Raw genomic sequence first — 72089 nt, 5'->3', positions numbered from 1 at the left:
TGTATCAAACGTGAAAGAAAGTGGTACTCTTCTAAAGGAGGCAAAACATTCATAGAATCGATGGCTGTTGTTATTTCGTCCGAGTACTTTTTCCAGTCGATGTGTCTTGTAAGGTCATATGTCATATTCGTAGAATTCGAAGAGCTGACCCCATTGGTGATTGTAATTTTGATAGGCAAATGATCACTACCATTGGGATCAGGGATTACCTTCCACTGGCAATCCAATGATAGTGAATTTGAGCAGAGTGAGAGGTCAATTGCGCTTTGTCTTGCAGGAGGTTTAGGTACCCGTGTTTTTTCACCCGTGTTCAAAATTGTTAAATTGAAACTGTCACAAATGTCATAAATAAGAGTAGAACGACAATCGTCTGTTTGTTCTCCCCAGACAGTTCCATGTGAATTGAAGTCACCCAGGATCAACCTTGGCTCAGGAAGCACTGAGCACAGGTCCTCTAGGTGATTTCGATCCACTGCAACTCTATGAGGCCAGTACAAACTGACAACGCATAAGTCCTTACCTCTTATAGTTATATGACATGCAACAGCTTCAATTCCTCCTGATAAAGGGAGGTGGATTCTATAAAAGGAGTGGCGCTTATTGATCCCCAAAAGCACCCCTCCATAAGAATCGTTGCGATCCAGACGGATAATGTTAAAATCGTGGAATGAGATGTTTGATTGAGAAGAAAGCCATGTTTCAGAAAGGGCAAAAATGTCGCAACTAGTTTCATGAAGAAGAAATTTGAACGGATCCATTTTAGGAATGAGACTACGACAATTCCACTGTAAAACAGTGATATCTCCGACCTCTGGGCGTAAATTAGCCATCGAGAGAGATAAACACTGAAAGAAGGGGCCAAGTTTGCATCAATTGCTTTAAAAATGTATTTACTACAGGTAGCATTGAGGTTACAATGCCCCTGATCGATTCTGATGCGTTGAAAAACGTGAAAACACCATTCAAAATGTCAGACAACTTGAATAGTCCCGATTGAACAGTTGGTTCTGACAAATTTACATTAGTTTTTGGGGTCTTAGAAGTCGTCGGAATTTCTGGTTTATTTTGGGGTGCAAAATTCATGGAGAATCCTGGAGGAACATTTTTTTCTTTTAAAGATGTAGTCGGTTTTCGCCTTACGCTTATTGGAGAGCTAATGGTTGGGATTTTTTTTGGAACCCTGGGGTTCTTAGAAGCAGGTTTTGCGCGTTTCCGGGAGTTTGCTACAAAAATAACTGGTTGGTCTTGATCAGTGGATTCATTATCTTCAATGTCAACTGGCAACACTGAAAAAATATTTGTGGACTTAGGTTGGATCGGAGGCGCCGCGCTCTTCAAGATGGCGGCATAGGAACGTTTTGATCGTTCCTTTAATGAGCGCTTTTGACTATCCCAGCGACTCTTAAATGCCTCGCACGAGGAGGTATCATGGGGTGAGCCCCCGCAAAAGACACATTTGTGTTCAATTGCTGAGCACGCTCCAACCCCATGATTCTCCCCGCATTGGGGACACCGTTGCTTGTTACAGCAGTGCGACGCAGTGTGCCCCAATTTAATGCAATTCTTACATTCCATTACGCGAGGCACGAAGAGCCGCACAGGAAGCCTCAACACTCCGTCAATCAAGACGTAGTGAGGGAGGGCGGTACCTGCAAAGGTCACTCGGAATGAGGCTGAAGGCGAGTACTTTTTAACTCCGTTTACGACGGTGGTAGTTTGGAGTTGGCGGCAATCCAGGATTTCGACCGAAGTCGAATCGAGGTTCCTAAACTTACCAACGCCGTTGGACTTAACGTATTCTTCCTTCAGACTCATTTCTGAGATCACGCCCTCGATTTCTACGTCCCGAGACGGAATGTAGACGCGATACTCTAAATTTATGAAATTGCTAGTAACAATTTCATTTGCGGCCTTCCGGTTGCCCACAACGACGCGCAGCTTGTTAGGCCGCACCTTAGTTACGCTGGATACAGAGGACCACCTTGCCAGATCTTTCGTGATCTGAACTACATTAAGGTGCTTACCATCTTTTTTGGGCCGGATGAAAACCACCCAAGGGCCAGAGAAATCTGAGCTTTCTACGTATTGTCGGAGTCGGGTTGTTCTACTCTCCGCAATGGATGATGAGGAATTATCAATCTGAGTGTGACTTGCATTTGAGGGACCAGACTCATCCGAATCCTCCAAATGCTCCTCATTCTCATAAGTCAACCCTTCTTCATCCATAGATGAAGGGTTAAACCCCCCGCCTTCGTTCATATTATCTAACGGAGACACTAATGCCTTCCGTTTTGAAAATATGAACGAAGCACTTAAATGTCGAAATTACAATAAAGAGAAAAAGATAGTGTAAGTAAAGTGAAAAAAGAAAAAGTACAAACTTGTAATTCGTATTCAACGATTTGTTTCGGTGTAAGCGATGGACCAGATTCCAAATATAAACAATGGCCGGCCGCCACGTGGTTTCGTCTCGGTCCGTATCGTCCGTATCCACAAAACTCCGTCCGAACTGTTTCGCTGTCAAGATCGGAGTACGTGCTGTGTCAAGCTTGGTGAGTCGTCTTGAATCAAATCCTCTTTGGATCCTCGGTCACGGCAATCCAGGCACGAATCAGTCGAGTCTCCAAGAAATTCCCAGCTGCGCGACGGTAGTGTAATTCCGGATTCAGCAGGCTGCCAGGTAGGTTAGTCCTCGATATCCCAGTGAACCGTGTAAAAACTCGCGGATTTAACGTTTTCACAGTCTCACTAAATCAATCGAATTAAAAAATTTTCGATGGAGAAACGGGACACTACGACTACACTCTTCGATGTATGAAAACAGAATGAATAATGTGATTGTAAAATGTGTAATAAAGGGCTTTGACAAAAGGAGCTCGAATATTAAACTTAACTTAGGTTTTGCACAAATAGAAAAATTTGTTGATAACAGCTGAAAATAGCTCAATTAGTAAAAACAATTCAATACAATCATAAAAAATGATCTCCCATTTAAATACATATAAAATTGCATTCATAATCTTCTTTTTCGAAAGTCCGGAAGTCTTTTTTCTATGAGGAATGTTGATCGAAACTTTTGATTCTGAGTATTAATTAGGAATATTAAGAATATTAAAACCTGAATCTGAAATATATGTAACTAAAATCTCAGTTTGAAATATAATCTAAAATATTCAAATCTAAATTATGAATCTAAAATTCGGTACTTTGAAACTTTAACTTTTTATCTGCAATATGTTATTATAAGGCAATTTATTTTGAATACTTTTTTTTATTTGATATAATGTCTTATTTAAATTAGAAAAATTGAATTGAACTTTTTTTATCTTTATTGCAAATAAAGATATAAATTTTGAGACCTGAATCAGAAATATTACAAAGTAAATCTAAAATTTCTGTTTGAAATATAAGTGCAAAAATAATATATATTTTGCAAATAATGCCAAACTATTCTGCCTATCTTTATCCTTATTTGATGTAAATTACAGATTTCAACATTTCTGTTACACGATTACACGAAAGCTTTGCTAAAGTATACAGAAATCAAACAAAACTAAAAAGGTTCTTAATTTTGAATTAACATGGATTTTAACGAAAACTAATTTAACTGACAATCTATAATACAGAATGAAATTTTAGATATCAGTTTTCAATCTTAATTTGATCTTCTAATTTGGAATTCTCTTTTTATTAAACGTTTTTATTCAATATTTTTAATCTACATATATCTGAAATTTTATCACGTACAACAATGCAAACCCCAATTCTCAACATGAACTAGAACGAAAGACAATTTGAATTCCACTTGGCGACTTACAGCATCTTTGATAAAGATTTGTTTGATTTATTTAAGTCCACATTTGGTTTAATTACATAAAAATTAAATACATTATTTTCAAACTCTTCATGAATGTGACGTCATCCAAGAAATTGAATATTACACTACCTGCTTTGAATGTTCCTTACATGTTTGACAGTTCGCATGGTGAACCCGATGAAACTGGTTCATTGCCTCTGGAACTTCAAAATGAACATCAAGCCACCGAGGCAATGAACTAGTCACCGTGAGTGAGTCGCCTCTCGGAATACCCCGACTAGAGTCATGTGACTACGACTAATGTGACTCCGAGTCACTTCATTCGCGTCGCAGAATAAGGCCCAAAAATAATTACCTGTTCCATCCGTTCAACGAAAAAAAAAAATCAGGCCATTAAGTGGACGACTTGTTCAGTCGCGTGTATACGGCAAAATGGCCGGTTTTTGAAGTCAACATGATGGACATCAGTGTTGTACATAGGGTGTTCATCTTGTTTTGTATAATAGGCATGAACTACCAATTTTTGTGCTAGTATGTGGGGCGCGCTGATTTGGCGCCAATTCATTTTTCACGTAAATCCATTTGAACTTAAATTAGACAGTTGTTACGCTGTGAATAATTAGCTCTACTATTTATGGCAGAATCCGGGAACTTCTGCAGATCCATAGATTGCATACTTGAAGGCGACAAATTTTAACAATGTCAATTTGATCCTAGAAACTTTTTCAGTGTGTCCTAGCATATAATTTCAATTTCCAAAACGTTCCCTATGGTTTGCGCGCAAAACAATTTTGACAGCTGTTTGTTTATTAAAATCGTTCTAAAAAAGTTTCTCCCAGTTTTGCATTAGTTTCCATTATAATTAAATTGCTAAATTTGGTTAAAGAAATACCACTAGAAATCGTCAAAGCAGGATGCTGTTTCCCGAGGACAAACAATTCACTGGATCCGGGTCCAAAAAGCTGGGAGATGACGACTTCCGGCGTCTCAAGGTTCCCTATCAGTACCGGTCCGAACAGTTCCATTTCAAATCGAAGGATTTCTCGAAACAATTCGCCTACATCTATGCCTCCCGGCTGGAAGAAATGACCAGGATGATGACCGAACGTGTAAAGGAAAAGTGGGGTAAGCATTGATGTTATTATTTTTTTATATTTAGAATAATGTTTTTCATACATTTTAGGAGACAAATATCCTATTAAGCAGTTGGCCGAACTGAAAGAGGAAAGTCCGGAGAAGTGTATCATCATTGGAACACTGTTCAAACATCAGGAGCTGAAACCGAGCATTCTGCGGGAGATTTCCGAAGAGAATCAGTTGGCACCGCAACCTCCCCGATCTCACTATGCTGACGAGGCCGACATCCTGATTCTGGAGGATGCCTTGCAGCGGATTCGTCTCTTCGGCAAATTGGATGTCCATTCGGTCGTGACCGGAGTCGTCTGCGCCGTACTAGGTAAGGTCTTTGGGGAAGTTGGGGAAAGATGATGAAACGGATTACACTTAAAGCGAGCAAAGATCCTGAAGATAGTTTTGTGTTAAAAATACCTAATGATTATCTTCTGCATTTGCATGGCTCGAAACATGAATCCTCCCCCGGGAATGGTCCACTTTTGAAACATGAAACGTTCAAATTTGGAATATCTCCTGCACAGGAAAAGACAGTAAGTTACTTAATCGTGGGTTTTCATTCGCTGGTTTGCACATTTTGTTTGTCGCTAACATCGACATTTTGGTTTTGTAACTCATTTTTGATTTCTATTTTGAATTATGCTTTGACACATGAAGGATTTTTATTTTCCTTACCCTCGACTTGTTTTGTTTATCGGATTTGTACAACTATTAGTTTTGCACTATGTTAAAAACACTTGTCTAAATTTATTTAATCCTTTAGGCTACATTACAAGATTTATGAATCCACTGAATGTGTTTGATTCTAAAAATTTTCAATACCTTCTGGTTTGAGGATTGATAATTTATATACTTAGTTTTTTATGTAGTCATTTAATTATGTACATTAAAATCATATCAGTTAATGATTTTTCGACTAAAACTCTAAAAGTTCACATATTCTTATTTAAACGCGTTATAACACTTCGGAACAGCATATTTGGTGCCAATGATAAAATACTGTATATTTCCAATTAATTGTACGCAAATATCGTTAAGATAGAAAATTTTAACAGTTTTAAGTTATTATTCAGTCATTGACGAACAAAAAAAAACAAACACAAACTTGATTTGATTGATTTCAAAGATGGTTCAGCTTTTGTTCAGATGTGTTCAGTTTTAAGATATATACATTTCAAACCCATGACGTTAAATATAAAAAAAACTCATATTGGCATCATTGTGGTTTGTCAGATTCTGATATTGTATACCTACTTCTTATTCTAATATGCCAAGCTAAATTTTAGAAAATAAAATAATTTTGAACAAATTTTTTTTTTTAGTTTTCATGTTCATTAAAATTGAATTTTACTTTTTTGCACTGTAAATACTTTTTTGCACTGTACAGCATTTACATACATCAAGTTTTGGAAGTTTATACAAACAAGACACTAAATGAAACTCATTTGCAAACCGATCAACAGGCTACGAGGACGGCGATGGTCGATTCACGGTGGACGAGTACATCTTCTACGAAGGAGGACCCCAAAAACCGCTGAAGACGCTGGAAAGCTCGCCTTTGGTTGTGCTGATTTCCGGTTTAAATTTGGTTCGTTGAATCTAAAAAAGGTTTTGAAATAAGGTTAAAACTATTTTACTCTCATTGCAGTGTTCTTCGAGTGATTTCTCCATTTCGATGGAATTGTTGCAGCAGTGGATTTTTGGAAACCTGGAAGGTTTCGGGCAAGGTCGAGACTGGGAAGCGGCCAGTGTGGTTCGGGTAATCATTGCCGGAAACTCGATCAAAGCTTCGTCAAAAGTCAAAAGCAACTTGCACACTCGGCCGACCAACGAAAGTAGCGATCTGCTGAGTGCTGTCAAATCAGTGGATACATTCGTTCACAATTTATCTCAATCCGTTGACGTAGATCTGATGCCGGGTGAACATGACCCAGCCAATCATATGCTGCCCCAGCAACCCATGCACCAGTGTATGTTTCCCAAAGCCGTCCCTTTCAAGAGCTTCCGAGGTGTTCCAAATCCTTACGGGTGCGAAATTGCCGGAAGATTCGTGCTAGGAACAGCCGGGCAAAATGTGCATGACATATTCCGGTACTCGAAAATTGAAGACCCACTACAGGCTTTAAAAAGTACCCTCGTATGGAGCCACCTTGCGCCAACAGCTCCGGACACTTTACCCTGCTACCCGTACTACGAACATGATCCGTTCATTATCCGCGAATGTCCCAGCTTGTATTTTGCCGGAAATATGTCCAGTTTCGGCACCGAATTGTGGGAAGGTCCTCAAGGGCAGCGAACTCGGTTGGTTTGCGTTCCATCATTTGCGGACACACAATGTGTAGCCGTAGTAAATCTCAACACCCTGGACTGTCAGCAGGTTTGCTTCAAGGTGAACGATTTTGAGGACGGGGAGGAATAGTATCTTCATTACCTCAATAATTGTAATTTATAATCTTAAACGTAAAAAAATAATATTTCTTATCTTCCTAAATTACAAAGTGTGCCATAAGAGATGACTCTCCATAAGCAACATATTTTGCTTCTTCTTGTTTTATGTTCTCTATGTTTTAGCTTGTTTTGTTTTATTTTGTCTTTTCTCTTCAATCTTTATCTTGTTTTTTTTTTCTGTAATGATTTGTCTGTACCTGTATGATCAAAATTTTCATATATGTAAATTTAGAAAAAATGTAGATTTCGTTTATTTTGTGAATTTGTAAATGCTCTACTTATAAGCACTATAAGTATGTAATATCTAGTTAACTGTTATGTCGATGTTGTTTTTTTTAATTCTGTTATTTTCATCATATTTTGTTAATTTTCTCTTTTAAAATTTTTATTTTTTTTACTGTTTTGTCTTATTTGTGTCCGCATTATTTTCTCAATGTTGTCTTGATATATCGCATTTAATCCTGAATGTTTTTCTCTTGTTTGTTCTTGTTTTATATTCTTTCTTATCTTGCCTTGTTTAGTTGTTTTGTGTTTTACCCCGTTCAATTTTTAATTGTTTTATGTCTTTGTTTTTTTTTTGTTTGGCCTGTTATTTTCCTAATTTTTTTTTTTTTGTAAATTCTTTATTTGAAACGGCTCATACCTTGAGTTTTAAGGAGCCAAACTCGTTTTTTTTACAATTTATTTCTTAGCTTAACACTTTTATTTTAGAGGTAAAGAAAGATAGAAAGGGAAACATGAAAAATAAAAAGAATCATAGGCGAAGATCGATAGCTTTAAGGAAAAGGACATTTCGAACATGTAGTCCAAGTCAAGCATAGCCAGCACATCCCTCACTGGAACGTTGGGTGGTTTTCCTTGGGCCCGAAGGGAGTCTATAAAATTCGTTCTGGCGATAAGGTGGACCTCACACGACCAAACAATATGCTCGATGTCATGGTAACCTTGACCGCAGCTACACAAATTGCTGCCAGCAATGTCAAAACGATAGAGTACCGCGTCTAAGGAATAATGATTGGACATGAGACGGGAGAATATACGAATAAAATCCCGACTCAGGTCCAACCTATTAAACCAGAGTTTAAGGCTTACCTTTGGGATAATCGAGTGGAGCCACCGACCCAACTCATCCTCGTCCCATTTGCGCTGCCAGTTGACAAGAGAATTTCTTCGAACTAAAAAGTAAAATTCGTTGAAGGCGATTTCACGCTGATACGTGTTGCCTTCCATCGCTCCCACCTTTGCCAGAGAGTCAGCCTTCTCATTACCCTGTATCGAGCAATGAGAGGGAACCCAAACAAAGCTGATGGTAAAGCGACGTCTTGTAATAGCACTCAATATATCCCGTATCTTCTCGAGGAAGTACGGCGAGTGCTTTCCCGGTTTTATTGAGCGTATTGCTTCGACAGAGCTCAGACTATCCGTTACAATATAGTAATGTTCAACAGACCGTAATGCGACGCTGTCCAAAGCCCAGTGAATAGCTGCTAAAATTTTCCTAATTTTTTATTATAAAATTTTGATTATTGTAAAAAATGAAGATATAAGTGGAGAAAATCCGTTCGATTTCGACAACAGTCGACAATCGAAAGAAGTCTACATTTATTTGTATAGTTTAGAAGAAAAAAAAATTGTTGAAACTCCATTTCATGATGTTTTTCAAAAACCGATTTTTTTTTTCTGAAATTTATTAATTATTATTGTGATATCACGTGATTTTTAAACACTTTCATAAAAGTAAAAGATTCATGGAATAACGTTACAGTGAGATGGAACCCATACAATTTCAGCAAGCTCTGCAAAAATATTCTAGGATTTATTTTCATATGAATCTCAACAGAGATAAAATAATTTCAAATTAAATCATTTTAATTTTATTTTATTAAAGACAAAATTATTTGTATTCGTCGAATTAGTTGTTATAGCTAATATCCATTAGGTATGATTCTCAACTTCGCGTACATTTAAGAATAAATTTGTTAGTTTTTGAACTAACTTGGCGAAATTGTAACTAATAATGTTCAAGAATTCCATACCTTATATTTTTCCAGTGTTCATTATTCTAGACACAAACCGTCAATGTTCTCATCACAAAGCTTTTGTTGTTGTTTTTTTTTCAACTATATGTGAATTTAGGGCTGTCCCAACGGTAGATGCAAAACACGGTTTTCGACCACGCTAAAACATTTCGGCTGGCACCGGTGGCGTATATTGCTGTTTTAGCACAGTTATCGATTTCAAAATTCCCAACAGTTATACGCCTTTGTTCCAAATTCATGCAAATTTGAAACAGGATTTCAAAATATACGACGTATACGACAGACCGATTTAGACGTTTGGGGTTCACGGTGAGAAAATTTTAGCCATTGATGATTATTTTCACACATGTTTGAGTAGCATTGGGTGTAATAATTGTTTCTTTTTGAGAAATTATTTGAATGTATTTTTCCCGCCAAAACCGGTCAATACGTAACACAAATTGAGAAAACATGTTAACAAAAAACCGTATCAAGTATAAAAAATTTATGTCACACTATTCTTGACTTTATATTTTAATAAATAGCTTTTGGCCTCAACGAATTAGTGAGCCCAGTCAGCGTTTCTCAAGTTCAAACGTTATATGAATTAGAAAATAACAAAAGCATCCTAATGAAATTAACGCAAAACAACAATAAACTTTAAAAAAAATTAAAAAATTTGAATATCAGTGTGATGACCGATTTTTGTCAAAAGTTGTTTGCAATATTTATAAAATACACGAACAATATATCATATTTCACGGTTTCAATATAAAAACCGTGAAATTTGATATATTGTTCGATAACATTGACTAAACTGACATGATTCTTAAAAAAAATTCCTTTCAATTTCTGGCTAAAAAAGCCGTCTGCTACATTAAAAACTACTGATAATCATGAAAATTTTACTTAAGAATTCTTAAAAGGAGCATGTTTGCCAATCTGTTTAGTTTGCCCAAACAAAAGCACATATATGTTTAATGAATTTTTACCTATAAACAAGAACTGGTAAACTAAATTAATATTTGGAATCAACACCCCAAAATGAGTTAATTTTTGATAGAAAAATGTTTTTTTTTGTTTCAATTAAGCTTTTTTCTCGCTGCGTATAGTCATTTTGGCTTTTTCAGCTTCTTTCAATCATAGATAAAAATCGGTTTCAACTGTTTTCTGCCAACTGGTAGTTGTTCAATGAGTCAATGTTTTGGTCGAAACTAGTCAGGTCGTTGTCAATGAAGCAAGTTAAAACTAGTCAAAATAGTCAAAACCGATCCAGCTCGACAGGGGGTTTCGTTACGGCCTGGAAGAAATCGGTCAAAGTCAATTGGAAAAAGAAAGGTATTCAATCGTCAATCCATTTCTACTTGTTTCGAACAAACTTCATTAAAAAGACTTTAAGTTAATGAAATCCTGGTAGAATAATGACGGTGTGAAACTCAAAACATAGCAATTTTTCAATTAAAATAAGTTTTTTCTTCTCAATTATTAAGTGTCTGCAATAAAAGTGTACCCGTTTTAAATTTGCTATCACACCGGTGGGGAGCGCGTGTTTTAGCCGATTCCAAAATTTATAATTTTGCTAAAACTGGTATACCTAAAACCAATATTTAGACCTGAACCGTTGCAGGTGCTCTTAAGGTTAATAAACAATTTTCTATTTCATTTAATATGTTCAAATTATTATCCATCACATATTTAAAAATTTATACAAAGAGTCAGAGATGGTTGTAACAATCCTAACAATGAGCTGATCAAGCTGTTTTCGGATTGATTTAAATTGCATCCGGTCCCATTACCCTGAATTGTGATAAATTATCATATTAGCCAATGAAACAACGTGACTTCCTCACACAACTCCAATGTTTATTGAATCAATTTCTCCATGCAAATTTGTAACAAATTTTCTCCCGGGAATTTTATACCACTTTAATAAATGTATTTAAAAAAAAGCAAACATTTAGGCACCCAGTTGCTTGTACAGCAGCGGTACATAATCGTCCCACTGGGCCTGATAGAGGTTGCCGGCAACCGGGTTGCCTAGCTGGTGCTTCTCGGCGAACTTTCGGATCGAGAACCCGCCGCGATTGTCCGCACTGCGGTTAGTTAACCGTGGCTCGTCGAAGCTCAGCTTGCCGTTCTGCTTGTACACCAAAAAGACGTACCGGTGCAGGCCGGTTCCTTCCGGCGGTCCGGATCCAACGTACTCGGAAAGGGTTTCGCCCTTGGCCACCTCCGCTCCAGGAATGTTTCCAACCAACCAATGGTGCCATTCCCGGTAAGTTGGTTCCTTCCGGCTAGGCGCATCCGGGTCGGTCATGCACAAGGTGTAGAATGATCCAGAATCGGCATTCCATTCCACCTTCGGGATGTCTTTCACCTGGGTTGGGGTCAGCTCGTTTCCTTGCTGAACCACCGCGCCACTAGGATAGCTCACCTTGGCCTCCTCGGCTGGGGCCACTGGGATGACATCCGGTACAACCTGGTGCTGTTCCATGGTTTTCTTGACGGCGGAAGCGTACAAACGAATGGAAGCGGGAAGAAAGCTGCGACGAACGAGTGTAGAGCACGATTGCAGCAAACTGATTGACATATTTACCCGGCACGGCAGCTATCTGTTTCTTTGACGACTGATGCGAGGGAAACTGGCAAGCCGGCTGGTCTGGTTATCAACCTGTGCTAGGGTGTAAGGTTTTCTTATTGGAAATTGTACTGTTCCCACACTTGTCATGAGAACATATCCGAAATGCACACCCGGTTTCATAGGAACTTAATGAAAAGGGAACATATTGTGATCCCCTGGTTAGAATACTGTTAGGCGTATTGCAAACATCCTACAATAAGCATGCGCCTATAGTGAACCTAGAGATATTAAGTGCTTTTTGGGGAATCGGACGTTAAAAACGTTCTCACTTAGTTATTTTATCACATTTTCAATGGCGCAAATAATCGTGACGCTTTTATATAAAAAGTTTCTAGTTTGATGGTATATCAAATTGACGTGGTCAGAATAATGATTGGTTTCACAAGTAATTTATAAATTTACAAAACATGCAATTTCTACCATACTAAGAAAAAAGGGTAAGGCAACAAACTTTGTTTTTAATAAAAAAAAACCAAATGAAAAAGATTGAAAATTAATAGTTGCTGATATATTTACGACGCCATAATGCCTAAAGCATCAATTGCAGTAATTTTGTGTTTTGTTCGAATTATATTTTACACTTTTTTGTCAAAAATGTTTATAAAGAAAAAGTATAAGGTTGTTGCATACATTGAGGGGTAAAAATAATGCAAAAATATTCTACTAACTGAGAAAATATAAATTAAGGTTTGGATGGATGAAATTTTGCTATTAACAAACGTGTGATGCGAAACAATCTTATTCCTTATTCTTATTTGAATCTTTAATTTGTGTTTTGATGCATTTTAGCCCAGGCTGGTAACTGAATTTTAAAATAATTTATTTAAAAAAAAAATGGTTAAAGAAAATTGTGCGCCTGAAAGACGCAAAACGGAAAGGAATACGTCAAATGAACAAACCGTTTCTTTTACCTCGATGAAACTATTAAATTTCTGATTTATTTTTATGAAAAACATTGAACTTTTTATGAAATATTAACATACATGCATATTGTAGTACCAACTCACATACTACTTTTTTCCACCAAATCGACACAAGAGAAAGAAAAAAAATGGTCGCATGCTTTCAGGGGACCGAAGTTGTCAAAAAATCTTAATGTCAGCGGACTACAAGGTTTTCGACAGTTCAGTACCTCCATACAAATATCTCTAAGTATCTCTAAGATAGTCGGGCTGCAATTTTTTCGAACACAATGTTGAAGACGCGTACATAATGTTTATGGTGCTGCCGTCCTGCGAGATGGGATCCAAGCTTTGCAGCTTTCCACTCAAGCATAGCAGCTTTGCATTTAAGCTTTGAGTAAAAGAAATCATCGCACTAATACATTGAAAATCAAGCGTCACTGCACTCACTTCCATCTGTACCGTTGAGCCGTCAACACGTACGCCGGAGCATCGTATCGTTTGCTGTGTATCTGCAGGAACATTATACATTATTTATTTTATTCTTACCTGTTTTTCAATCAGCACTTTTCAGTGCTAAAATTATTTTCATTTTCTATTATTCATATTTTTCTCTTTTCTTTCCAACATGGGGAAGTCATCGGCCGGCTCAAGGGCCGGAAGAAAACGGATTGCCGAACCTAATTCAGGCCCATCGCCCAAAAAAGTTGAAATTTCCAATTCATTCGATGTCCTTCATAACATCGGTGATGAGGAAATATTCATATTTAATTCTGATAAGAGTACTAAGAAACCTTCTTCTTCGAACGAACGAAAAGGTTCCACCAATTACGGTCACGATTCCTGACTTCAATGCCTCTCGGAAAGAAATCGTCACTTCCGTCAAGGATGTGAAGATTTCTTTTCAGATCGGTCGAAGGGGAACTGCTCGTATATTGGCGGAATCTTTTAATGATTTTCAAAAAATTTTAAATTTTTGAATAATAAAAAACATCAATTTTTTACTTACGACACTAGAAGTGATCGTCCATTTAAAGTTGTACTTCGTGGTCTCACCGGCGATCAGACACCGGAAGAGATCACAACTGAATTAAATTCTTTGTTATGGTTTTCTCCAATTCAAGTAATTCAAATGAGTAAAAGAACCAACACGAACACGAATAACACCAGTAGTGTTGGTTTTGCTCCTGAGCTTTATTTGATCCATTCTAAAAAGGATCAGGTTAATAATTTGCAAATTCTTGAAAAGGCTCGTCTTATGTTTCATTGTCGAGTCAAATTTGAACCTTTTCAAAAATCTTCTACCAATTTTCTTCAAAATATTACGCAATGTCGTCGTTGTCAAGCTTTTTGTCACGGCACTTAAAAATTATAGAATGAATGCCAGATGCATGCTTTGCGGCTCATTCGATCATGAAAAATCTAAAAGCCTTTTTGGTGGTGATAAACCACAATCAGAATTTTTCAAGTGTGCGAATTGCGCAGGTAATCATTCCTCGAATTCTATAGACTGTCCCGTTAGGGCAAAAATTATTGCTTCTAGGAAAAATCCCAAAGTTTCCCAAGGAATATTTAAAGGAGGTAGTGTCGAGGCAGCCCTGCTTTAGTATTAGTACATACTGCGACGTCACAATCACGAAAAATCTGTTAATTTACTAGGCCTTTTTCGAAGATAATTTGAAGAATTAGCTGGAAATGTTCTACTTTTAATACCTATTATTTTAGGAGGATTCTTGCTCTTAAAGATCGGTATGAAAAAAGTTGGATTTTCGAGTAATTTTTGTATGAAATAGACCATCGAAGTTCGAAAAATGGTGGGTTTTCCTTACTCAAATTTGCAAAACTTTAAAATTAGTTCAAAGTTTTCCATGAAAATGATCAAGTCAGTGCAGTTTAAGATCCTTATTACAAAAAATTTATCAAAAAACAAACTTTTATACAAAACCACAATTATTTATTGGCATTTGAGTAAATCGAGCTAACAATCATCAATTGATGTTAAAAGTTCTACATTAAAATTGAATATGGTAAACCGCTTGGATAAAAATCATGACAATCTGTTGAACACTCAATAACTACCAGCTAGACCTTTTTAAAGTAGATTTTTTCTTCGTTTTTGAACGTTTTAGTTTCGAGATGACATTACGTTTATTATTAAAATGAGATAAAAAAAAACATAATGCAATCTTCAAAGGACCAGAAAATTTCGTAACATAGTGAAATAGAGGTCTTACAACACAATAAAAATGAAATTGGAATTCATTTTCGTTCTAAAACATGTTTTTCTTTAAAATTTCTGCCATTCGAATATAAGTTTTCGATACATTCGTTTTTGTGACGTCACAAAAAAATCCAATATGGCTCTCGACACTACCTTATTTAAATATTCCTTGAAAGTTTCCACACGCTAACTTTTGGCTACCCCTTAAAGGCGTAATATTGACCCGTTATTGAGAACCTCCACGATCTGTCAAATAACGGGTCATTTTATCGGATCAATATTACCCCTTATATCAAAAAGCTCGATTCCTTTCTTCAAAAGGGGTAGTTACAGAAGTTGATACTTTAAAAGCGTTATCATTTTTCCGATAAATTGCCATTGGTGTGAAAGATTGTAAGTATTTTATTGTATCAGAAAAGTTTCCTCTCCTCCTTCCTCTTTTTCGTCTTCACACGTCAGACCGGCAAACAATCTGCCTGTTCGCAGTCAGCCTCGGTCTACATTAAAATCACGGCTGGGTAATACCCGAAGTGATTTTAATGTTACCTGTGCTGATTCTGCGCCACAGACTCGTTGTTTAACGTTCTCAGAGGTGGTTGAAAGTGGGTTGCCCTCTTCAGGATTGACTAATAAAAATAGGAAAAACCCAAGTCTCAACGTTCATGTGAAGGCTTGGAAAAATACCCAGAAATTCAAATTCAAATACTTGTTCTTCTCCTTCATTTTCTGATCCTAACAATTTTGTTGATTTGGGTGAGATTACTGAAGAAAAATTTAAATTTTTGCATCAAAGTTTAATGGAAATAATGCAACTTATGTTGAAAGCAAATTCAATGTTTGAAGCTTTCCAAACTTCTTTTAATTATGCTAACAAAATTATTATGACTTTACGATTCCCTCATGGATCCAACCAAATAGATGTTTAAATATTATGAATTGGAACGCTAGATCTTTGCTGGCTAACCAAGATGAGTTCTTTTTATTTTTGAAAACCCAAAACATACATATAGCCGCCATCACTGAAACTTTTTGAAGCCAGTCAATAGCTTGAAAAGCAATGCTCTTTCTTTAAAATTTTACGAAATGATCGACTTGATCGACAAGGTGGGGGTGTAGCTATTGTCATCAATAGTCGTCTCAAATTTAGACTTCTTCCTTCTTTCAAAACAAAAGTCTTAGTAACAATTGGAATTGAATTAGAAACGTCTATGGGGAAATTTTTAATTATTGCCGCATATTTGCCATTTCAATGTAACGGTGAACAGAAAAAATTTCGAGATTTACATAAACTCACCAGAAACAAATCTATTTTTTTATTATTGGTGACTTTAATGCAAAACACCGATCTTGGAATAATTGAAGTTATTTAAAAAAAACTAGTTTATTAAAGGCCTTTTACGTTTACAAAGTTTCAATGTGCCGAGTGTATTCGTTTCACTAGGTTAGTAGGGAAGGGGGCCGTAATAGTCGCGGTGACTCAACAGTTAAAAAAAAACCTTTAAACAAGGGAAAGGAAGGAATTTATAGGGGTTATTCTCGAATATCAGTTTTCCATTAGGGTCCGGTGGTGGCCTCCTGTAGCTGTGGTTTCGGTAGCTACGGTTTGGTATCAGTTTCCGATCTTCTGGCCAGCCTTTAGGAATGTGTCGAACCCGTTGGATGAGAGGTGGTACTAATAAATAAACAAAACAGACATTAAATGAAGAACGCACAAGGGGAGAGTTTACGTGGATAAGCGGACTAAACGACCAAGTCAGACAGCTTGAGATATTTGTAAATTGGGAACAAATATCCAAAATCTAAGTTTGCCAAAATATCTCGAATTGGAACACCAGGTAGTCTACCTCGGGCCCTAAGGGTATCCAGTAGCCAAGCCCTCGTTTGACCATACCTTTCACACGTCCATACAACATGATCAATGTCGTGGTAGCCATCCCCACAAACGCAAACATTAGTTGCAGCGAGATTAATACGAAACAAGTGCGCGTCAAGCCAGCAGTGATTTGACATGAGCCGAGAAATCACGCGAATGAAGTCGCGACTCAAGTTAAAATGCTTAAACCATGCCTTCGTCGGAACCTTAGGGATAATCGTATGGAGCCAACGTCCCTTTGTGCCATTATCCCAGCTAGACTGCCAAGCGTTAATCGCTAAAGTGCGAGGTATTGAAAAGTATTCATTGTAAGTTATTATCCTCTCAAAGATTTCACCTTGTAACGCGCCCACCTTAGCCAATGAGTCCGATATCTCATTGCCTTGTATAAGACAATGAGACGGGATCCAAGCTAAGGTAATTCTATACGAATTTTCGATCAGAGCGCCCAATATCCCAGAAATTTCCAGCAAGAAATGGGAAGAGCGCTTCATCAGTTTCATCGATCGAATCGACTCAACAGAGCTGAGACTATCCGAGTAGATGAAATAGTGGTCTACGGGCAGTGTGCGAATGTGTTCCAAGGTGCAGTAAATAGCGGCTAGCTCAGCAGTGTAAACGGAGCATGGCTCTTGAAGCTTGAACGAAGCTTCAAAGCCCTCATTATACACTGCGAAGCCAGTCGCGTTGTCGATTCTAGAACCATCAGTAAAGAACATTTTTATAGGATCAATTTCACGTACTTTTGAAGCAAAGATTGAAGGAATGATATTGGGTCGGACGTGATCTGGAATTCCACGGATGTCAGCGGTCATGGACAGATCGAATTTTATCAAGGAACTGCTAATCGGGTAAAAGTGACTCGTGTCCGAATTTAATAAAGAAGGATTTATTTCTAACTGACTAAAAGTTTTATAATTATCTACATATTTTACTTGCGGATTAATATTCATAAGCCTTTCCAAATTTTCTATCACCAAAGGATTCATAGTTTCACTTCGAATTAGGAAACGTAGCGATAAATCGAAGAACCGATTTTTCAACGGCATGACTCCCGCCAGTACTTGGAGACCCATCGTATGTGTCGATTGCATACAACCCATGGCAATACGCAAACAACGATACTGTATTCGTTCTAGTTTAATCAAGTGGGTTTGCGCGGCGGACCCAAAGCAAAAGCTTCCGTATTCTATGACTGACAGTATCGTTGTTTGGTATAACCTGATGAGGTCCTGTGGATGAGCACCCCACCAGGTTCCAGTAATCGTTCGAAGAAAATTGATTCTCTTTTGGCATTTTTGAGTCAAGTACCTAATATGTTTTCCCCAGAGGCATTCAGAGTCGAACCAGACACCCAAATATTTAAAACTAAGAGATTGAGTTAGAGTTCTACCCATCATAAGGAGCTCTATTTGAGGAGGGGAATGCTTTCTTGAAAAAACTACTAACTCGGTTTTACTAGGCGAAAACTCGATGCCTAGATTCCTGGCCCAATGTGATAAATTATTTAGAGTTTCTTGTAGCGGAGGTTTTATTTGAGTGTCTGTTTTACCTGTGAAATGAACAACACAGTCATCCGCAAGCTGTCTTAGCGTGCAATTTTGTGCCATACAAGCATCGATTTCTCGGACATAAAAGTTGTATAGCAGGGGGCTTAAACATGAGCCTTGGGGTAGACCCATGTAACTAATTCGTTCAACTTTGGTTTCTCCATGGCTAAAATGCATGATTTTTTCCAGGCTTTATATTGCTCATCTTGACCAAAAGGAGACAGTGAACTTGTTCGCTCCGAATAATTGTGAGCTTATTTTTAATGAGCAGTTCATCCTCCGCTGCTGAGAGAGCGAGGAGAATTTTTTTCTCAAACGAATGATCACTCTTCTACTGACAGAGCATAGTTTTGCTATTCTCATTGCTCCTAGGAGAAAAATAAATTCAAATTGCATATGAAATTTAGTCGTTTCACCAAATCACGTGGACAGCTTTAATGTTTGATTTGACCGTCCTCTTTCTGCGTGGAATTATGGAATATTGGCCTCAGAATTTGTCAACCTGCTTTATTCCTGGGGACGTTTAATAATTCTGGCATGTTTTTGTATCTCATTTTGTAAACAAAGAGGTAATTAAAGATTGATACGTTGATTTCTCATTATTTTCAGAATTTCAGCATTTACAACTTTGTTCGGTCGTTGATTTCTCAGCCGGTTACTGAGAAGCTAATGAACATTTCTTCCTGCGAAAATGAGATTAGGTGACTGCTTGATTGAAATGATCTCCAACAAAATGTGGGTTGCTTGATCGTTTAAAGTGCGAGAAAGCATGTTTCTCCCAGGCGTTTGGCAAGGAGATGAGAAAAAGTGAGCAAAAATCAAGAGAATCGCAGAAGCCTGATTTTTTCAGACAACAGGTTATATAGAGAATTGTTCAAAATTGGTGAAAGTCCGCAAGAGTTAAGATTACTAGATAGCACTTCTATGGACACCGAATCGAATGCCCCTTTGATGTCCAGAAATACTGCCCCCATCTGCTCTTTTTGGGCAAACGCCAATTGAATGTCTGATGAAAGTAATGCTAGACAGTCGTTCGTACCCTTGCCTCTACGGAATCCAAATTGTGTACTTGACAACAGATTGTTTGAGTCGACCCATTTATCCAGCCGAAAGAGAATCATTTTTTCGAGCAATTTCCGGAGACACGAGAGCATTGCCATCGGCCTATACGAGTTGTAATCAGAAACTGGTTTTCCCGGTTTTTGGATGGCGATGACTTTCACTTGTCTCCAGTCACACGGAACAATGTTCAGCTCCAAACACTTATTGAATAAATTCAACAAGCGTTTCTTAGCGGTATCTGGCAGATTCTTCAACAAGTTGAATTTGATTCTGTCCAGTCCGGGAGCTGAATTGTTGCAAGACCAGAGCGCAAGTGAAAGTTCGACCATCGAGAATTGATCCTCCGTTTCGGAACTATTCTCTGTATCCCGATAGTGTTTCTGAGCTGGTGCTGCGTCCGGGCAGACCTTTTTCGCGAACTGTATCAGCCATCGACTTGAACTTTCTTCAGTTTCGTTCGAAGGAGTGTGATTTCGCATGTTTCGTGCCGTTCTCCAAAGCGTGTGCAAAGACGTTTCTCGAGATAGCCCATCCACGAATCGCCGCCAGTACCCCGACAAATTCTAATGGGAATATTTTATTTATCCATATCCTAATGGGCATACTTGTTTTTCTTCAATTAGAAATCCCTCCACAATTGATTTGCTTCTAACGGATTTTGGCGAGCATTGTAGTCAATTAGTTACTTATGCAGACCCTTTTTCTTTATCCCAAAGTCCCATTGAAAATCCTTTAAAATCAACTTTTAACTTTCAAAAAGCTGACTGTGTAACTCGCGGTTGCTCAGCGGGTGGGTGGTTTGTTTTTATTTTAGATTAGTGGGTGGGATGGATGGAACTCAGGGTCGTTATAGGATTTTTCAACACGGGCTATTCCCTCTTGAGTCGAACTCAAACAGTGATGTCCAAATGGGGGAAACCAACTAGATGTTAGACCACGAGTGGTACCTCGCATGTTACCAACCGTTGTCAGAGGTAAAATCTAATGGAAGACCAAAATGCATGAACTTTCAGTACAAGTCTTTAAAGATAGGTTTGAGAGAACGGCGAAAACGATGGGAATACAGAATCTATGGTGTAAATCATTCAAAATAAAGAACTACTACAGGGGGGCTAATTTTACAAAACTTTTGTTGGACATTTATTGCCTGCGCAGGGACTTAACTTAACTTACTTAACGTCACATTCGGATTCGTATACTTGCGGTATTGTTGGTTTTTGTCAATAACTACGATTCTGGTTCTGGTCTCGGAAACCGGTCACCTCCAAAGAGCGGCTACTTCGGTGAATTCGCACCCAATTCGGCGTCCCGAATGGTGCTTGAACTCACTGGATATCGGCGTAATGCGATGTTGTTTGGTAGACCTTTTATAGGTTATGTCTACCATCAGCTCTCGTGTTCGTTCAATGAGGTTTCGGTTTCGTCCAAAACCGGCACCCGATGAGTATATTCCTGAGATTAAGGTTATGAAACAAAAAAGAAAAAGGCCCTCTGGACCTGCCAAGAATCATTAGTCTTTTGTGACGACATTTTTTTTATACCGCATGATGTTTGACAATGTTTCACAATATTTATAAACATAAGAAATTTTTACCTTTTTCTACAAGATATAGTTTTAACTTGTTTCTGTGTTTTATAGTTGTGTTGTTTACGGTATTTTTAATCTGTTAATCATAGAAATAAACTTATTTTCATTCTTGTTGGAACAACTTATCACCGAACCATTTTAATACAATTGTGCACGTTTTTAGATTATACCTTTTCCTGTACCACGTTTTTAACTCGTTTCTTGTGTTCGTGTACTTTTTTTTGTAGCTTTTTAGTAACAGTTTTACATTTTCACTGACAGTATGTAACATTTTTAACATGTGTTCTAACCGTACTTTTGTCATTTTTACATGATTTTTGCTTGTAACAAAGACTTTTAGCTTGTGTTCGTCTTTAGTTTTTATTTTATCTGCCCGTTTTATTTAGCCTGTAAGTTAGTTAAAAGATTATGAAATTTTTACATCACTTTTAATTTTAACAGAATAACCTTTATGTTAACGTTTAAACACGACGCGCACTACTTTGTTCGAAGGCGTTCGAGGACAGAAAGACCTTGCATTTATTCGTCGATATTGTACAAGCTAGAAGAATCTGACCGACGCACCAATATTTACGCGAATCCTGTATATTAAAAGACGTGGGCATCGTTGATTGGGTGATAACACTTCCCCGCGTTAACAATAGAGTTAATCCTCCGCCCATGGAAATTCTCTTGTGAGAGAAGTGGCTGCGTGCTGTTGTAGGGAAAGCGGTAAAACGGGAGGAATCCCTGCACGCTCATTTGTTTTTAACCATTTATGGTTCAAAAATAACCATTTTATGGTTTTGACTGTAGAACAGCTAATATGGTTATTTTTTAACAATTTTTTCTAATGCAATTTCAACCATTATTCCAGTTCTTATGCTGTAATCAAAAAAATGGTTAAAAGTTTCACCTCAAAATGAAAGAAGTCGAAATTTCTCCGCCATTTTGCCATTTGCACATTCTTACAACCACGCGTTTTGATTTGATATCTTTATTTTGTTGTTTATTTTGGTAATAATTTTATTAAATTAACGTGAAAACGTTTTGCTATCAATAAATAATTAAAAAAAATGACTAGTGGTGCTAATAACGAACGAGGTAAGTAAATATTTCTCAACATATCTGTAGAAATACAATGATTGAATGTTGATATTATTTTTGGCAGTATCCGGCGGAACTATTTTTCTTCCTGTCCCACTTATAACCAACAAACAGCGAATTGGTGATTCGGGCACTAGCCTCAGCTTCCAGACATTGGACATGAAAACACATTTCCGAAGCTTCAACAAGAGAGAGCCACGAGAGAATCTGATGCCTGCTAACCGTAGCAGACCAGTCCAGAGCCCGGAAACAGCACCGGTGGGCAAAATCGAACAGCCTAGAGAACGATTGGCTATCAATCAACTCTTTTCCTGCTGGAAAAGCGGCCAATCGAATAACTTACGGAAAGTGAATCTTGTTATTGCTGGTAAGTAAGAATCGGTGTTTACCGCTGAGGCAATTTTAATAAAATCTTATTTTTTTAGAATTCCTGTATTAAATGACATTCAATCACTAGAAAAAAAAATACAAGGCTCTGTTACGCAACGAATGTGATTCCTGAAGATACACTAGAGGATAAATCGATCTGGGATGATGGAAGGAAAACGCTGGATGAGGAAGTTCTCCGGGTGTACACCGTTGAGATTATCAGTCGGACGCGGCTAATGGACAACGAAATTAAGATTATGCAGAGTGAGGTCATAAGGTTTATGCACGAACTGCAAACACAGAACGAAAATTTTAAGGACACCGAAAATACTTCCCTATCTGATGTCGAATGTGATCGAGCTGCTGAATGTGGATCCCCAGGTGAGAGCTTATTTTTCTAGAGTTTTTCAAATATGTATAACTCGTACACATTTTCACAGGAAGAGGAAGACAATTTCCCTGTCGTGGTCTGGAATCACACAAGAAAGGCAAATGGGCTGTTTTCAAAACATCCACGATACGAAAACGTCTTCGATATTGATAATTGGCTCGAAAAACTAAAGGTGCATACCATAGAATACACTCTTGAGAAGGCCAGTAGGCTCACAGTGCCTCGCCCTCTACTCATAGGCAGATGTACCAAACTGGTACTGTTAAGTAATTGACGATTCCCGTAGCTGGATGTTTCTGTGGCAGGTATTTGAAACTTTTCACTGATGCTTTCCCACAAACGGTTTCTAAATTGATCTTCTTTTTCTTACAGATTTCCAAATTGTGTGGACTCAACCGCTTCCCGATGCTTCACGGGAACTGAGGATCCTGATTGGATAAAATTCAATCCGATGAATCCTGTTTCGTAATGTCCGATTGTTCATGTATCGCGACACCTAATCTTTGGAAATAATTTATTGAAACACAGACTTTTTTGAGGATAAAGATTCAAAATGTATAAACTTATATCCATTCATTTAATTGGTTCGAAATTCGATGTGGGATTAGAAAAATCTCTGGATGCTTTTAAATCTTGAATTCCTTTCTTAAATTAAAAAAAAAGTAAAATAATCATTCATTCGGTTCTCCATAGCTTAGCTTTGCGGTTAAAAATTAACCATTTCGCTCTTCTCCGCATAAATTTCTTGTGGTGTAAGCGTTGCTAGTCTGTCGGAGGATGTTGCGGTGATCTTTTTGTAAATTTAATTAAATAACGTTGCCGTGGTGTTCGTGGGGGTTTAAGGGTTTCTCTTTGGTGAGGCAGTACACAAAGCCACCCTAACCCAGTGAACGACAAAGCGAAAATGTTCGTTCTACAACCCGCCACCAGAGGACCGCTGGAAGATGTGAGCCGCATGTGGAGCGAATTGGCGAAGGGGCGAAATGATCGGGCAAAGCGAAAACAGACGCGGACGAGGGCAATGAACGGTAATGGGGTTAAAGCAGGTCAAGACGGAAATAGTCATAGACTTTGCCAGTAGTTCGCGAACACATTGAGAGATCAAACGCAAATATTCTTAGATCCTCTAATAGTTTCAAATTAAGAAACGGTGGTGTTTTGTTCTTCTTGTTAAATTGTGGAACAGGAACTACCACCCGCAGAAGAGTCCCAGAAGAAATATATTGGTGACATAAAATATTGGAACTCCAGGTAATCCTACGCCATTTTACCGTTGCCCATAACCGTCCCCTTATTGGTTCCTGAACATTAATAGGACCCCGCTGTTTCGAGTTAAAACTCAAATTAACTCAATCTGAGAGCGTCTTGCGCGACGCCCGATAACGTCGACCGACAACCGCTACAACGTCGGTTTGACCTACACCGGTACCTGGTTCAGCACCCAAGGTGGGACCAGGTACGCCTTTGCCACGCGCCGCTTCGCCCACCGTCGAAGGACCGACAGTGCCCGGTTCAGCACCTAAGGTGGGGCCGGGTACACTCGGCGAGAATCAGCTGACCTCCAAGCCGACCTCAACGAATCCGAGCACGACGTCGAAGGAGGAGGAAGGAGTACGTTCCGCTACTTTCCCGCAACGCAGCTAAAGGTTAGATAATTATAAGAAAGTGGTGGGTGGATTCTACAAAATAAAAAAAAAGGTACCAATTGCTAAGCCGAGGAGTTTTCCCTTAGATTTCCCGAACTTCCCTGCAACGTAGTATTTTTTTAAATTTACAAAAAGATCACCGCAACATCCTCCGACAGACTAGCAACGCTTACAGTGGTTCAAAAGTAACCACATTCTCACTTCTCAAGAGAAGTCAAAAAATGACTTCTATGCGAAAAACCATCACTTAACGCGGAAAGGTGTGAAAATGGTTACTTTTTAACGATAATTGGTTAAAGAATTTCGAGCGTGTGAGAGCCCTTGAGTGTCGATGGCTTTGACGTTTCTTAGTCAGGGTTGAAGTCGATAATGATTGATGTGTCGAAGACACATTTTTGGGGTGTAACGAACGGTTACAACTGGGAGCGGTACAAATATTGATGAACTTAAATTGATTTTCAAAAAAATTAAAAATAACAAAACTCCGGGGGAAGATGGAATTTTCTATATTCTAATTAAAAATTTGCCTGAAAGCACTTTAAAGTTTTTAGTTAAAATCTTCAAAAAATGTTTTCACTTGACTTATTTTCCCAATGAATGGAAAAATGCCAAAGTAACTAAAGTTTTGAAATCTGGAAAAAGTGCTTCAGAGCCTTCAAGTTTGCTTCCTTCTTTAAGTAAACTATTTGAGAGTTATGTTGAATAGAATGATGATTCACATTAATCAGAATTCTTTTTTCCCTGATGAACAGTTTGGGTTTCGTCATGGACATTCTACTACACATAAACTTTTGAGTGTAACTAATATGATTAATGCTAGCAAATCTGAAGGTTATTCAACTGGTGTTGCTCTTCTAGATATTGCAAAAGCTTTTGACAGTGTTTGGCACAAAGGTTTAGTAGCTAAATTAGCTCGATTTGATTTTGATCAAAATTATTCAAAACTATTTGATCTCACCAAAATTATGCAAAATTATTTGACTAGCCGAACCTTACAAGTAAGCTATCAAAATTCATGCTCTGAAAGGATACCCATAAGAGCTGGTGGCCCTCAGGGTAGTATACTTGGGCCAATTTTATGTATGTATGTAGGTAATCCACCATGGGTGCACGGATTCACCGCAGTTTCGCCAACGTATGCGCTAAAGTGCATTCTTTAGACTATTAGTTCAGCAAATATTCAATGCAAATCAGCACATACCCGACACCATGGCTTCGTGTGAACTGTCCTGTAATGAGTGTGTTTCGTGTATATGTATGTCTTATTTGTAGAACGAACAAACAGTTTCGCAACCGTATAAAATTCATAACATTTTCAGTGTTATGAATCTACAACCGGTATTCCGCATTCGTGTAGATACCTGCCCAGCTGGCCACTGATTGGACGTTCTTATATAATATATTCAATAAATTAAATGTACAGTTAAATAATCTTACCTTTTAACCAACCTTACCTCAAAACACTCGAAGCTTACCTGTAGCTTTAACCGACCTGATCGAATATCATAACAATGTTCATATCCATGGATCACTTGCACTAAATAAACAGTCAACTAAGTAGGCCTTGTCACTACTTAAACTTACCTCCCTGCCGGCGATGTTGCCTACCTTTTGTAATCTACCCCTAACTGCATAAATTCTTTTCATTTCTTCTTCTCACCTTGATAATCAAGACGATATTTTTAACGAAGAATCTAGCACCACCTTCTACTCGGGCGTCAACAAGAACTACCCTCCCTTTTCCCTGAAGCAAAACGGAGTCAAAAACGATTGATAAAAAAAAACTTTTTTCTTCTTCTACTGACTCCACTTCGCCTTTTACATTTTCAGCCGACTAAAACTATTCATAAATTAAAAATGCATTTTTCGATCAGCCAGCGTTCAATATGTCACCTGAACCACTTCATTTTCCTGCACGGAAGTGATCCCCTCCCCCACGAACTTGCCACTATGTTTTCGTATTTTGGCCAGCTTTCTTTCTCACAAAGCAAAAACCTGACGCTTTTTTAAGTTAAGGGTTCCCAAGAATAAAATTAAGCAACACACACAATTAAGTCCATACACATTTAAATCTAAATTTTCCGCCAAAATAGTGGCCATCGTCACATATACCTTAAATTTTACCACTTTGTCCCTCTAATTTTTCAGTAAGATGCCAAATCCACCCTAAATTTTGAGTCTTATTCTTAACCGAATAAACCTTTCCACTTTTTGTAGCAGAACAGCTAACTTTTCACGAATTAATTCATTTGATCTCGTTTTGTACATCGAAATAGATTCCGCTTCATTGATGCACACTTTAATCAACTATGTTGGCACTTCTTTTTTGTTACTTTCATGAGAACAAACATCTGCTATGAATGATACTATGTTTCGAGTAATCTTTAATTAACAAGGGACCGGAAGCAACGTTGAGAAAAAAAAAAAAAAAGAAAAAAAAAAAAAAAAAAAAAAAAAACTAGTATACTTGGGCCAATTTTATACAATATTTTTACTTCTGACCTTCCTGATGTACCAGAAAGAAAAAGGAGAAGATTATTTGCTGATGATACTTTGCTTTCTGCCAAAGGTCGGATTTTACGGGTGGTACGCAGTACATTGGAACCAAATTTAGATTCCTTTTGAATGACTTCAAAATGTGGAAAATTCATCCTATCGCTTCCAAAACTCAACTTATTTCATTTCCCCATAAGCCAATTTTTTCAAAACCTTATGAAAATCATTCCATAACTTTTAATGGGGTTTCATTAGAATGGTCTGATCACGTGAAGTACTTGGGAAGCATTTTGATGATATTATCGATAAATTAAAAAATATAATATGAATTAATTCCATTCAGTTCAGCAGTTATCAGCTGTTCAAATGCTCGGTGACTAATGATTGTGTGTAACCCATGATTGTGGGGGGGCTGTATTCAAAATTTTAAACTCATTTTAAGATAATTTTTTGAAAAAATTGAAATTTTTCATAGAATTTTCTGTAGTTCTCCTTAGAAATATCATTATAGAGACAGCGACCTTGATGGAAATTTTGTATAAGTTCCGAACAAAGTTTACTGGATTGTGTTTTATTCAAAAGTTAACACTAAAAGATACCGTTTCCAAAAAAGTGAAAATGACCCAAAAGTCACATGGAACAGTTTTGCTTAGAACGGCAGTAAAACCAATCAAACTAGAAATATTTCATAAAACGTTTTATTTGGGTATGAAATGAAACAAAACTTTTCAATGAAGTTTTTCAGATTTCAAATATGAGTCATCTTTAAAAAGATCAACATTATGCCAAGTTACATATTATTACAGCACTTTTCTACCAAATTTCTAGAGTTGCAATAAAAAAAAACCTTCCGAGAAATTGGCCAGAAAATTTTCCCGAACAGCAAAATTGAATCCAATCACCATAATGACTATATAGGCTTTGTTTCCCGAAACCACCGTGTTCGTCTATTTGTTGGTCTCAATTAAAAGCGCATAATTCGGTGGAATAAATTAATTTGTGCATGATGGGTGAGGAAACGCGCTTCCCTAAATTAATGTTTATTGTAATAGAGGTACCTTTTTTGCCAAACGATATAATGCAATCCAAACATCTATCTTCCAGTAGATATATATTTGGAGCAGATGGGAGAATTATTTATGATGATGGCTGGTTGGCTGGCTGGCAGCAGTTCATTCCGGTGATGTTCTATTCTCGCGGTGGTTTCCAATTCTAGAATTGATACGTTGATAGTAATCTGGCAGCAGTCATTTTGCCATGGGTTCAGTTTTACTCAACCAAAATTATGATGTGCAGACTGGTGCCCGCAAATCAGGAAAACATATTTTGTATGATTAAATACAGATAAGATATGTTTCAATTTTGTGCAGTCGTGCTTAATAGGCTCTCAATAATGACAGTGGATGGAAAATTTGATGAACGGCAGCAGCTTGCACAATTTGATGCAGTTTTACTGGTAGACATTTTCGATTTGTAAGTAAACTTGACAAATTGTTTAGCGTCTTTTGAAATATCTACTGTTTTGTTACTTTACTATGTTATACGATTTGACAAACAAAAGTAAATATTAAACATCATTGGAATTTGGTAAGTCCTGGGGGAGGAAGACTGAATAAAAAAAGAAAAAAATCTTTCAAACGTCAAATTCCTCTCATCAATCTACCGACCAGTGCGAAGGTTCAAAATTTTACTTTCTTATTTAACGATTTTCAATAAAACTTTTTTGATGCTGAAAAGCACTTGTTTTGTATAAAACAAGGTTTTTATTACGTTTTGTTTTGCTCTGGTAAATTCTTTCATGATCAGGCGTATTGAGTCGCTCAAATTTCGTTGAAGTTTTTGAAACTGATAAATAAAAATTGTTTGATTAATGGTTGTTCTAAAAATAGCTTAAACAACAGATTTAGATTTTGGGTAGTTCTCATGGACCGAACAACATTTTTATATAGTTAAAAGTTTATATGTACGATAGAGTTGACAGCCTGGTATTGGATAATCTAGCTGGTGTATTCGATTTCTATGTTTACTTTAGAATCGGCAGCAATCAACTCAGAAGACTTAAATTTAGCACCTAAACAACTGAGTTACATGACTCGCTACACGAAACGGATCATTTAAAGTTAGAATTTGAACGATTACAAATCTTTTCAACAATTGCTGGCTTTTTGACGAACAGTAAAAAAACGATACAGAAAACGATACAGCGAATTTCAGTCTTCCTCCCCCAGGGTAAGTCCATCGATCACTCTGAGAGGATCTTCTAACTTTAAAAGTGCGCCTGAATGTAGACAATAAACACGATGAATATTCTTCATCAAAGCGGAGAAAATTAATGCCTTCTTAAGGCTATGCTAAGATTTTGGATGAGTTACCAAATTTATTTCACTGAAGTGTAAGCTTGTTATAACTTTTTCCTGAATTTCAAATAATAAGTAATGAATCATATATGTATGTATATTAAACTGCCTCAAATTTGTATGGGAAATTCAAAACCTATGAAATGTTGTGCGCTGCAGGCTAAAATTGATGCTAGGCCTAGTACAAGATCTCATGCCAAATTTGGGCCAGATCGGACCACGGGAAGAGGTCGCTCAACGAGCCTGAAGTTTGTATGGGATTTTTAGACATTTTGTTCTGGAGAAACATGAAAATCCAGTTTTTCATCAATAACTTTGGTTCCCGTCGGCCGATTTCTTTCAAAAACGGGTTTTCTTAAAGCCTAATTTATGACAAATATTTCATCCGAAGACAGCATATCGATAAGAGTTAAGATAAAAAAGTTATAAGGCTTCAAAAATGGGGTAACTTTTTTTACGGTGGTATTCATCACTGTTAATGAGGCGTCAATATGTTCGACTGCCCCGACTCATTAACAGTGATGAATACCATCCTTAAAAAAGTTAGCCCATTTTTGAAGCCTTATAACTTTTTTATCTTAACTCTTATCGATATGCTGTCTTCGGATGAAATATTTGTCATAAATTAGGCTTTAAGAAAACCCGTTTTTGAAAGAAATCGGCCGACGGGAACTAAAGTTATTGATGAAAAACTGGTTTTTCATGTTTCTCTCGAACAAAATGTCTCAAAATCCCATACAAACTTCAGGCTCATTGAGCGACCCCTTCCCGTGGTCCGATCTGGCCCAAATTTGGCATGAGATCTTGTACTAGGCCCAGGATCAATTTTAGCCTGCAGCGTATAACTTTTTCAAAAGTCGGGTCATTTGGGGCAGTCTAATGTATATATAATGTCTGTTCAATCAACTCTAGTCGAAACGGGTCGAAACAAGTAGAAATGGATTGACAGTTGATCACCTGTCTCTTTCCAATTGACTTCGACCGATTTCTACCAAGTCGAAACTAATCCTGCTGCCGAGCTGGATTGGTTTCGACTAGTTTCAACTCGCTCCATTGAACAACGACCTGACTTGTTTCGACCAAAACATTGGCTCGTTGAACATCTATCAGTTGACAGAAACCAGTTGAAACCGATTTTTACTAACGATTGAACGAAGCTATAATTGACAACAAACTTATTTCCCATTCTCAATCTTTCGGTTTATAGCTCCAGATCTGAGCATTGAACAAAGACTTTTCTGTAAGGTCTCTATACTACATTCGTTACAATCGCTTACACTTTTTCCGATAGAGAAATCAAATGGTTCAACATGATCGTAAAAATGGGTTTAAGTGCTTCTTCGAGGGATGGAACATTGCCAAAACAAATCGGATTATCTGATTTTTATGGGACCTCGACCAAAAACTATCGCACCGGATTGATCCAGCAACATCGTTACGAATCCCAGCTGCAATGAAAACAATTGTTGAAATCGAAAGGAAAATATACATAAAACTCATTCACCCCAAAAAAGAACATGAACTGTACACGGGCTCTAAATGTGCCACATTCATCGATGTTTGTCTTTCACAATAATAGTTGCAGATCTTCATCATCATCATCCGGGACCATTGTATTTCGCAGAGCTGCTTCGGATTGATGGGTTTGTGTTGTGCCATTAGGCGTTACAATTACTTTATCGTCACCTTATGTGGTGAAGTTTTGATGAGCAGCAGTGTGAGGAACCTTAGGGATTACCCTCTCTTTAGCGGATTGACCTATTATAGGGTGAACCGTACATTGCGGCGGGTTTTGATTGTTTCGAATCGCGCAGCAGATCATCCCGTTGATGACGATCGTTGTCAATTAAGCCCTTCACGCTTCCATAAGAAAGCGAGCGAGGGTGTTGCTGTTATTATCCAGTTTATGGTGGAGGATTGTTGTTCCTTTTCGGTTTATGGCTTAATTTAATTTGCTTTCTTTTACGATTTATTGTTCGGGTTGTTGAGTGGCGCTTTCAAGGCCGCATTGTGCATATCTGCCTATTCATTATTGATTCAAGAGGGATGCTAATTTAACTTGGATTCGAAATTCGTGGAAATATAAAACTATGCCAAACTTTTAGCAACTAAAATGAAATCTAATAATTGTAGAGTTGACGAAACATAAAAAACCGTATTATTTGAATTTGTACGTCTCGGTGGTCGAGTAGTAAGATGGTAATCGCTGGTCCACTGATGGCATGGATTAGATTCCCATCTCGGTACTGGGTGTTAAATGTTTATCTTAAGTTGTCCACGTCATTTATTCAGTCTGTAAAGCCTAAATCGGCTAAGACGGTGTACTTTTATGTCTTAAAAAAATTCAAAACCCAAACACACCTGCCAGTAATTAAAAGCATTTCAAGTTTTTTTTAGAACATTGCACTGTTTTGATTCAAAAAGTTTTGAACTTTGGAAGTGTTAAAATGTATGAAATTTTATTTGTGGTCAAATTTTCTGTTAGATAGATTAGTTTCATCAGACACTAGTGTAGTGTATAGTATTGATAGTAAGAAAATGACGAACCTAAAGGATGATTCGGCCAAAATTTGGTCAATATCAACTTGATGTATTTCTTTCAATTTTGCATTTAAAAAACCTGAACACCCCTCATTTTGAAGGTGTGTGCGTGTAGAATGTTGCTCTTATTTTGATTTTGGAATTCACTCTTCAGTTGTCAAAATGCCGTCCAAGGAAGAAAAACAGCATATCAAAATTTTGCTCGCGCATCGCGAAAATCCGAGCTACTCGCACGCAAAGCTGGCAAAATCGCTAAAAGTTGCCAAATCAACCGTTACAAATGTAATTAAAGTGTTTGGGGAATGTTTGTCGACAGCCAGGAAGTCTGGATCGGAGGGAAATTGAAAACCGGAAGCCGCTGAGACGACAAAGAGAGTTGCCGGTAGTTTCAAGCGAAATCCTAACCTCTCTCTCCGAGATGCCGCAAATAAGCTGGGTGTATCGTCTACAACCGTGCATCGAGCCAAAAAAAAAGAGCCGGACTATCGACTTACAAGAAGGAAGTGACTCCAAATCGCGATGATAAACAAAATACGACGACCAAAGCGCGATTCCGGAGGCTGTAGACGACGATGCTGACGAAGTTTGACTGCGTGGTAAAGGACGACGAAACCTACGTCAAAGCCGACTACAAGCAGCTTCCGGGATAGGAGTTTTATACGCCAAAAGGAAGGAGAAAGGTAGCAGATATTTTCAAGCACATGAAACTGTCAAAGTTCGCGAAGAAATATCTGGTTTGGCAAGCCATCTGTACCTGTGGCTTGAAAAGCAGCATTTGCATAGCTTTCGGGACTGTCAACCAAGAAATTTACGTGAAAGAGTGTTTGAATAAACGTCTGCTGCCTTTCCTGAAGAAACACGGTTGTTCCGTACTGTTTTCACCGGATTTGGCATCTTGCCATTACGGTAAAAAGGCCATGGAGTGGTATGCCGCCAAGGACAAGAACCCTACCAACACGCCAGAGCTCCGCCCAATTGAGAAATACTGGGCTATTGTCAAGCGGAACCTACAGAAGACCAAAAAAACTGCTAAGGATGAGCAGCAGTTCAAGGCAAACTGACTTTCTGCGGCGAAGAAGGTGGAAAAGATGGCTGTACTAAATCTGATGGCAGGGGTTAAGCGTAAGGCCCCGCAATTCGGATTTGGAAAAGCGGAAGCCTAGCTGAATAGTTTTCGTGAATTTTGTTCTAATTAAACTTGAAACAGAAATTTAATTTAATTTTTTAAATAAACGATTTCACCGATTTACACGCGTTTTCCCTTGACCAAATTTTGACCGTATCACCCTTTATTTTAGGATAAATATTATAAGTAATAAGAACTCCAAATTATTGTAATTAAAATAAAAATCAATATCATTGACGATTGAAAAAAAGGCCGGTAGAGCTTGAAGAGTCCATCTAAAGAAGAGAGGGAAGAATTGGAGAAAAGAATTAGCCCTATGAAGAGAAAGCGAGAGTAAAAGAGATACAGGAAGAAAAGTTTCAATGTGCTAGAACTTAAGTTTAAGAAGATAGACGCGGTAACAACCTTAGCGGAGGAATGAGTATCGGACGGAAGACCCGTCTCGACAACTAGGTATACTCGAAGAAAAAAGCATGGTATTTCCAACAATAATCCACTTATATTCAATCATATATCTGATTGATTCTCGAGCAACTACATATAATTATCAAAATTTCAATAATACATATAATAGACAATCTGATTGATTTCGTACATTCAACAACATACAAAATACTTGATGAGTTGTATGATTGAATTTGTGCATTCAACTATAAATACAATAGATTCAACTATAATGTACGAGTGATGTCATACATTTAACAATTATAATAGAAGGTTCAACTATAATATTTTGATTGATTTGATTATAAATATTATAGATTATTATTATTTTATAATTATATGATTGATTTAATTATTAATATGATAGATTCAGCTATAATAATATTATTGATTCAATTAGGCCGGAACAAATTTCAAATTCTTCTTTTGTCACTCGGAGTTGGAACATCGCGAATGGGGGGCTAATAAAAAATAATGCAAAAAAAAACAAATAAATAGGAATAAATTTCACGAAAGCTTGTATGCAACAAAATTGCATACAATATCTTTTGACAAAACCTACACTCAACGAATTCGACACATTGTAGCAATGTGTCAGCCTATATAGATTTTTGCAATTGGTTTCAAAATTGAATAATATGTGCCGTCGCATATTTAGACCCAAAAACATAGAAAGAATTTGTATGCGGCGACAAATGAAAAGAATATATTAAATCAAATGAACGTTATGAAATTCAACACTCAGAGGTTCCATACATTTAAACACTTGCACACTATCACATGATCCGGGTGAACCCATCGCTGACCACGCGCCAAGTGTTGGCGTCTTCGCACATCCTCTGCACGATGTTGTCGGCTGTCGTGTCTGGTCCGCAGGCGGCAAGCATGTTAGCACGTACCTCCTCGAACCTTGGACAGCTGAACACTACGTGTTCTGGCGTCTCTACTATGTCTCCGCAGGTTAGACAGGATGGCGAAGCCACGTGTCCAAACCGATGGTGGTACTGCATGAAACATCCGTGACTAGTCAGGAACTGTGTCATGCAAAAGTCCACCTCATCATGTCTTCGATTCATCCAGGATCCGATATTAGGGATCAAGCGATGGGTCCACCGGCCACGTTCCGAACTGTCCCACTGGTGCTGCCAGTTGGACAGCGAGTTCTCTCTGGCATGTTTCCGCACGTCGGGCATGTGCCTGTTCTCGTAGCAGAAGGCATCTTCCTCTAGCAAGACCGAGATGGGCATGACCCCCGCCACAACATCAGCAGCTACCGAGGACACCGTTCGGTATGCGCTGATTACACGCAGGTTCATCAGCCGCTGCACCCTGCAGAGCTGTTGCAGATTACACTGCCTACTCAAGGCTGCCTTCCAGGCTGCCACTCCGTAACGCAGAATGGACGAGGTCACACTCGCCAGGACCCGCCTTCTGCTGCAGCGGATCGCCGAGTTGTTCGACATGGCCCGTGAGAGGGCTGCTGTCGCCATTGCCGCTCTTTTGCAGGCGTAGTCGACGTGGGCCGTAAAGCTCAGCCGGTCGTCGATTATCACCCCCAGGTATTTTTCCGCACGTTTGGACTCGATTACACACGGTCCAACTGCGATCGTCCCGGATTGTGCCGAAATCAAGTTAGTGATCAGCACCATCTCGGTCTTGTGGTGTGCTAGGCGTAGGCTCTTAGAGCGCATCCAGTTTTCCACCTTCTCGATAGCTACTGTGGCGAGTAGCTGGACTTCCTCCGTTGACGGGCCCGATGCCAGGAGAACTACGTCGTCGGCGAATCCCACAAGTCTCACTCCTGTGGAGAGACGCAGTCTCAGCAGTTCGTCGTAGACGATGTTCCACAATACCGGGCCAACTATCGATCCTTGTGGAACCCCTGCCGAGACTCTCACCGTTTCCTGTCCCTCGCTGGTCATATACTGTAGTTGGCGGTCACGGAAGTAACTCTCCACCATCCTACAGATATATGCCGGAATCCTCATGTTGATGAGCGACGACGCAATCGCTGCCCAACTGACGCTGTTAAACGCGTTCTTGACGTCGAGAGTGACCACTGCGCAAAACCGATTTCCTCTCCGTTTTTTCAGCCTGGCTTCATCTGCCCTTTCGATGACTAGTCGAACGGCATCCACCGTGCAACGACCTTTCCGGAAACCGAACTGTTTGTCGGATAGGCCGTTCGCACCCTCGGTGTAGAGCTGGAGCGCAGAGCTACCTTCTGCGTATGCCGAGCTGCTAGGTACGTCGCGCGTCTGTGTGTAGGATACCTCCAACGTTATCGTCGCGGAGTATCCGAGTCGAACGCGCCCTCTGCGACGGAGGCTGTGGGGATAAGACTATACCTTCTTCGCAGTCGAACTCGTAGGGGGAAGAGTATTCACGTCGCGGAATACTCTCGGGTAGAGTGGTCTCACGTCGCCGCCGGATGAGCCACTCGAGTCGGGTAGGATGACATCACCGTCGGGATTCATCTGAGTCGTAAGCGTCTAAGACCCGTACGTGTGCTGTGACAGGCGCGAGTCCAGGATAAGCTGCTCTCGATTCGGCACACGGCGGGCAAAAACCCTAGGGTTGCCAGCCAAAAAGGGAGGAGGAAGACCGGACCACGGTCGGAGTAGAATGTCCTTTCGGCGGGGGGCATTCGAGTTGTGTGCGTCCGATCCTAGCAGTAAAGCATACAAAGATAAGACTATACCTTCTGCGTATGCCGAGCTGTTTAGGTACGTCGCGATCGTTGTGTAGGATACCTCTATCGCCGCGGAGTATCTGAGTAGAACGCGCTCCCTACGAGAGAAGCTGCGGGGATAAGACTATATTTTCTTCGCAGTCGAACTCGTAGGGGGAAGAGTATTTACGCCGCGAAATACTCTCGGGTAGGGTGATTCACGTCGTCGGCGGGTGAGTCACCTGAGTCGGTGTAGGATGAATTCTTCGCCGGGAATCATCCGAGTAGTTTTCGTAAAGCCCCGGACGTGTGCTGTGACAGGCGCGTGTCCAGGATAAGCTGCTCTCGACCGGCACACGGACGGGCAAAGAGGAGAGGGCCTCGAGCCAAGCCAGGCGGAACCAAGATCTCAAGTCGTTAGAGGAGAGGTCATTGGTCTCTTGCAGTGGTCTCGAACAGAGGCGGAGCGCACGTTTTTCGTGGGAACCAAGCTAGTCTCGATTTGCGAGTAAAGGCCGGATCTCAAGTCGTTAGAGGCGAGGTCCTTAGTCTTGAATCGTAACAAGAGGTAGGATATATATGCTGGAGTTTGACTCGAACTGGAGTTTGCCGAAGAGCGCTTAAGCGCGGACTTGGTCTCCCATCTTGGGTACAGCCTTCGTTGCAGGTCCGAATGGGAATTATGGCCAGAGGCCCCAGGTGGACTTTATGGCGTAGGGGTACATAGTACCATGAGTCGTCCAATTGCACCCATGGACCCAGAGTAGCATACTGGGGGGACTCGGTCGCTCGCCGTGCCTTGGAATGCAATCCGTAAAAAGGATTTACCACCTGGGTGATCAACTAATAAAAAAAACACTATCACATTTCCTCAACAGCGGAGGTTGAGCTACTGGCCACGGTAGCTATTCAGGCAGTGGAAAGCTGGATGCACTCCAAGTGCCTGCGTCTAGCCCACCACAAAACCAAGATGGTGCTTATCACCAACCTGATATCACCCCAAACAGGTAGCATAGCCGTTGGAGCGTGCAATACCGTGTCCAAACGCGCAATCAAGTACCTAGGGGTGATGATTGACGACAGGCTCAGCTTTACGAGCCATGTCGAATACGTGTGCAAGAGAGCGGCAATGGCCACGGCCGCACTCACACGAATGATGCCGAACTCCTCGGCCATCCAAAGCAGCAAAAGGCGGATCCTGGCAAGCGAGACCACTTCGATCTTGCGGTACGGAGCAGCGGCCTGGAGGCAGGCCCTGGGAAGAAGCTGTAAGCTGCAGCGACTTAGCAGCGTTCAACGGCTGATGAACCTGCGGGTTATCAGCGGATACCGGACCATGTCGTCAGAAGCCGCCTGTGTAGTAGCGGGTGTTATGCCCATCAGGGTTTTGCTTGAGGAGGATGTCTATTGCTACGACAACAAAGACACGCCCAATGTACGAGACCTCGACAATGAGGACTCGATGTTCAACAGGCAGCAGCTGTGGGACAGCTCAACGAGAGGAAGGTGGACCCATCGTCTGATCCCGCACATCGGGAGCTGGATCGGAAGAAGGCACGGTGGAGTGGACTTCTATATGACGCAATTCCTGACTGGTCATGGATGTTTCATGAAGTACCACTACCAGTTAGGACATGTGGCTTCGCCATACTGCCCAGATTGTGGTGGAGAAGAGGAATCACCTGAGCATGTGGTGTTTGTCTGTCGAGGTGTCCGGCGGTACGTACTTCCATATTTGCCGTCTATGGGCCCGACACGACAGCAGATAACGTTGTACAGAGGATGTGCGCGGATTCCCACACTTGGCATGTGGTCAGCGATGGGTTCACGCGGATCATGACTGCCCTGCAGAGGAGCTGGAACCAACGGCAGTCCGCGAACGGTGTAGGATGACTCCATCGATGGGGAGCATCTGAGAAGTGTGCGTCCGATCCCTTGATCGAAGCTACAAAGATAAGGCAACATCTTCTGCGTAGCGGAGGTCGGGGGTGCGCCGCGAACGTGTGTAGGATACCCCAACGTCGGGGGGTATCCGAGTAGTGCCGCTTCCTAAGAGGGAAACTGCGGGGATAAGACTTTACCTTCTTCGTAGCGGATCTCGAGGGAAGAGGGTTAACCACTGTCGGGGGATACCCACGGGTAGAGTGGCTCTCGTTGCCGGGCGAGCCTCTCGAGTCGGTGTAGGATGTCGTCACCGTCGGGAAACATCCGAGTCGTAGCGTTCCAAGTCCCGAATGTGTGCCGTGACAGGCGCGAGTCTAGGATAACTGCTTTCGATCTGGCACACAACGGGCAGGAAATTCCGCGGGACAAAAATCCTAGGGTTGCCAGCCAAGGGCGATAAAGAAGACCGGACAACGGTCGAAGTAGACTGACCCCATCGAAGGGGGGCTGTCGAGTAGAGTGCGTCCGACCCCGCGGTTTGAAGTTACAAAGATAAGACAATACCTTCTGCTTAGCGGATGCCGTGGGTGCGCCGCGTTCGTGCGTAGGATGCTCCACCTTCGGGGAGTATCCGAGTAGAGCAGTTCTCAACGACAGAAGCTGCGGGGATAAGACTTGACCTTCTTCGCAGTGGAAATCGTTGGGAAAGGGTTATTCCACGTTCCACCGTTCGCGGACTGTGATATTATTATAAATATGTCGATGTCGCCTTTCTTGTGGATGGGGCATATTACCCTCGCCTTGAACTTCTCCGGTAGTTGTTCTGTGTTCCGAGATCCAGTGCAGGCAATCTGCCAACTGGTCCGGGCCTTTTGTGATGAGTTTATCAGCGATGCCATCCTTCTCTGCCGACTTGTTGCTATTCAGCTGGCGAATGGCTTCCTTAACTTCATTCATCGTTAGGAGTGGCTCCAATACGTCATTGGCAACGCCGGCGGTGTACCTTCTTCCACCGTCTTGGTCGTTTATCGGCTGTTATCCTAAAAGGGTCGCAGGCCACAGGAAACAAACTCCTTGTTCCCGAGTAGCATCATTTCCGTCTCGTTAAAATCTCTAGCTAGAGGTGGCTAGCTTCCTTTGCCAGTTGATTTGCCGAGTTGATTTTTTTTTTCCAAAAGCAGGCGCAGGATTAAACATCAACCAGTTTTTGCGGACAGTGAAACACTTCAAACGTTTCTTATTTTATTGTAAGATGTTTTCTGCTACCCGCGATTCCAGAAGTTCCAGAAGCACCAACAGATCCTTTCGATCCTATCAAAGCGACAGGGATTTCCAGACATATCAACATGTTTGTTCACTGAAAGGTTAGGAGGACGAAATTCAATAAGGTTCATTTTTTGTAACAAATAATTTCGCTTGCAGAGGAACCACACTATCTATCGAACCGCATTGGTAACCAAAACAGTTGGTCCTTTCGGTTTCGCAAATGGTTTCTCATCGATTCGAACCATCCGGGAACGAAAAATTATTACTGCTCCAGCTTTGAACTTCGGTCGGAGCTGATGCGGCAGATTAAAAGTGACTACTGGTTCGTAATTCATCCGTTCAGCCACTTCCGGTTCCTGTGGGATGTTTGGCTAATGTTCTACCTTTACGTGCTGATGCTGATAATTCCGGGATTGTCAGCTTTCTCAGTCGGCCAAAATAAAGAATATTCAGTTTACTGTTTGCTGTTCGCGATAAATGCATTAACTTCCCTAGAAATTATCGTGAACTGCTTTACCGGATATTCCAAGGATCCATATCAAAGGGATATTCAGCTGGGATTGTGGCCTATATTTAAAAACTATTTATGTGGCATGCTTCTGATTGATATTTTGATCATCATTCCGGTTGCAGCGATTATTGAAGTGTTTGATTATGACAATATACAGGGATTCGCCTTGCATTTGATTCGATACATGACTCTTTTGAAGTTATTTTCCGTTCGACAATTCTGGAACCTTATGACGATGTTTTTTGAAGTAAGTTTTTTTTGAATAATTTCATGATTACTTCAATTTACTTTTTTGTTCAATTTTCAGGGATACAAAATCGACATGATCAAATGCTACGTTATTCGTCTTTTATTAGTTTCCAGTTTGTTTCTCCATTGGTGTATTTGTTTTTACAAAATCATTGCCTCTGTTGCCGAAGAAACAGCGGAGGCACAGGACATTATTGATGCCATTTGGGATGAGCATTTGATTTACATCCAGAATCTCAACATTCCAGTTATGTATCGATACCGAAAATGCTTTACCACGGTTCTGTATTTCCTTATCGCAAACAGTTTCGGTGATCTTGGGCTGCCTATTAGCTATTACGGAAAGAATCTGGCCACCTTGTGTATTACGGTCGGAACACTCTTCCAATTTTATTTGTTTCGTAAGTAAATCAATTCCATAGTTACATTTTAGTACTTATTTTGATAATGCATCCTTTCAGTTGAACTCTTCAAATTGGTGTCTATCATCAATTCCAGCAAACTGAAATATTCCGAAGTAATAAGTCAGCTCGATTCATACATGAACATGAAACAGTTCCCGTTGGAGATGAAGAATCGATTGATGTTTTTCTACAAGAAGAAGTTTGATAAACTCTTTTTTGCTGAAGATCAAGTCGCAGAAACGCTGTCAAGTGAGTTTTTTTTCCAAAAGTTCTCCATATGTATGATTGTTCTATTTAGGCGAATGTTCTTTCGGCCAAATGAATGAAACCATGAGTTCTTGAAGTAAATTAGGTTCCAAAAAATTAATTTGTCTGAAATTCGTATGAAGTTTTGAGCCTTTGGTTTTTATGTACAGGGAAGAGTGGGAACACTTGATCTCATTTTCTTGTTTTCGAGAAGTTTTTAAATTTCTCCAACACTTACTGCATGTGGAAAACTGTGTTATATAAAGCAGCTCCGCTCAAAAAGTTATACAGGTATGTTACCTTGAGAATGAACTTCATTTTTTTTTTTTCGTAGAGCATATAAAATATTTGTTTTTGATGTTGCAGGACACGTGTTGAGAAAGTTAATGTTGCCATAAATATAGATTTTCAAGTTTATATTAATCCCTACCTTTTCCATATTTGATCAAGAAATTTGGAGTTTATGTATATTTAAACATTTGAAAATGAAGAGAAAATCTCTTACCTAGTAGAATTTTTATCAGTTTTTCAAAACAAGGTGAATAATTTTATGAACAAATTCAAAAAAAAATGCGTTAAGGATAAATATAGATGTTTTGTACCATTTGGTACATTTTTAAGAATATTTGACATCTGTACCACCGGATCCGAGATTCTGTCCCTTTTAATTTCAGGTAACCATTTGTAAAAAAGACGATTGAATGTAGATCGTTATATAGAAACATTTCAAAACTATTACGTGCTATTACTTTCTGTTTTTGAAAAATCAACAAGGCCCTCACAGAGGAAAACGATACCAAAAAGTGATCAAAATTGTTTACGCCAAAACGTAGCGTTTTAGACCTATACTGCCGCTCATAGCAAGTCCGTCTCATTTGTGTTTTTGTTGAGTTGAGAAAACAGCAACTGAATTTTTTTTTTTTTTTTTTTTTTTTGTAGCGGCCCACCACACTCCCCCACACCAAAAGGCTCATTTGAGCCCCCTGGTAATGGACGCTACTGTTCTCAGCACGTCTGGCAGCAATTAAAAAAGAAAAATTAATACGCGAGCAAAATCTACTCATGCTGAGAACACAAAAATTATTTAATTAATTGCGAGGAAATGTGATGAATATTATTTACACTAATTTAGACTATGAATCTCAATGGAAAAAGTTTCCTTTGAAGAGATTCATGTTGAAACAAAGTTAAACTAATTATACAATAAAACTATACTAAATTAAAAAAAAAACTAACACTTCAAGTAAAAAATTATAAAAAATTAACGCTACAAAATTAAAAATCTTTACACTTAAAGCTAGCTTTGTTCGACTCGTTTAACGACTTATTTTTTCTTTAAACATTTGAAGCAGTTTGTTTTTGAATATGGATCGACGATTTGTTTCTTTCAGATCATTGGGTAAGTTATTATATTTGGTTGGTCCGATGAAAGAAATTCTTTTCTGTCCTAAAGTTGTTAATGACCGACAGCGTTGTAAATAATTTAAATGACGAGTATTGTGTGTTCTTATTGCAGCTCTAAAGTTGAATTTGCAGCTGCAGTTGAATTGCAGCTCTAAAGTCGAAATTTTGTTACTTATTTTGAGAAATGTCATATTTTTCCGCGGTTTTGATGACAGCAATCAACAGCATTTGTTACTTACGTGACAAACAAATACTTTTGCATCATTGGTCGTTCAAAAATACCAAAATTTGGTATGTTTGTATTGAAAATGATACTCTGGAACGCACATGCGTTTATTTTCATGGTAGGTATCTAGAAAAAATTATAGCAAGTCAGTCCCATTCTATAGCCAACTGCAAACGCTGATGAAAAAATAAGGCTAGAAGAGAGCTTGTCTCGGTCTGTCGGAACCTATTTCTTGGACAACTTAACGTAAGCATTCCAGATTGCCCAATTTTAATCAGCCTACCGGATCATTAAAGAATAAATGGAAAATACCCGGTCTGGTCTGGTTGCCCGGATATCGAGGAAAAACCCGATTTTTTTCACAATTTTTGCAAAATCCAATTCAAAAATTCTTATTTAAGTCCTGAAATGTATATTTTTTCTGACAAATTACTTCGAATATAAAATAAAATAGCTTCGCATACATTTTTGGAATAGTAAAATAAGTTTTGAACGCCCGCCGTTGATGTGTCTTGGTAAAAAATCTGTTTTCATGTGTTTATTTTTTACCTTTTCGCTTGCCTTTTATAGGAAAATACCTGGATTTTGACAGGATTTCACAGGTTATGGCCTGGTTTTTGAGTTTGAAATTTAGAAATTCATTGCCCAGGAGATTGCCTTATTTTTGGGTAAAAATGATCGAATTTTCCCGGCCGGATACGTTCAAAAATATACTTAGAAAGATTAATGTAGGGAACGAAGAGGACTGTAAGTGAAGACCTCTTATTTATTATAATTTTTGTAACAAGTGCTCGGTTAGTAGTGTCAGTGGTAGTTGATCTCTTGTTCGCGATACCGTTAAATGTGCCAAGAAGACGTTTTATTTGTGGAGAAGCCGCCCTGCGTCGAAGTCGCCCCAGAACCCCTAAGCACCACCCTGCACGTCAACGCCGAATAACAGGAGTTGTGGAACTTCACTACCAGATGGCAGTGGAGTAATACGGCGAAAAAGGCGAAGCGAATCAAGTATCGGGATGGGGCGAAAGAACGGTGATGTCAAACTTGACGCGGCTACGGGGTCAAAGAACTGCCGAAAATCGGCCATTTCGCTACGATAAGCCAAAACGCCAGCACATAAAGGCGCAAGTTATTTACTTGTAGTGAAAATATCAAATTCCGGAAGTTCAAGTTTAAGTGGATATCCAGGTAATTCTTACCCTAAGCCCCGTAGCAACAGTGACCACCGTTCGTCAACGCCATATTAAAACCCCATCCCGATTTCCTAACAGGACCCCGAGGTTTTACCTTGATCCGAGGTTCGGCAAGGTGTTGCCTAGAAACCGCCATCGCTGCAGGCCGCCATCACACCGCAGCGATAATTACTAAGCCCAACTGCGCTTCACACGAGCCTTAGAAACGCTAGTTCGCAACCTACCGAGTGTCGGGAGTGCCGAGGACCCGCATTTACAATCCACCGTGGTAAGCCATCAAGCCTGAAGCCGCCGACACTCAACTCCGGCCGCTATCGTGGGGACCTACAACCCGAAGCCAACGTTGTACGTGTTGAATACAAACCGTCGGCCACCTGCATCAATCACCGAGCAGCAGCGCTGTTGAGGAGCGGAGAGGCTGGTCCACCCAGGAAGGCGAGACACAAGGTGGTGCAATCACTACGTGTCACGAGGTAGGAGGTATTATAAGGGGGTGGGACGTAGTTCCTAGTGCGCGCAAACCCAAGACCAATCCAATTAACTTCAATAAACGTGGGAGGTTTTCAAAGCTGATAAAGTGTTTTCTTGGCTAGCCGAATCGTCTATTAGCTTAAGCCGACCCTGAGGCATATATAGGGGAGTTTCAGCACCGCTGAACCCGCTAGCCGACACATTTGTTATATTTTATACAATTGAAATTTTAAAATAGAATGTTCGGAAAAATAGCAAAAAACATTTCACTTTTAACATGCGGAAAATTGATGTAATAACCGGGTTGATCTGTATCATATCCAATATAACTGCATGCTGCACAACTGTTCAGTATCAACGTATTTCAAAGCACACTACATGGTCGTCTATCACTATAATTATTGACTTTGGGACCGACTTGTGATGATTTTCTCGATGGGACCGACTTGCGATCATTTTTACGATGGGACAAATTTACTTGAGGTTTTTTTTCCATGTTCATCAGAACAAAGTACTCAAAAAATTTTTTTCTCCTTAATCTACCGATAATTTTAAGGTGATTCCACGGATAAACTCAAAAACGATGAAATTGCAAATGGGACGGACTTGCTATGAGTGGCAGTATAAGGGTATACAATAGCGCCAGCAAAAATTTTATAATAGCGCCAGCACTTAATTTTACTTCGGAAGTCCGGACTTCCGACTTCCGAAGACTTCCGACAAAGAAAAGTGAAGTACTAGATTGTCAGAAGTCTGTGTTTTGTTGCCAGTTCACCAGCGACGTTTCTAAAAATTTTATTCAAATTCACAATACTTCGGAAGTCTGGACTTCCGACTTCCGAAAGTCTTGCGACAAAGAAAAGTGAAGTACTAGATCGGCGGAAGTCTGTGTTTTGCTGCCAGTTCACCAGCGACGTTTCTAAAATTTTATTTAAATTCACAATATATGGACGATAGTATTGGCGAAAAATTGGTCTCAGCCATAACCTCAAATTTTGATTTGCTGACGGCCTCACCAATGATGCTAGGTGCGTTACCAAAATCAGTATTTGCTTATATACTAAGTATAATCTTTCTGAATTGATTAAATTTCTCAACTACCAACAGCTGAACGTTTGAATTCATTACGGGGCGTCCCTAAATGGATGAAGATAAGCCATCTTTTGCTCATGAATTTTCAAGGTGAATTTAAAACATCTGAAATATGTTTCCATGTTCTGCTTGGTAGATTATAAATAATCCTTTTCCAAATATCCATGCACTTGGCATTGAACACCCATAAAAATCAAAACACGAACATCTGTGTATCGCTTTCCACAGGGCGAATTTGTCGATATTAGTACCGGAAATTTGCGTTTATCGTGCGCCCTTCTCAAAAATCGATTCTGTTCTCCCATGGTTTGAGGTTAGGGCTGAGGCCTCTTGCTAAGGTGGTGTTCGTTTAGAACTGTCAATATATCCTAATTGTTGTATTTATTTTCAACTTCAAGTTTTAATTATGTGAAAATTTTGATCCTTGTGTGAGGATCTTAACTCATGTCCGGTCCTGAGTGTCAATTTGACGCTTTTGAACGTTTGTGTTCTAAAGCGGGCCTTAAACTGCACCATGCTTGTACAAATGCTATTGAAATTCGATGAAATTCTGTCGCTGTGAATACGATTTGCATCGTGTACGACACTTCTTGAATGAGCGTGCAAACAGTTTAAGTAAAATCGTCATGAGGAATTTTAGTATAGGAAGATAGGAAGAACAGAAGGAAGGAGAGGGGAGGGGGGGGGGGGGGGGTTGGTGGTTCTTTGAGCAGACTTCGGCCTCCAACATACTCCAAACAGCGAAGTCCATAGGGTTCAGGTCTGGCGAACTCGCCGGCCACTCGGAGCTCGAAGTAAACCCTGAAAAATTTGGCGCAATCCAAAGTTGGATTTCCTTTGCTGAGCCGGTGCCGAGTCCTGTTGGAAAACCCAATCCATGGAACCAAAATGTCGACGTGCCCACGGTTATAGTGTCCTACCCGGGATTTCCCGGTCGGGAATTCCCGCTATGTTCGAGATCCATTTTTCCGGATAACACCTGATTTCAGAGGTAACACTTACATCCAATGATAGCTAAGATTCAATGTAAATAAAGCGACGAGGGTGTAGTGACCGGGACGAGATGTTCCTCATCGCACGCCGCTTTTCGAAGCCGATAAAATCGCGAACCATCCGTACTCGTCAAATCTTTTCTCTTAACTGCTGTTTTCTGCTGAGCATCACGCATGACACGAAACGCATATACAATCAGTTCACCAATACCATCTCAACGCGCGCTCTTCCAACAGCTTTCACTATACAGACATTCTCAGTATCGACAGTATTCACAAACACGCTTAAGCTACGCTCTCTTAATCTCATTTTTCAAACGACGCGTAACGCTCACGCTCATTTCTATTAAAGCATATTCTAACCGTTTCAACCTGCTTCGACTATGGGCTCAATTGCTTTTATAATTCTTATTCTGTCCTGATCCCTACATCCGCCTCCTTGCCCACTCTTGAAATTAAAAGGTTATGTACGAAAACCCGTCATATTCCTTCCTTTTTTTAACTTATCCATTTGGTGTTTTTTAAAATGCTTTTATAAATTGTAACTAAATGTTCCTATGGAACCAATTTTAATGTTGTATTTACCAATTTTTGGCTAGAAGTCATAAACTGAATCATTAATTCGAAAAAGGTTTATAAAATTAATTGATTTTTAAAACGAAAGCACGTAATATTCAGTTTGTAAATTATTGGAAGACTCGGTATAAGACATGTTCTAATCTTTCAGGCTTCCAAATCTCTCTTTTCTTTCGTCCCAGATTCCCTTTTTGTAGCTTATCATTCAAATTGTCAGCCTGGTGCGGTCTTCTTCATATTGGAGCTAACTTCTTCTTCGTAATACCAAAAATTTTTTTCTGCAAGTTTTACATCCTGATTATTTCGAAGTCGAGTGTACACAAGATTTTGAAAATGTAATTTTCCGTTGTGATTTTAGGTTGATTTTCTTGAATATTTTGTTAAATTGTACATAATAATATTCATAAGAATGTTAGCTAATTCATCTTTATTGCTCTCTCTATCTCTCAATCACCGTATATGAAATACGGTGGGCTTCACGAAAAAAAAGTTTATCAAAATTTTCACTGTGACTCTCTTTTGGCCAAGATCTATCTACAATTTTTTTTTATTTCCATTTTTTATAAAACGATTTAAAATTCCATATAACTATCAATTCATTGTGATTTATTCGAACTCATGTTTTTGCGTTATACATACTGGAACTCAAATGCAGGAATTTTCTTTGGTAAATAATAATGATAATTGTTCAATTTTTTTTTCAGGGGTTTTCATCCTATTGGATGATTCATCCCGTAATTGTTCAATTTATTGTATTTGCGTTCTTTTATTCACTTTCCCATCATCAAAGTTGAACTTCTAAATTTTACTTACTTATTCGCAGGCTATATTTTTACTCCTTATAAAATCAACCAGGCCTATTAGGCATTTCAATTTTCATTCATTTTTGAAGAAACATTTTTCAAATTTCTCGCTGCTTTCTCAAAAACTCGTCGAAATTCATTTTTTTCACGTGTTGTTGTGTTGAAGTTTTGATTTCGTTTGGTTAACTTTTTCACCATTTATCCGCAGCGCATTTAACTTTTTTCTTTCTAAAAATCTTCAACGGTTTTCAAATCTTTTTTTTTTCTTATTTTTTTCAAAACAACGTCGGAATAGTAAATTGTTCACTTCAAACCATCTGTTTCCATTTGATTCGTATCTTTTATTGCCATAGCTCAGAATTTTTTTTCTTTATCTTTTCAAGTCACGAACTTTCAGCGGTATAGTTTAAAATGTTTGCATTTATATTAATTCAAATCATTCTATGTTTGTCTTGAATGTCTTTGGTCAAGTTATTGGAATTTCGGATTTCTGAAATTTTTCTTTAAATGATAATGTTTTCTTTTTTCATCACTTTTAGTTTGCAGAGTTTAAAATTTTCAATATTCAATGGAATTTCGAATTTCTGAAATTTTCTTTAAATGATAATGTTTTCTTTTTTTCATCACTCTTAGTTTGCAGAGTTTAAAATTTTCAATATTCAATGGAATTTCGAGTTTCTGAAATTTTCTTAAAATGATAGTCTTTTTTTTCATCACTTCTAGTGCAGAGTTTAAAATTTTCAATATTCAAAAATAAATTATCTTATTATTTTCTTCCCTTTTCGTCGGAATGCATAAAGGGTTTTTTTTAAATATTCTTTAAACATTCTGTTTTTCTTGTGTTTATTTGTGAACTTTCGGCAATTTTCAATTTTTTGCGTCAGAGAAAGCTTTTTTCAAATTATTATGTTACTTTCCTTTATCTGTATAGGAAGAGTTTTAGAATTTCCGCGTAAAAATATATCTTCCTTCAAATTATTCTTTTTTTTTTTCTTACCTTTCATCAGCAGTTTAAAATTGTTGCTTTTAAAAAAAAATCGTCCTGTTGTTTTTTCTTTATTTTCCACCTTTTATAGGCAAACTTAATAATTTTCACGTTTTTTTTTTAGTTGAAAACGCCATTCAATTCTGATTCCATTTGTCTCACATTTCCTCTGAAATGATTTTTGTGAATATTCAAAAGACAATCTGTTCTCTTTCTGTTTTAAATAACTTTTCCTCTCAAATTTCGTCGATTTTAAAATGTTTGTTTTACTATAAAACTTGTCTCATTTATTCTATTTTCGTTATCCTCTTCTTTCATAGGGCTTTCCGATTATATTAATTTCACTTTTGTTTATCCTCATCGAAATTAAATAACTCTGGCTTTTTTTCTTCTTGAAATATTGAAATTTATTCTTTTCTCTCACCTTGGTAGAGTTTTCAAATTCCATTTTCTGAAAAATCTTCTACGATCTTTTACTTTTTTCACTCCTTGATTCTACCTTCCATTGACAGAGTTTTCGATTTTCGATATTCAAGAGTCTTTGTTCAAATCATTTTACCTTCCATCGGCAGTTTTCAAATTTCTGATAAATTTTTGTTAAATTATTTTTGGATAATTTAGTATTTTTTAGCTTCTGACAGAAGCAAATTTTAAATTCTTCAAAAAAAATTTTTTTTCATTACCCCGCGCAGTCATAGCATGAAATTTTCTTTTCCCTACCTTTTCGTCGGCAGAGCTCTAAAATAAATATTTATTTTTTTTAAATTTTTTTTCTCTAAATTCTCCCTTTTTTATCGGCAAAGCTTTCAAATTTTTTCGTTTTTTTTTTAAATCTTTAAATCAATTTTTTCTTTAGTATATCTTCGATAAAAATTCATGTTGTTCACATTCTGTCGGTGAAAATGAAGATATCAATTTTTCACTTTTCTAAAAAAAGCCTATTAAGAATCATTTTCAAATCATTTTAAGTTTCTCCATTTTTTTTTATTTTGTTTGAAAAATCGTCCGGTTTAATTTATTTTTTTAAAAGTATTTCGATTTAAGATGTTTAGCAAAAAAGTAGTTACCGGCGTCATTCAATTCAACATGCAGACATACTTTTCTTTTAACCTTCCCATGCAGTTCGCAAAATATCTGTTAAAAGTTTTTCGGGTCTATTTGATTGGCAGTTTGTTATCGCTCCCCTGGCCACAAATAATAACCGATTCTGAGGCTGATGTCATATTCGTTTCGTAAACGCACACTATCAAGAGCTTAACTTATATAGATTCGGTATGCTTCTTTTCTGTTGATTTCACTAACACATCATTCATCCAAATATTCGTCCTCCTCTCTCATGAATGGGATAACTCTTGCTAATCCAATTTGAGCGCGTTCTGTCTAGCTTACTAGAACACGTTACGCATAATTTATTCGAAACGCACGTTGAATACCATTCGTCTACCTATTGAACTTTACTCTATATTTAGTAGATTGTTAATTTATTTAATATTCTTGCCAATCCTAACCCCTACATATCCGCCTCCTCGCGTACACTTCAAGTATCTAAAATTGCATAATAAAAGATAAAATTGCACAAAACAACAATTTATGCCAATTGCAATAATTAATCATCAAAAAACATTAAATCCGCTCTTCACATCTCAGGCAAATCTTTACGAATGATAGTTCTCAAATTTAAAAATCTTTTATAAATACTAATAGAACATTAAAACGCAGACTTTTTTAATTTTTTTGCCATAAAATTTTCCTAGAACTTTTACAAATAACTTCAAAAAAATTTGTTTTGTAATCTCCACATATTTTCCACACTCATTTTCTAAAAAGATATGAACCAAAAAAAATTTAATTATTTATTATATTTTCAAAGATAACGCAATCTCTTAAGAAAAAAAAATCTACTGTCCAAAAAATATAAGAGTAGGGGAGAATGAGGATACTTGATCCCTGGGGATACTTGATTCCTTAGCTATATCTCGAAACTGGAATGTTTTACAAAGATCAAATGTTCTAGAAAAATGTGCCAAAATGAGCAAAATAAAAATGCTTGTAGTTTAAAAGTTTTTAACAAAATAATTGTTTGAGTAATTGAACATTGTTTGAAAAATTTCACAAAATGTAACTTGAAGATCTTTTTTCATCACTTTAAAATGTTCCTTACATGGGAAAATTACGAAAAAAATATTTGGTCCAATGTATCAATCGTTCGAGCGTAAAATGAACTTCGTAATGCCATATTTTCAAAGCAATGGAAAACTCTCAACTTTTTTCAGAAAAAGTTTTCTAAAATGTTGATTATGGGTACAATTGATCCCCTAGATTTGGGTACAATTGATCCCTCTTCCAAACGGCATATTCTTCTTCTAAATTGATCGTTATGATTGCTGATTACGAAATTACTAATATTTATCCAAAAATTAATATTTATCAAACAATTGTCTGAAGAAAAGAGCAAAAATAATCAATTTTCTCCTAATTATAAAAAATAGCGCCTTTAAGTATGCAATGTTATTAGCGTTGAGACAAAGTTATAGAATTTTCTTCTTATGTCTGCTATAAACTGTGAAATGAGAACAAACATGACCAAAATAGTCAATTAACATTCTAACTTGGGGTTTTGTTTGATTTTTATACAAGGATTAGGGCTTCCTGAATAAAAGATCAAGTCTCCTTCAATAGGGGATCAAGTCTCCCCTAACTTCAGAAAAATCGCAATTTTTTTACTCCCACGAAAATGCTTCTAGTTCATCAACGGGTTCAAGTATCGTTCTAATTTTTGGAGCATAGAAACTTGAAGTTACAAGCTGTCAGAAAATGTCAAAGACGGCGAGTTGCTAAGATTTTCCAAAAAGATATGGTGAAAATAAGAAAAAGGGATCAAGTATCCCCACTCTCCCCTACATATTTCTTTTCAACAATTTACTAGAAGTATTCCTTGTTTTATATAAATCATGCATTAATCAATATTGAGTTTAAGGCTTTCAATAAAAACTCTCCAAAATATAAATTTCCTTTTGATATAATTTCGCTAGCATCAGTAAAAACTACTTTCAAAAAACTCGGCTCCTTTTTCGTTTCGTTCCATTAGCATCATTGAATTTTTCTTTTTTTATAAATTTTTTATATAATTTATTTTTTATATACCATACTAATTTTTTTTAAATACATAGATTTGTTCGTACCATTATTTATTTTTATTTACATAGCATTCCGTCTGACGAACATAATTCCTAAAATTGTTCGTACCAATAAGTTCTTTATTCAAATATGTATCACTATCCATTATCGTTTCGATTTCAATTCTTCTCAAAAACAAACGTTTTCAAAAATTACTTGTTATTTTTTATTTTTTCTGAATCACTAATACAAGACATTTTTTTTTTGCGCAAATTCTTCTTAAACAAAGGTTTTTTTATATATAATGATGATATTTCGTTCATTTCAAGCAGATTTGTTTTCTTTCAATTTATCATTTTGAAATACTTATTATATTAAGCTTTTATATAATAAAGACATGTTAAATGAACTTTGCTTAAAAATCTTGTTAGAAAAAACATTTTGCTTTCAAATACACTATTAAAAACACATTTATTCTCGTTTTAAAGAAATTCTTTTCATTCCTGATACAGTTTTACCTGTTTTTTCTTTTCCAAATCCAGCTTATTTGTTTTTCTGTTCTTCTTTTCTTCACTGAGGAGAACTTAAAATAATTCACTTTTCTTAAATTCTTTTATTTCTACTTTTTACCGATAGAGCTTTCATACTCTTTCCTTTCATTGCATCATACTTTTCCTCAGCCGAGCTTTGAAATTTTCGCTAAACAAAATATCTTCCAAAATTTTCAGATCTTAAATCAAACCATTTGTCGACAGAGCTTTAAAATTGGAGCTTCTGTGTCTTTCATTTTCTTTCAGATTTTGTCGGCAGAGCTTAAAGATTTCTTGTTTGAAAAAAAATCTCATCATATTTTTTTTCATTTCATCGGCAGAGTTTAAAAACTGTAGCTTTAAAAAATCTTCCTCAAATCATTACCTTTTTCTCTTTACTTTTCTTCGGCAAAGTTTAAATTTTCAGTTCTTCTTAATCCTTTTCACATCCAATGTTTCTTTTTTTATATTTCTCCGACTTCTAGCCGCTTTGCCTAAACAATTTCTATAAATAAATATCTTCCAAAATTTAATAATATTCTGATTCTGTTTTTTTTTCAACTTTTACAGCAGAACATGAAAATGGTTGTGTTTTAAAACAACCTTCTTTATTTGTATGAAATTGTTTACCTTTCCATGTTTGAAAAATTCTTCATTCAAGAAATTTTTTTTTTGTTTCACTTTTTTCATCCTCATCGGCTTAAAAATTTTCAAATAATTCTGTATTATTTAACCATTTTATTTTCCTTTTCATCGGTTCAGTTCAAAATATTCCGCTTTTCAAAATCTTCCTCAAATTATTTCTCTTTTACGTTTCATGTGCTGTTTTAAAATGCTTGCTTACATAAACTTTTCTTCTTATCCATCAGTTTCTTTCTTCTTTTTTTTCTTTAACATCTGTCGGCAGAGCTTAAAATTTTTTTTTTTCATTCAAAACAATCTTCAAAAATTTTCAAATAATTCAGTTTTTTTTTGTCAGTAGAGTGTTGAAATTTTTTAAGGTATTTAATCTTATCTCTTTTTTATCTCAAGAGAATATTTTCTTAAATTCATTGTTATTTTCTCTTTTTTTTTTCCTTTTTTTAGAGCTCTGCCCTTAATTTTCGATATAAAAAAACTTACTCAAATTAATTTCTTTATTTTTCTTCTCTCTCACCTTTCATCGGTAGAGGTAAAAAATTTCGTGTTATGGAAAAAAATCGAATCATTTTGTATCTTTCTTTCTTCACTCTATCCTTCCTTCGGAAGAGTTTTAAAATTTTCGCTTTTTAGACAATCTTCTTCACAGAGTTCTGCATCTTTTCTTTACTCTAACCTATCATCGGTAGAGCTTAAAAGTTTCGCTGTAAAAAAAACTTCCTCAAATCATTGTTTCTTTTTTTTTATCGATCGCCTTTCGTCGGCATAGTAATTTTTTAATAATATTTCGTTTGTTTCAATAAAAAACTTTTTTAAATAATCGTTTTGTTTTCATATCATGTTTCGATTTGATTCAATTATCATGCATTCAAGATTGTTTCTGAAAAGCTTTAAACTTGCTTTTAAATCACTCATAACAGTTTTAATCATATTGCGTTTTTCCAGAATTTTTTAAATTTTTCTTACCTTTTTTTAACAATTTACTTATCAAATTGATGTTATTCTCAACATTTTACGTTTTAATTCGCTTGTAAAACTTTTTCTTCAAACAGTTTCAACTTTTTGTCATAATTATTTAATTTTTCATAAAAATTTGCGATTATTCCCAAATCTTTCCAATAAAAAGGATAAACATTTTGAAAACTTTCTTTGTTTGAGTTGAAAATATTTCTCATTTTACGTTTAAATTCGCATGTAAAACTTTTTCTTTAAACAGTTTCTACTTTTTGTCAAAATCATTTTTCGTAAAAATTTGCGCTTATTTCCAAATCTTTCCAAAATAAAGATTAACGTTTTGAAAACTTTCTTTGTTTGCGTTAAAAAAATTTCTCCAATTCATCGTATGACCAATATCACAATTTTCACTCCTCTTTAGAAACACTTTTTTTTGTTATAATCACTTTCAACTTACTTAGATACAATTCCGATCATAATCACTGAACATAACATCTTATTACTTGATAAGGAGCGTTTACTGCGCCAATGTAGTGACCGGGACGAGATGTTCCTCATCGCACGCCATGTTTTCCGCCGCTTTTCGAAGCCGATAAAATCGCGAACCATCCGTACTCGTCAAATCTTTTCTCTTAACTGCTGTTTTCTGCTGAGCATCACGCATGACACGAAACGCATATACAATCAGTTCACCAATACCATCTCAACGCGCGCTCTTCCAACAGCTTTCACTATACAGACATTCTCAGTATCGACAGTATTCACAAACACGCTTAAGCTACGCTCTCTTAATCTCATTTTTCAAACGACGCGTAACGCTCACGCTCATTTCTATTAAAGCATATTCTAACCGTTTCAACCTGCTTCGACTATGGGCTCAATTGCTTTTATAATTCTTATTCTGTCCTGATCCCTACAGAGGGGTCGTTCAATACTGTTTCGTGTGCAACGAAATAATTACTGTTGAAGTAATGTAGCAGTTCAATTGCCGGACCCTGTAGTATTGACAGGCCCCGGCAACGATACAGGATTTGTCTAGGTATCGCGTGACCAACATCTTTTAACAAGGCCGGATTAAAGGGGGGCAATAGAGGCAATATCCCCGGGCCCTCCGGCGGAAGTCACCATCTTGGCGTCAGATAGCAAAATTTGACTCCTACTCGTTTAGCCTTATCACCCATATTGTGGGGCTTTCATGCAATTTTTCAGTGATTAGCAAGTTGATTCAAGTTGGGTTTCAAGATGGCACCAGAAAGCAAAATTTGACTTCTACACCCATAGAAGAGGTTGCAAAAATCCAATGCCTATTTAGCAAATCTCTGTGCCGATAATGCGCTGAAATGTGCACTGTGCCGAAGACGGTATGTTTGAAAAACCGTAACTGGCATAAGGACTCGGCTCCCAACCAAAATGATGACCACTACATTCAAGCGAAACAAGAAAAACATTTTATTGGATTTCCTTCCTATTGGATAATTCATCCCAGAAACAAGAAAATAAAAATATAAACTGTCGTACTCGAAAACACAATCCGTGTATTTTCACAATACCGGACTAAACATTAAACCAATTTACCAAATTTTTTTCACTACATTCACAACACAAGAACCATTCTTCCCAAAACTCGTTTACTGACTCAATATATTGGTATCAAATTCATTAGAGAATTTATTTTTAAATTTTCAACCAATAAATGCCTTTATCTGACTATTACCCAAACCATCAATCAATATTTATCATTCGAATCTTTCATTGAACTATAAAGTGATCCATCTCCCGAGTCTTTCATCGGAGTGAGATCTATTATTCAGTCACAACCTGTACATTCCTAATCAACTCCATACATTCGGATCCTCTATCGAATCGTGCTCAACTTCCTCTCATCCTCCAAGTCTTTCATCGGTATCAAATCCATAAGATTTAGAATCTTTAAATAATCAGAGTCTATCATCTGACAATTATGCAAACTACCAATCAATTTTACTCATGCGAATATTTCATCGAACAATAAATTGAACGTCATCAATTGTAATCACATCAAAAGTATTCGAATTATTCGTTGCCATCCCTCATCGAAGTCGAATCCAGTAACGTAGCAATCCTATCCAAATCCGGCACCAATAAGAGTCTGTCATACTCATATGAATATTGCAAACTTCCAACTATTATTATCATTCGAATAATTAACTACCCCTTCTTTCAAGAGTCCCGCATGAGATGCCTGATATAAAACATTCGAAATGTTCACCAAACCACAAATTTCAATATTTCACCTTCCAAACTTTTCATCGGAATCGAAAATGTTTCCCTTTGCATTCAGTAGAGGAATACCTTTCTTGGAACGGAAACTTGGTTGGAGATATTCAATAATTGCTTGCCGTGAAACAGTCTATCCATAGCAATCCTATCCTCAACGACTCGTTTACACTGTTTTTCTCGACCTTCACACATAAAACTTTAAAAACAACGCATATCTCAAATTCCCGAACACCTTCACCACAATAACATATTTCAATCTGTTCTGGCGAGCAACTGGCACTACCTTTCATTAAACTAAACTTCCATTCATTGTTTTTATATTCAGTATAGAATCTATCATTGACGTTCGCACATTATCTTTCAAACATAATTCTTAGCCAACTCTACCTCTCCAACGTTGCGGCATATTCCTCTAGTAAGCCGCCTCCGTGGAGAAGCCATGTTCGAAAATAAAACGTCATGATATATCTCAAAACTCTACAAAAAAAAGTAACTTACCAGATGTAAGTTTTCCCAACTGCGCCATTGTCGTACTCGAAAACACAATCCGTGTATTTTCACAATACCGGACTAAACATTAAACCAATTTACCAAATTTTTTTCACTACATTCACAACACAAGAACCATTCTTCCCAAAACTCGTTTACTGACTGAATGTTTTTTTTTCTTTTCTTTTGTTCTCCTCCGCAATGCACGCTAAACATGGTTTAGCTTATTTTGTTTAAATATCATACTGTGCCTATACATATATTACGCCTGTTCAATATTCAACTTTTTTTTTTGTTAGCAAGAAACTAAAAATTAAAACCGATATTATTTTAACTTCATTTCATTCTATTCTCGTTCATTTGCTTTATTCATCACGTTTATTCTTTTTTCGTTTGTTCATTTCCTATATTCACCACATAAACCACAGCGCTGTAGTGAGAATCGAACTCACTTCACCAATTGTATCGTCTTGCCAGTCCGACATTCTAACCAGTGTACTATTCGAGCTTCATGCAGGACGAGGTATATTTGTCATAGGCTTTCTGTTACCGATCAATCACAAAAAACGTACAACGGCGGCTTCCCGGCGTTTGGCCTCCTTTCAATGCATTCCTTTGTCTTAAGATGGAAACGGGAAAGGGAACGGGAGTGAAGGAACGGGAAACCCATTGAATGAGAACTGTGCTTTGCTTACTGCCTGTTATTACATACACACGCTACATATACACAGCTGCTAAAGCCGGGCAGCTTGGTCGGTGTTGCTTGCCGTTGAATTGAAGGAATGTTTTTGTTGTTGCTTTTGCTACATACACACGCACAGCTTAGCCGTGTTTGCCGGTTAATTGAATTAGGCTGAGGCTGATGTCATGCTGAAACAACTAGCAACGCAACGCAACGCAACGTTCCAATAAGATTGCGTTGCATTGCATTGGTATGTCATGCTGGCGCGACCTGTCACTTTGAAATTCCTTACAAATCATCATTTCTCTACATCTGATAATGCTTTGAATCGTCTCCTTTCTTTCCGGAGCCATCAAAAACTCATCAAATCACGACCCGGATTGCAAGAATGCCGAAATTTGAACCGACAAAATTCCTTGTTTTTTTGCCGGAACTAAGAATTCATGAAAATTTTCTCGCCGATTAAGATAGCTTTTAGTTTATTATCACAAGTTCGGACAGATCCTCGTACTATTGTGCTTAAAACCCGGAATCACTGCTTCAAATCGAGAAAAAACAATGTTCCTATTGGATTTCCTACTAGTCGCGCTACTAAACACATTGGCATCAGATTGGTCGCGCTACACAAAGCGACCAGTATGACAGGTCTGCGCGATTTCCATGGAGATCAAATGAGAGCTGGTTAGTCGTGTGAACGTTGCGTTGTAGGTCGCGTTGCTAGTTGCTTCAGCATGACATCAGCCTGATGTCATGCTGAAGCAACTAGCAACGCGACCTACAACGCAACGTTCACACGACTAACCAGCTCTCATTTGATCTCCATGGAAATCGCGCAGACCTGTCATACTGGTCGCTTTGTGTAGCGCGACCAATCTGATGCCAATGTGTTTAGTAGCGCGACTAGTAGGAAATCCAATAGGAACATTGTTTTTTCTCGATTTGAAGCAGTGATTCCGGGTTTTAAGCACAATAGTACGAAGATCTGTCCGAACTTGTGATAATAAACTAAAAACTATCTTAATCGGCGAGAAAATTTTTATGAATTCTTAGTTCCGGCAAAAAAAACAAGGAATTTTGTCGGTTCAAATTTCGGCATTATTGCAATCCGGGTCGTGATTTGATGAGTTTTTGATGGCTCCGGAAAGAAAAGAGACGATTCAAAGCATTATCAGATGTAGAGAAGTGATGATTTGTAGGGAATTTCAAAGTGACAGGTCGCGCCAGCATGACATACCAATGCAATGCAACGCAATCTTATTGGAACGTTGCGTTGCGTTGCGTTGCTAGTTGTTTCAGCATGACATCAGCCTTACGGCGCGTTCGTAAATTGATTTTTTTGGGTGATGCATCAGTCGATTGATTTGTTTGGTAGATGTCAAATCACTTTCCATATGCTTTTGCATACGTTTGTTTGGAATTTACGAACGCCAGCATCGATAAAAAAAATCACTTCGATAGAAAAAATCAATTTACGAACACGCCGTTAGAAGGATGTTTTTGTTGTTGCTTTTGCTACATTCACACGCACAGTGCTCGGTTCGCTGGCTGCCTGGTGTTGGCCGGCATTTATTTCCATCCTTCTTCGGCTTGTGATGCGATGGGGAGGGACGCGAAAACGTTTTTATTTTGTTTCATTCAGACATACGCAATTCGGTTGCGCTGGGAGGTTAATGCCGGTGTGCGCAAATCAGTGATTGAAATCCTCAACCATTTTCTCATCAGAGGCATTCGAAATACACACTTTGAGGCCTCGTATAGTAATACAGGAGACGATACATATACATTCATTCAAACCTCCCCCCATGAGGAGGATCTGCTCCGAGAGACACTATCCGTTCGCTGCTCAGAACGAACTCTCTCAACGTTAGGTCGCTACATGATGCATGAAGAAGACGAGGCACACATACTCATTTACATTATTGAATTTGATGGACTCAAGTCGATAGCTGTTGTTGAGGAGAACATCTTCAACCTCGCCGCAAAGGTTGAAGCAACAACGACAACAACCGAACTTATTGCATTGCATAGGCCCGCAACGTATGGAGCAGGGAGAGGGGAGGAAAAGAAACGAAAAAACTAGCTGCCTGCGTGCGGTTGCTGTGCAATAATAGCAATAGCAGAAAAACCTCAGGTATTCGATCCAGGCACAAACGAGGAGACTCGGGTTTGCTCTGCCTTTTGAATTTGGTTCCCTCAAGAATGTAACAGGAGATGAGTGAGAGCCATTCGTTTAGTTTTTTGGATTCGCTGCCTCGAATGTATATTGGCCCTTATTCTGCGCCTCGAGTGACGTGACGATAGTAGAGTCACCCAAGTCACTCTATTCCAGCAGTCGGTTTAGGTGAGGAACGTCACTTCGGATGAACTTTGTGAGTTCTTACGCTATTCTCGTAGTCACCGTGGGTGAGAATCGTCGCATTCGGGTGACGGTTTTAGGTGACAATTGTCGGTACCTTTTCAGGTGGTGACGAGATAGAAATTTAATCGAGAATTTATGTAAATCACAATTTTAGGCTCTAAATGGTTAATTATACTAATGAATGATAGTTTTGGAAATAAAATTAAGCAAATTTATTAGCAAATATGATTTTTAAATATATTGAAACTTTTTCATTGCTATCTCAAATATGTAATTTGGATTGGAATACTGAATGGAAAGTATGATCTTCTAATGAAATCTAAAATTCAGATTTAATTGAAGTTTGTTTTTCGAACCGTTAAAACGATGAAATGACGAAAACTTTGGAATTCAAATATTATAGTACATTTAATTTTATTTTCACTTTTTAATAATCTATTATATAAAATTCTCTTGTAACGGTGTTTGTAGTACTACTCCTCCGAAATGACCCAAACGATTCGAATGAAATTATTTTTAGAATATTCTGTAGCCATGCGAATCGGTTTATATCGAATAAAAACAACACAAAGTCGCATCAGTTGTCCGTAATAATTAAATTTGTTGTTTTTTGAATGAAACGAAAGTCATGGCTTCCATTTTTTTGAGATTTTTTTTTTCTTTGGGCGGTTTGTTTTTCGTCTCCAAGGTCGAGGCGTCGCAAGCAGACGTCGTTAGAAGATAGTAACCATGGCATAGCATACTGATCAGTGAAAATATTTTGGCGCGTATTTCTCAACCAAGCATATTTTCAATGCAAGTGGTGGCGATATGAAGCCTTGATGTGATTTTTTTTCTACTTGATTCCTAGCTCATTTCTACAGCACATGGTTATGAATGACGCCTAGATGTGACTCAGGTTGACATTTTGCTGATCGAATAAAACATAGGTATAATATTTGTTTTGCCTAAATCTGAAATGGAAAAGTCAGGCATCCATTTTGAGAAATTTTCTTTTCTTCGAGGGGTTTGTATTCCGTCACCATGGGCGAGGCGTCGCTAGCAAACGTCGTTGCAAGATAATAGTAACCAAAGCTTACTGTTCATTGATCGCTGGAAAAATTTAAAAATTAGGCGCCTATTTCTCAACCAAGTACCTATAAGAAATATGCACGTGGGGGCGATATGCAATCTAGATGTGTTTTTTTTTCTTGCTTATTTGTACACATCACATGGAAATAAATGACGCCTAGATGTGACACGGATTGATATTTTATCGATCGAATCAAAACCATATAAACGATTTCAAATATCAAAACCATTTTTAATTGGTGTTAGTTTAAGAAGTAAATTGTTGCCAAAAAATATGAACTTGGTAAAGATAAATATGAAATAATGTTATGACACTTTGAGGACGTCTGAAAATAAGAAATTGGGAAGCTATACATTCAATTTCGTATAATCCAATACGCCTAGAATGCTAGACACATTAACTGAACAAGAATCTATTCTCTTCTAATTTGTTTAACCCTTCGTTTCATAAAGTAACAAATGTGCAACAATTTCGAATGTATGGAAAAATGGAAAAATCGTATTTTATTTTAAATTTTTTACTTGATGTTCACGTCATTTTCAACTGATTATGATGATTTTTAAGGAAAAATAAAAATTCATGAAACAAAGGGTTAATTATAGAGGATTTTAACCAACTTGGCCATTCGTCCTCTCAACAAGAGTCTGTTCTTTGAAAAAGATTAGATAGAATTGAAGTTTTAAAAGGCCGAATGAACGATTTGATTTTTTGCAAACAAAATTGGAGTTATCAATAAAATTATCTACTTTTTAATAACAAAAAGTGAGGATATGCATTTTCCGGAATAATTTCTATCTATCAACTATCAAACTAATTAAGCAAACTATCAACTTTTACAAAAAATGTATACATTATTTCTTCATCTAAAAATTGTTGGGCCCAAAAAAATTTTGATTAAATAAACTTAACTTTTTTTTTAAATCATTCACCAAAACTGTGTACACGTTTACTGTTTATACAATTCAAGAACAAACTTAACATGAAAAGTGTGTTTTTGTTTTACATTTTTTGGCTATATAGAAGAGACTTTTGATTCACTTTTTTGTTGAAAAGTTTTTTTGTGATTGATATTCCAGGGGCAGCAGATTTTTATGATGAACTTTTAATATGACCTGACAGTGTTAAAAATAATATTAATTCCTGTAATTTCTTAGGTGGAATAAGTGAAAACGCGAAATTCAGCTATGAAAAATCTAAAATTCAAGAATTTTATCTTTAAAATGGCCAGAAAGGATATCTCGAGTGTTGAATCTGAAGCTGATATTCAAAATTATTATAAAGGTCTTTGTAAATCAAGGTCTTTTGGTTGAACAGCATTCAGTGAAATTGAAGTACCAAACATTAATTTATTCCGGAGAAAAACGTAGGATATAGGGGAACATGCCCTATTATGCGCCACCTAAGCGAATCGCTGATTTTCTATGTATTCCACGTACAAATTGTGTTAAAAATGGGTGTAATCGTAGAAGAAAAGTGTTTTCTACAAATGCCTATGATTTTGCATTGCTCAAATTGCTATAGTTTCTTCAAAAACTTGATTTTTAAAAACCATATTCAAAGCCACAGAACAAAACTGTGTTGCGAATACGCGCCGCTGTGTATTCAATACGCGCCTAGCAGCCGAACACACCCGAGAGCAGCCGAAGACCGAAAACACACCAATACTTACAGACACTTTGACTGAAAAGAAAATCAAAATGGACTAATAGAAATTTAACCAAAAATGAAAAATAGATTTTTTGGGCTGAATTAACGCTCAAAACATGGTTTTAGACTTTTTGTTCATTTTCAATGAAAATTGGTCTTTTTGAAAAATTAATGCTATTTTCAGCCTACTATGATTGGCGCGTTTTAACGAGCGCATGGGCCGTGATAGAACATACCCATGAAAAGCATACCTTAGCGAGTTCAGAATGATTTTTTAGCATAAAATCATAATTTAGATTTTCCTCTATCGATGTGTCAGAAAATATTGTCTTATTCGTTTTTCTCTGCTTGGTGACACCTTATTAAAAGTGTTTTAAAATTTAGATAGAAATGAAGAAAAACCTAAATTGTGAAATTATCACGACACAGGGGTATTTTAAGGAAAAATTCATACTTGCCATGACCAATCACAGCATTTAAAACAAATTGGTAATATTTTGAAGGCTTAAAATGTTTCAGATTCTTCAAAACAAGGGTGGCGCGTATTAGCCACATGGGGCGTTATATGAACTTTTCCCCTAGTAGTGAAAGTTGATAAAACAGACAAACAAGAACAAGTATTAAATTAATTTTAAAGTCTTTTCACTGACGCATCTAAAAAGACTTATGTGTTTTCACTTGCCCCAATAAATGGGACAAATATATACTTCGATATTTCATTTTGTAAACATAACTAATATTTTTTTGAAAATATTACTTTTTCCGGAGCATATGAAAGTTGAACTGTGGTGATATTCGTTAGGATTTGAAAGGTGTTTCATTTTTGAAAATTAAGATTTAAAGTAAAAAAGACACATAATTTTTATTAAGGTTTTGATTATATGATAACTTCCAGGAAATAAAATGAACTCATGAAACCATCGTAGCCTGAACAGATTATTTATTTTCAATTTATTAAATTTAAAAAAAAAATCTGCTTTTCAATTAAATGTTATTAAATCTTAAAAATATAACGAAATCCTAAATGAAATCGCAGATCACCACCAACAATGTTCAGGAAATTCAGAAATCAGTACTGTTTGAATTAAAATCTTTAAAATAATGGGTGAATATATCTAAACATATGTTTTCCTCTTTTCAAAACCAATCGTTTCTTTGATTCATTGGGTTAAAGTTCAAAAGAATTCATTTGCATTTTTTGCTTGAATAAAAAAAAAGGAATTAGCAATACACAAAATCACCAGATTTATTGCAATGACAAGTGCTGTTGGGACACTTTAAGTTGAAATGTGTAAAGTCTATAACTTAAGTATCAGGCGAAACTTTTTGGAAATGATTTGGTAAAAATATGGATTTTAATTCAAACTGCTTCAAAGCTTGAGGATGGTGAATAAGGGTATATACGAGCGATGGTATTGGCGAAAAAATGGCCTCAGCCATAACCTCAAACTTTGATAAGCTGACGGCCTCACCAGTGATGCTAGATGAGTTACTAAAATGGGTATTTGTTTGTTTTAAACTAATTATAATACTTCTGAATTGATTAAATTTTTAACTATCAACAGCTAAACGTTTGAATTCAATACGGGGCGTCTCTAAATAGATGAAGATAAGCCATCTTTTGCTAATGAATTTTCAAGGTGATTTTAAAACATCTGAACAATATATTTTCATGGACTGCTCGGTAAATTAAAAAGAGTTGTTTCTAACTTCTAAACGAATTCAAAAGCATTCACTGTTACAAAAAAAAGTAAATTAATGAAAGCCACTTCTATGTTGACTATGAAAATAATAGCCTGCATGCTCTGATTATTTTAAATATAATATAGGTGTTATTCAGTTCAGCTAAATGTTGCGTTCAATTTTATATTCTAATAGAAATCTATGGGAAAGTTGCAAGTTCTCAATACTCATGAAAACGTTTTTCAATATAAATGCAATTAAAATAATATAATCATTTTCCAAATATCAATGCACTTGGCAGCCCTGAACACCCAAAAAAATCAAAACACGAGCATCAGAGTGTCGCTTTTCTACAAGGCGAATTTGTCAATATTAGTGCTGCGAAGTCGTGTTTATCGTGCGCCCTTCTCAAAAATTGATTCTGTTCTCCCATGGTTTGAGGTTAGGGCTGAGGCCTCCTGCTAAGGTGGTGTTCGTGTAAAACTGTCAATATATCCTAATAATATGCTGTTTGAAAATGGTTAGTAAAAAATCTTTTCTTATGTGTTTCATTTCTACAGCTCTAAAAAATACACCATCCAAAGCTTATTGGGGGCTGAAAGCGCTGCGTTAGGAAAAATATTCGGCAAATACTCCAAAAATTGTCCCGATTTTAAAAACAATATAACAAAACGAAATAAATCTACTGAATGGAATACAGCACATGAAACATACATATTATCAACATACAGTTATTCATTTAACAAGTTACAAAAATTGGATTTTAAAAGACCCGTTGAGTTAAAATTCTTTGGTTTGATTTTGATAGAATTGAGCGGGACGATTCGAGTAAAGGGAAAGAAGGGAAATGTAAAGAAAACTAGGAAAAATAGAAATGGACGCCAAATTGAACATGGTAAGATGAAGTTTACAGGGTCTGCTAGTATGCTATACAAAGAAACCGGATTTAGGTTTATGTGACCGAAATTTGTCGTTTGAATCTGATGCTGCTGCTGCTATTTCGTTGGTTTCGATAAATGCTCGGCATTCCATGATCTCCTATCTGGCAGGCGAAACAACTTCCGGCATGCCACGGGGGTAACTTCAGTTGAGGAAAATATATAAACCGGCAGCATTCGTCATTACTGAAAACGAAAAAAAAAAAAAAACTTAACTTCTCTTGGATGATCGAACAGTTTCAGGTACAAAACACAAATTATTTTACATACCTGATAAACCTTTGGAAATGTTTAACAAACACCGCCTTTTTGTGCGCTGGGTTTTTGGAGCAGCAGCCGTCGGCATCTGATTTTTTTTCCCCGGCAATATGACCCAGATCCGAACTTAGCTTTGATGAACGAAATTTCCACTTACGTCGCACAAATCGTCCGTTTTTCTTCCTGAAGCAGCTTGCTGTAACCGTACCATCCGATGATGGCCATTTTCGAACCGAAATTCTAACCCGAAATTCTAAAAACTTACTTCGGAAAATCCGAAGCGAGAGCAAAATCCAAACAACACCAGCAAAATTCTACCATTTTGACAGATGTGTTCATTCGGTCACTCACCTAGAGTGAACCTCTGTCACTTTACCCACAACGACTCCGGGAATAAGGTGACAAATCTCACGGTGACTCGAGGTGAGGTGACAATCGTCACCTCATGCGCGGCGCAGAATAAGGGCCATTGCTTCTTGAAGGCGGGCCATGTGAGAGCGTATGCATCATCGGTTTTGTCGTTTTCGCTGCCTCAAAGCAACCTTTGCTTCCGAGTAAAGCGTTGAGCGAGAGATGGTTGATCAATTCATGCTCAGCAAAATTCAATCACTGGCGCAAATCGAATCAGTGCCGGTCGCGTTATCTTCTTGTACCAATGATGCTATGAAATTGACTACACGCCATTGGCACAGAGGCTGAATTTTGGGTGTACTAGTTTTGCCCTTTAACCCAATACCTATATTATGGGGGTTTTTCGCGATTTTGTATCATTCACAACATTTTAAAGTTAAGCGGACGCTGCTATCTTGGATTTCAGACAACGAAACTCGACTTCAACTCTTGGTTTCATTCTAACGGTCATTTAATACCAATCCCATATTTATTTCATTTAAAAAGTCTGTCCGTATTTACTGTAAGACCAAATTCCACCGAGGGCAAGCCAAATTTCTGACTTGTTTTTTAACACTTATTTTTGAACACCTAGATAAAGTAATTTCCCGACACTACGGTGGAAATTTTAGTTAAAAAAAATTTCTATTGAGGGTGGGCTAAACCCCTTGTTTCATACACATTTTACCTTAAATCTTGACTGGCAGTAAAAAAAGATGCTCATTATATGGTTAAAACAATGCTTTGTTGTTAATTATTTCACCAGATCATATCTTAATAGTGCAATCATCATACATCAATCATCTTGGTTGCTGGAAAAAAAAAACTCGGAGACTCGCGGAGTTGGAAAAAAAAAGTTTTATTAAAGCTTTATAAAAACTTTGGTAGCCCAAAATTTTAACAGCATAGTGATTTTATTTGAAAATAGTCATCATGACGTTTCTAGAACAGGGCCAAATAGCCTGATTTTAGCTTTATTAGAGTTCTGATGATCAAATGAATGCGCTTTCTAAGACCGGACAAGCAAACTTGGTATGAGTTCTTCTGACAGACATAGGAACAATTTATGACCCCCTGAATTTCGATTTCGCAGCAGATCGTTTCTATTTATCAATCTTGTAATATTTATATTTTTTTTATTCAACACAGTAATTCTTCGAAATCAAATATCCGATATAAATGCCGCAAGATTCTACCGGAAAGTTGAATTATTTGCCGAGGTTCCTCGCTACACGCTGCTACAGTTAATTCACAACATGGATAAGGAAATTTACATGCCCAACGATATAGTTAGTATGCTTCCAAATTATCATTTGAATTTGAATTTTTTATCCCTGACAAAATAATTCGTGTTGCTCTCCAGATTATGAAGGCGGGAACTGACGGTTCCTCGATGTGTTTCATCCACACCGGGTCGGTTGCAGTTTACACCCAATCGGGTAAAGAGATTTCACATCTGTACGATGGAGATCATTTCGGAGAAATTTCGCTGTTCCTAAAGAGCAAGGTAATGCATAATCGGTGTCAGCCAAAACATGATTTGGTTACGGTTTGAATTCGATCAAGATCTTGTGTTTCCCTCCGTTTTTTGCAGCGCCAAATTAATGTAATCGCCATCGAGTTCACTCAGATCTTTGTGCTGCGTCGCAAGGTGTTTAACGATCTCATCCCGGCGGATCACATTCTGTATAAGCGGCTGGAACGGGTGGCCAAAGAGCGAACGCAGATGACGATGCTGGAGGAAGAACAGTACAAGAGTCACCTTCTGATGGCGGACGTAGGAAATCTGGAGTGAGACACCGGAGAAATTAACAAGATTTGCCAACAGTGATAAAAGGCTGCCGTTTTGTGCCGTGGCGAAGTGAAGACGCCCCCCGTCAAGCTCGGAGCACATGCATGTATGACTGACTGAGCTGGTGGAATACCGGAGACGGTTTTAAGATAAAACACTTTATATCAGTTTGGGGGTTGGAGGAGCCAAATTGAGACGTTTTGGACACCGCCAAGGAATAATTTCATTGGCAGCGGAGTTTTGAAGATGACACGATTATATTAATTATTGCTGAGTGTTGAGATTCGCCAGCAAATTAAGTTATGTGATAATAAGGTATCAACAGATGGTAGCAGCGTTCTTAATTCGGATGTTTGTTGTGCACAATGGTTAATTTAATAACAATTTAATTCAATAAATTATAACTCATTTAATTAACAACATAACATAACAAAAGAACTACTGATAGATTGAAACAATTTTTAGTGTTATTCTTAAAAACTAATGAATAATTATAACACATAAAAACATACAACAATTTACACATATTTACAAAGGTATAAGAAAAATATAATTAAATGAAACTTTCTTTGAGAGCGAGTACATAACACGCTTATTTGAAATGGAAAACATTCTTTTCAGATAATCATAGATCCATCTAATATCTTCACTGTTTCAATTATTCATAACATTCTGTGGTCTAACGTGTGTTTTGGTTACACTAAGGACCGGCGAGAGAAAATAGTGGGAACGTCAGATCTTGCACCTTATGTCTAAAATCTACTGAACTGATTCATGCAAACTCTACACCATTGAATTACTTGAGGTCTTAAATCTTTTTGATGTCATCTATATCAGCGAGAGAGACAGAAATGTGCGAACACGCAAAACTCTTCACTGGATCATCCAATTTGCATGCGATTTTTTTTTGTTGGGTTCGTCTTCACGCGAAGAAAAACACAACGGAGAGATAATTTCGAAAATGTTTTTGTGGAATTTGAAAATTAATTTTTAGTTTTTATTCGTATCAAATAAAAGTCATGGCACCCAATTTCCATTTTTTTTCTCATTCGAATCACCCAGAGTAGCAAAAGCAATCAAGGCTTACTAATCTTCATCCATCTATCTATAGGAAGTTTTGGAGCCCATTTTCATTGCCAGTGTACTTTTCCCGTGGCACCAGTAAAATGGATACTTGGATATGATTGTCCCTATGGGGTGCTGCAACTAGCCGGTAAGAAGCATATTTACGAAATTTGTTTTTTGTTGGATCAGAATCAAGGCAATTCTATTTTTTTCTTAGATGATTGTTCGACGATGTTCGTGCACCGTTTATTTTAGAGAAATGTCATATTCTTTTAGCAACTCAAGCAATATGCATGTAAAATTTTCGATAGACTCAAAACATTACCATTACCAAATCATTTTTGATGAGTTTTGATAATACCAATAGAAAGTCATATAACTGATAAAAAATCACCTTTATTTATTTTTGGTTGATTTTTAGAAGATGTTAGGAATTTATCCAGTAAGTTTGAGAATTGAATGTTATCAATTTTGGGATTCCAAGTAAATTGCATCATTAATATAAGAACAGATTGGAGGATCAGGAAACATTGAAAAGTGCACACTACCTTTTATGTTCAGTGGTTAAAAGGGACTTTTCCAAAGTTTAGCTATATAGGACTTAAACTTGATATTAGATCCAACTCTCAGTTTCAAAAGTCAGAAAAAAGGATCGCAATCAAAAATATTATCAAATATAAAAATTAACATTTAAGTAAAAAGCATGCCACCTAAAATTTCGAAACATTTAAGTATAGAGAAAAATCTTAACCAATACACAAAAATAGAAAAAAAAAAGTTTCGTACAAGAATCAGATAAAAAAAAACAATCTATCAAGCACAAGTGAGTTTAGGAATATAAACACTTGAACTCGATCAACAAAAATAAAATCAAGATCAAAGAAAATTAGCTTTTAAATTTACGTCCAAATATAACTGAAAATCCAGATTCATAAAGCCAAATTCAGAATATTGATATAAATTAACAATAAAATTCAGAATTAAATTTAACTGTTTGGATTACAGTTTCTTATCTTACGATCATAAACTAAAATTTTCAATAATTTGTGATTGTTTTGAATTTTTATTCCAAATACACAAAATGGATTTGTCTTCATTCAAGTCTTCAAATGCTAAGAGAAAAGTAATCCAAAAACATGACAGTTTAAATTCTTTTTTTTTTATTTCCTTATTTATAGTGCAATTTGCCAATCCCTAACTGAAAATTGAAAAAGATAATCATGACACCAATTTAAAAGACATTTTCAAACATTATATTGATTAGAAAAGTGTTGCTGTAAAATGATGAATAGTGACTTTTCCTTAATTGTTAAATATTTGTCAAATTCAGCTCTGTCAATTCACAATAAGATTCAATTAGTGTAGATATTTAGTACAAAGTATGAAAAAACGACATTTGAAATAGTGAAAAAAAAAATTAAGTTTATTTTCATTTTTCTTTAAATGTTCTGGTTTTGTCTAATGCTTTTTTTAATTTTTCTATTCTGACGATCATACTTAAAGAAAACTTCAATGTATTTAAATACAGAGGTAAACACCAATCGAAAAAAAAAACTCAGTTTATGACGACTCCAGCAAAAAAGATCCATTTTCTGTTCAAATCAATCCTCAGCAATGATCAGATAGGAGTTTTTGAATAGGAATGATGGCTAAACTAAATTGAAACTTGATAGATTAAGCGTTCTTAAGTTACCGGAAGAAAATAAGTTCACCAAACAAAAGTTAGCGTATCTTATTTGTAATTTGAACTATAATTCTGGATTTTTTTTCTGACACAAGGGTATCCACTTGCTTTTATCTACTCAAAAGGAAGGCTGACTAAGGAACAGTGCTAAAATACAATAAAAAATCTCAAAAATACAGGCTCAACAAAGTTTGCCGGATCAGCTAGTATATAATATTTTTATAAGGTTTCAGTATTTTCAGTTAGATATCGAAATGAAGAGGTATATTTTTTTGTTGATCGATATTTTTTATTTCAAGGTGATTTTCTAATGCAGCTATGTATACGCAATCAAAATACTTCTAAAAACTGACAACCCACATTGATTTTTCATACAAAACCCCTCAGATAACTTCTACAAAATGTATACTATCGTATTTTACAAATTTTAAGAAAGGCAATGATGCATAATTAACATCAGCTTTCGGAAATTTGTAGCATCTTTTTTAAATATCCTAACAGTCCAAAAACGCAAAAGCAGCTTTTCTCCGGGAGGTGTATTAAAAAATCTGGCATCTGAAGATTATAGCAGTATAAACTATTAATAAACAAGGACGAAAGACCAAGTGCCACAAGGCAGCAATATAAGACCTTTACTATTTTTACTATACATCAATGATCTCAGCAAATTACCGCTGCGTGGTATACCTCGTCTATTTGTGACGATACAGCCTTATTTTATCCTGAAAACTGTCCAAATGCTGTTATAACCAACATAGAAGAAGATTTAAAACTCCTTCACAAATATTTTTCAGCTAATCTTCTGACCCTCAATCTTGCTAAAACAAAGTACATGGTTTTTCACTCTCCGAGGAAAAAAATCTAACTTAATTGCGATCTCAATCTATCCAATACAACTATAGAGAGGGTTACCAACTTCAAATATTTAGGAATAATTCTAGACGAAACTCTGTCATAGTTCTGCCACATTGATCAACTACAAAAAAAAAATCATCCCTGAGCGGAGTGGAGCGAAAAGCTTTTGTTCCACGTCATAAATATTTTACTTAAATTATATTCTGCATTTGTACACTCCCGTTTATACTATTTAATAGCTGTTTGGGGCAGAGCGTCGTTATCCCTTGTTCCTCGTCTACAAGTCCTTCAAAACCGTTGTCTGAACCACATTCAATTTTTCTTTTCTCTATCCAACCAATTTATTTTTATTCTAATCGCTCTCACACTATAATACCTCTCTTCATACTTTGTGATCTTCAAACTATAACCTATGTTTTTGATAATTTAAACTCTTCAAACCATAATCAAAACTTAAGATTCAATGCGGGTTTGCGATATCACAATACTTGTCAATCTCACCATTTGATGCGCAGTACAAGTTCAACAAGTTTTGGTCAACGTCGAATTTCCTTCATTTGTCCAACAAAATTCAACAGCCTTCCTGAAGAAATTAAAAACAGTTCCAATAGAAATATTTATAAGATCCAACTTATACAGTACTTCAAAGATAACCTAAATCGATGATGATCAACCAACCACTCATTTCAGTCCTTTTTTTTAAATTTTCTTAGCGATAAATTTAATTTAAATTATGAAGTTTTAGTCATATTCTTAGTTACTCTTTATATTAATAATTATTTTAAATCTTAGTTTTATCATTAGATCAATAATGGATCTCTTAAAAGGAATATTTTTCCAATAGGATTTATTTTTAATAAATATTGTTATATTCCCTCATTACATTTCCTCGCATTAAATAATCACTTTGAAAGTTCTCAGCATTATTAAAACTTTGCTCGCGTTTTCAAGTAGCGTAAACTGGGGGAACTTTGATCACTTTTTTCATTCATTTTTGAA

General features: G+C 37.3%; 4 protein-coding genes across 4 annotated transcripts; 3 read left to right on the top strand and 1 right to left on the bottom strand.

Moving 5' to 3' along the window:
• Positions 1–4626: 4626 nt before the first annotated feature.
• On the top strand, positions 4627–7444 carry LOC129746547 (DNA polymerase delta subunit 2). The gene is made up of 4 exons (XM_055740239.1): positions 4627–4942; positions 5001–5273; positions 6412–6536; positions 6597–7444. Exons 1-4 carry the CDS (start codon positions 4732–4734, stop codon positions 7365–7367), a joined length of 1380 nt encoding a protein of 459 aa, XP_055596214.1. The 5' UTR covers positions 4627–4731; the 3' UTR covers positions 7368–7444.
• A 3812-nt stretch (positions 7445–11256) lies between these two features.
• LOC129746346 (protein D2-like) lies at positions 11257–12081 on the bottom strand. The gene has a single exon (XM_055739963.1). It carries the CDS (start codon positions 12002–12004, stop codon positions 11372–11374), a length of 633 nt encoding a protein of 210 aa, XP_055595938.1. The 5' UTR covers positions 12005–12081; the 3' UTR covers positions 11257–11371.
• Positions 12082–22105: 10024 nt separating this feature from the next.
• On the top strand, positions 22106–23478 carry LOC129742105 (uncharacterized). The gene is made up of 4 exons (XM_055733951.1): positions 22106–22334; positions 22402–22708; positions 22795–23087; positions 23147–23478. The coding sequence occupies exons 1-4, from the start codon at positions 22307–22309 to the stop codon at positions 23245–23247; spliced, it is 729 nt and encodes a 242-aa protein (XP_055589926.1). The 5' UTR covers positions 22106–22306; the 3' UTR covers positions 23248–23478.
• Positions 23479–39478: 16000 nt separating this feature from the next.
• Positions 39479–67850, top strand: LOC129746647 (potassium/sodium hyperpolarization-activated cyclic nucleotide-gated channel 1-like). Its single transcript, XM_055740438.1, has 7 exons — positions 39479–39626; positions 39685–40286; positions 40347–40689; positions 40750–40941; positions 66844–66983; positions 67058–67201; positions 67289–67850. The coding sequence occupies exons 1-7, from the start codon at positions 39515–39517 to the stop codon at positions 67487–67489; spliced, it is 1734 nt and encodes a 577-aa protein (XP_055596413.1). The 5' UTR covers positions 39479–39514; the 3' UTR covers positions 67490–67850.
• Positions 67851–72089: the final 4239 nt, after the last annotated feature.

The sequence above is a fragment of the Uranotaenia lowii genome, chromosome 2, assembly GCF_029784155.1.
Source record: "Uranotaenia lowii strain MFRU-FL chromosome 2, ASM2978415v1, whole genome shotgun sequence".
NCBI classification, from domain to species: domain Eukaryota; kingdom Metazoa; phylum Arthropoda; class Insecta; order Diptera; family Culicidae; genus Uranotaenia; species Uranotaenia lowii.
Note: the sequence above shows the minus strand (reverse complement) of the source record. Positions and strands in the feature narration are given on the sequence as shown.

Coding starts and splice junctions, on each gene's coding strand:
- LOC129746547 (XM_055740239.1), top strand. CDS start 4,732: ATGCTGTTTCCCGAGGACAAACAATTCACTGGATCCGGGTCCAAAAAG. Junction 4,943..5,000: donor ACGTGTAAAGGAAAAGTGGG/GTAAGCATTGAT, acceptor CATACATTTTAG/GAGACAAATATCCTATTAAG. Junction 6,537..6,596: donor TGATTTCCGGTTTAAATTTG/GTTCGTTGAATC, acceptor CTCTCATTGCAG/TGTTCTTCGAGTGATTTCTC.
- LOC129746346 (XM_055739963.1), bottom strand. CDS start 12,004: ATGTCAATCAGTTTGCTGCAATCGTGCTCTACACTCGTTCGTCGCAGC.
- LOC129742105 (XM_055733951.1), top strand. CDS start 22,307: ATGACTAGTGGTGCTAATAACGAACGAG. Junction 22,335..22,401: donor TGGTGCTAATAACGAACGAG/GTAAGTAAATAT, acceptor TATTTTTGGCAG/TATCCGGCGGAACTATTTTT. Junction 22,709..22,794: donor AATCTTGTTATTGCTGGTAA/GTAAGAATCGGT, acceptor TTCAATCACTAG/AAAAAAAAATACAAGGCTCT.
- LOC129746647 (XM_055740438.1), top strand. CDS start 39,515: ATGTTTTCTGCTACCCGCGATTCCAGAAGTTCCAGAAGCACCAACAGA. Junction 39,627..39,684: donor ACATGTTTGTTCACTGAAAG/GTTAGGAGGACG, acceptor TTTCGCTTGCAG/AGGAACCACACTATCTATCG. Junction 40,942..66,843: donor AGTCGCAGAAACGCTGTCAA/GTGAGTTTTTTT, acceptor TATTCAACACAG/TAATTCTTCGAAATCAAATA.